General features: G+C 36.5%; 2 protein-coding genes and 1 pseudogene across 3 annotated transcripts; all 3 read left to right on the forward strand.

Annotated features, from left to right (window-relative positions):
- Positions 1 to 12,110: 12,110 nt before the first annotated feature.
- Positions 12,111 to 13,126, forward strand: LOC101131433 (olfactory receptor 5AC1-like; annotated as a pseudogene).
- A 24,985-nt stretch (positions 13,127 to 38,111) lies between these two features.
- Positions 38,112 to 45,967, forward strand: OR5H1 (olfactory receptor family 5 subfamily H member 1). Its single transcript, XM_055381738.2, has 2 exons — positions 38,112 to 38,241; positions 40,069 to 45,967. The coding sequence occupies exon 2, from the start codon at positions 40,087 to 40,089 to the stop codon at positions 41,026 to 41,028; it is 942 nt and encodes a 313-aa protein (XP_055237713.1). The 5' UTR covers positions 38,112 to 38,241; positions 40,069 to 40,086; the 3' UTR covers positions 41,029 to 45,967.
- An 8,903-nt stretch (positions 45,968 to 54,870) lies between these two features.
- OR5H14 (olfactory receptor family 5 subfamily H member 14) lies at positions 54,871 to 64,008 on the forward strand. 2 transcript variants are annotated; one of them, XM_055381739.2, is made up of 2 exons: positions 54,871 to 54,947; positions 56,772 to 64,008. In XM_055381739.2, the coding sequence occupies exon 2, from the start codon at positions 56,790 to 56,792 to the stop codon at positions 57,720 to 57,722; it is 933 nt and encodes a 310-aa protein (XP_055237714.1). In that variant the 5' UTR covers positions 54,871 to 54,947; positions 56,772 to 56,789; the 3' UTR covers positions 57,723 to 64,008. The 2 variants fall into 2 exon arrangements, with proteins under 2 accessions (XP_055237714.1, XP_063559598.1); XM_063703528.1 differs by lacking the exon at positions 54,871 to 54,947 and adding an exon at positions 56,056 to 56,125 and having other exon boundaries at positions 56,772 to 57,722.
- Positions 64,009 to 72,089: the final 8,081 nt, after the last annotated feature.

The following is a 72,089-nucleotide window of genomic DNA, read 5'->3' on the forward strand; positions in this document are numbered from 1 at the left end:
TTCAACTTCTTCCTGGTTTAGTCTTGGGAGGGTGTATGTGACCAGGAATTTATCTATTTCTTCCAGATTTTCTAGTTTATTTGCATAGTGGTGTTTATAGTATTCTCTGATGGTACTTTGTATTTCTGTGGGATCAGTGGTGATATCCCCTTTATCACTTTTTTATTGTGTCTATTTGATTCTTCTCTCTTTTCTTCTTTATTACTCTGGCTAGTGGTCTATCTATTTTGTGGATAGTTTCAGAAAACCAGCTCCTGGATTCATTGATTTTTTGAAGGGTTTTCTGTGTCTCTATTTCCTTTAGTTCTGCTCTGATTTTAGTTATTTCTTGCCTTCTGCTAGCTTTTGAATTTGTTTGCTCTTGCTTCTCTAGTTCTTTTAGTTGTGATGTTAGGGTGTCGATTTTATTTGTTTTTTTTTTACATATTTATTTTTTTGAGACAGAGTCTTGCTCTGTCACCCAGGCTGGAGCACAGTAGCATGATATTGGTTCACTGCAACCTCTCCCTCCCAGGTTCAAGTGATTCTCCTGCCTCAGACTCCTGAGTAGCTGGGACTACAGGCATGCACCACTATGCCTAGCTAATTTTTGTATTTTTATTAGAGACAGGGTTTCACCATGTTGGTTGGCCAGGATGGTCTTGATCTCTTGAACTTGTGATCCACCCGCCTTGGACTTCCAAAGGGCTGGGATTACAGGTGTGAGCTGCTGCGCCTGGCCTAGGGTGTCAATTTTAGATCTTTCCTGCTTTCTCTTGTGGGCATTTAGTGCTATAAATTTCCCTCTACACACTGCTTTAAATGTGTCCCAGAGATTGTGGTACATTATCTCTTTGTTCTCATTGGTTTCAAAGAATATCTTTATTTCTGCCTTCATTTTGTTATTTACCCAGTAGTCATTCAGGAGCAGGTTGTTCAGTTTTGATGTAGTTATGTGGTTTTGAGGGAGTTTGTTAATCCTGAGTTCTAGTTTGATTGCACTGTGGTCTGAGAGACAGTTTGTTGTGATTTCTGTTCTTTTACATTTTCTGAGGAGTGTTTTACTTCCAATTATGTGGTCAATTTTAGACTAAGTGTAATGTGATGCTGAGAAGAATGTATATTCTGTTGATTTGGGGTGGAGGGTTCTGTAGATGTCTATTAGGTCCACTTGGACCAGAGCTGAGTTCAAGTCCTGGCTATCCTTGTTAACCTTCTATCTCATTGATCTGTCTAATATTGACAGTGGGGTGTTAAACTCTCCTATTATTATTGTGTGGCAGTCTAAGTCTCTTTGTAGGTCTCTAAGGACTTGCTTTATGAATTGAGTGCTCCTGTATTGGACGCATATATATTTAGGATAGTTAGCTTTTCCTGTTGAATTGATCCATTTACCATTATGTGTGGCCTTCTTTGTCTCTTTTGACCTTTGTCAGTTTAAAGTCCGTTTTATCAGAGAGTAAGATTGCAACCCTTGTTTTTTTTTTTTTTTTTTTTTGCTTTCCATGTGCTTGGTAGATCTTCCTCCATCCCTTTATTTTCATCCTATGTGTATCCTTGCACATGAGAGAGGTCTCCTGAATACAGTACACCAATGGGTCTTGACTCTTTTTCTAATCTGCCAGTCTGTGTCTTTTAATTGGAGCATTTAGCCCATTTACATTTAAGGTTAATATTTTTATGTGTGAATTTGATCCTGTCATTAGGATGTTAGCTGGTTATTTTGCCCATTAATTGATCCAGTTTCTTCATAGTGTCAGTGATCTTTACCATTTGGCATGTTTTTGCAGTGGCTGGTACTGGTTGTTCTTTTCCATGTTTAGTGCTTCCTTCAGGAACTCTTGTAAGGCAGGCCTGGTGGTGACAAAATCTCTCAGCATTTGCTCATCTGTAAAGATTTTATTTCTCCTTCACTTATGAAGCTTAGTTTGGCTGGATATGAGATTCTGGGTTGAAAATTCTTTTCTTTAAAAATGTTGAATATTTGGCCCCCACTCTCTTCTGGCTTGTAGAATTTCTGCCGAGAGATCCACTGTTAGTGTAATGGGCTTCCCTTTGTGGGTAACCCGACCTTTCTCTCTGGCTGCCCTTAACATTTTTTCCTTCATTTCAGCCTTGGTGAATCTGACAATTATATGTCTTGGGGTTGCTCTTCTCAAGGAGTACCCTTGTGGTGTTCTCTGTATTTCCTGAATTTGAATGTTGGCCTGCCTTGCTATGTTAGGGAAGTTCTGGATAATATCCTGAAGAGTGTTTTCTAACTTGGTTCTATTCTCCCTGTCACTTTCTGGTACACCAATCAAATGTATATTTGGTCTTTTCACATAGTCCATATTTCTTGGAGGCTTTGCTCATTTCTTTTCACTCTTTTTTCTCTTATATTGTCTTCTCACTTTACTTCATTAATTTGATCTTCTATCACTGATATCCTTTCTTTCACTTGATCGAATCGGCTATTGAAGCTTGTGCATGCGTCACGAAGTTCTTGTGCTGTGGTTTTCAGCTCTATCAGGTCATTTCAGGTCTTCTCTACACTGTTTATTCTAGTTAGCCATTCGTCTAACCTTTTTTCAAGGATTTTAGCTTCCTTGCGATGGGTTAGAACATGCTTCTTTAGCTCAGAGAAGTTTGTTATTAGCAACCTTCTGTAGCCTACTTCTGTCAACTTGTCAAACATGCTCTCCATCCAGTTTTGTTCCCTTACTGGTGAGGAGCTGCGATCCTTTGGAGGAGAAGCAGCACTCTGGTTTTTGGAATTTTCAGCTTTTCTTGTCTGATTTCTCCCCATCTTTGTGGTTTTATCTACCTTTGGTCCTGATGGTGACATACAGGTGGGGTTTTGGTGTGGATGCCCTTTTTGTTGATGTTGATGCTATTCCTTTCTGTTTGTTAGTTTTCCTCCTAACAGTCAGGCCCCTCAGCTGCAGGTCTGTTGGAGTTTCCTGGAGGTCCACTCCAGACTCTATTTGCCTGGCTATCACCAGCGGAGGCTGAAGAATAGCGAATATTGCTGCCTGATCCTTCCTCTGGAAGCTTTGTCCCAGAGGGGCACCCGCCTGTTTGAGGTGTCTGTAGGCCCCTCCTGGGAGGTGTCTCCCAGTCAGGCTACACAGGGGGTCAGGCTCAAGACATACTTGAGGAGGCAGTAGTCCGTCTGTTCTCGGAGCTCAAACGCCGTGTTGAGAGAACCACTATTCTCTTCAGAGCTGTCAGACAGGGTTGTGTTTGTCAGCAGAAGCTGTCTTCTGCCTTTGGTCTATGCCCTGCCCCCAGAGGTGGAATCTAGAGAGGCAGTAATCCTTGCTGAGCTGTGGCGGGCTCCACCCAGTTAAAGCTTCCCGGCCACTGTGTTTACATTGTGAGCTACTCAAGCCTCAGCAATAGCAGGCTCTCCTCCCCCCATCAAGCTGCAGTGTCACAGGTTGATCTCAGACGGCTGTGCTAGTAGTGAGCAAGGCTCTGTGGGCAGGGGACCCACCAAGCCAGGCATGGGAGGGTATGTCCTGGTCTGCCGGTTGTTAAAACCATGGGAAAAGCACAGTATTTGGTCAAGAGTGTACCATCTCTCCAGGTACAGTCTGTCACGGCTTCCCTTGGCTAGGAGAGGGAAATCCCCTGACCCCTTGCACTTCCTGGATGAGGTGATGCCCCACCCTGATTTGGCTCACCCTCCATGGGCTGCACCCACTGTCCAACCAGTCCCAATGAGATGAACCAGGTAGCTCAGTTGGAAATGCAGAAATCACCCATCTTCTGTGTCCATCTCACTGGGAGCTGCAGACTGGAGCTCTTCCTATTCGGCCATCTTGGAAGCAACTTGAATGTATTTTCTTTAGGAATGTTATTGGCATCATGGAGATTCTGATTAAATTTCCCATCTTGGTGGTTAACTTAACAATGACTATATAAGTTATAATTAATTTGCTATTACATTTTTAAAAAATTTTGAATTAGGGCCCTATTCCTATAATTTGCTGTTGATGGTCTGTTATAATCTCTTAAGTTCTTGTTATCATTTGACAAGAGATAAATTTATTTCCACTTGTACATGTCTCAACCTTAAATTTTTTTTTAGTTTGAGTGGCATTACATGTTTCTAACTTCTGCAGTGATACTTTATGACTGAATTGTTAAAACTACAACTGATTACTACATTCTTATTAATCTTCTAGTGGATGTAATGTTAGCAAATACTTTGTTTTAAACTAACCATAGTATTGTTATTTAATGCAGCAAAATTAATAACAGTTGTTTGATATTATTTAATGTCAGTGTGTGTTCAATATTCCCAATTTGCCTGAAAAATTTTGTTCTTTGGTTGAACCAGGATTTAAACAAGACGTGCACATTGTATTTGTATTATGGTTTTTAACAGTTCCAATTTTAGTGATATTCACTGCTGGCAGTTCAGATGTTGTCATTGCAAGCCTCCCCTTATTGAGTTCTCTATGAACCCAAAACAAAATGATTTTAATGATTATTGGTTAGATCTTTTATTTCATCAGAGGTTGCAAAATGGAAATTCCCCAAGTCTATTCTTCTTCTGCATTTGTTAGCTATAATTCTTCTACAAAGAAGAACTTTCTCTCATGAATTTGGATTTCTGAAATATGGTTCATGAAAGAGAGGCAGAATAAATTCCTGATTCTTTCCCTTCCCTTATCTGTTTTCAAAACATTTAGCTAGAGCTGTAGCAACTTCCCAAGGTGACCAATGAGGTTTATTTGTTTTATTTTTTTCATTTGTTTGGAGGGGGTGTTACTATAAACTCAAAAATTTTAATATATTTGATGTGATTAATCAATTGCAATAATTATACTTTTAAAGCTTAAATTATTACATATTTAATGAAAGGAATTGCTTTAATTTAGTTCCTGTGTCTTCTTTGGCCTTTTATACCATAGGTTGGTTTTGCATGTTCTTGAACTTAGTATTATGGGAATCATGTGGTATGAAATACTTTAGATTGTGTCTAATATTTGGCTATTTCATTTAATGCTGTTGTGTAAATTCTGGTCAATGTCTTCTGGTACACAGGTATACACATTTTTGTTGGTCATATATGTAGGAATAAAACTTAAATATCATAAAGTGTGCCTACTTTCAATATTTGGAGATATTACATTATCTATAAAAATCTGTACTCATCATCTTAGTTTATTAGCTGTTGCTTTGAATATCAATGACTCTTTGAGGGGAAAAACAGGTTAACTACTTTAGTCTCCCTTCTCTTCTGGATCTTGGCTCCATAATTGCCTTGCTGATCACTGATCCCTATAGACCAATTATTTCTTAATTTTTTGTCCAGCTTTTCTGTTTTTTACAGGAGGAAAAACAACCTACTGTTGTAGGTTGACCTGAAACAACCTACTCTGCCATTACTATAGGCAGATATTATAATTTTTAAAGATAATTTTTTTGTTTCTGTTCCCTAATACTTTAAGATTTCTCCTATAATTTTTGTTTTGTTTTGTTTTTGTTTTTGTTTTTTGTGAGACAGGGTCTCACTCTGTTGCTCAGGCTGGAGTGCAGTAGTATAATCTCGACTCACTGCAACCTCTGCTTCCAAGTTCAAGTGATTATCCTGCCTCAGCCTCCCGAGTAGCTGGAACTACAGGCACGCACCACCATGCCTATCTAATTTTTGTATTTTTAGTAGAGACTGGGTTTTGCCATGTTGGCCAGGCTGGTCTCAAACTCCTGACCTCAAGTGACCCACTAGCCCCAGCCTCCCAAAGTGCTGGGATTACAGGCATGAGCCACCACATCCAGCCTTTCCTATAATATTTTAAAAACATGATTAGCTAGTAAATTTTTAATTTGTGCAAACTTTGTCAGAGTTGGTATTATTTTCTTTTTCTTTTAACTTCTTTTATTTCTATTTTTTAATTTTAGATTCAGGGGTACAGGTGCAGATTTGCTACATGGCTATACTGTGTGATGCTGACGTTTGAGTTTCTAATGATCCCCATCCATCACCTAAGTAGTGAACATAGTACCCAATAGGTAATTTTTCAATCCTTGCCTCCTTCTCTCCCTCTCTCCTTTTGGAATCCCCAGTGTTTATTTTCACCATGTTTGTGTCTGTGTGTACCCGATGTTTAGCTCCCTCTTATAAGTGAGAACATGTGGTATTTTGTTTTCTGTCTCTACGTTAGTTTGTTGAGGATAATGACCTCTAGCTCCACCCATGTTGCTACAAAGGACATGATTTCATTTCTTTTTATGGCTGTATAGTATTCCGTGGTGTACATATACCACATTTTCTTTATCCAATTCAGATTTGGTATCATTTTCTTAAAATTATTTGAAAAATTTAATCCTTTCTCTATGTTATGGAATAATGGCATTGAAACGGTCTTATCCTTAAAATTTTGGTAACATTTTCCTGTAAAACCGTCTATTCTTGGAGATTTATTTTTACAAGGACTTGAGAGATTTCTCTAATTTTCCTGTCAAAATAGGCATTTTGATTTTTGTCTCTAATAGGGTCAAGTTTGGTGAGTTATATTGTTTTATTAAATTGTCAATTTTTTTCTAGGTTTACAAATTTATCTGCCTAGAGTTGGACAAAGGCTTTTGTGTATGAAATTTGCACAAAACAGAGCTACCCACAGACAGTACATTTTCCCTCCTCAGTAAGTGAGTCTTAATCACTATGCTCTAAGTATTTCTCAGAGGAAAGCTTTGCAGCTCAAGAGAGCTGTAATAAATTCCGATATTTGTCGGACATTTGGGGTTTTAGTATCTTGTAACTGATCATAGTTTGTTGTATATTCTACTATGACTAAGGCAGTGAAAGGGAAAATTTTGTAACCCTTACTGGTAATAATCAGACTTGGTAACTCTCACGGCCTGCTTTCAGAAGACATACTGTCAATTAGTTGGAGATTTCAGGGCTTCCACTTGGGTTCATGAACTCTGTTAGCTTCACTCACTGAGTATGTGTCCCTTCTCTCACTAGGCTGGCATGCCACACAGAAATGCAATGGGTCTGGAGAGAAACTGGATGCTTGGACACTTTTAAAAGAGAACTCTTAATTTTTATAGTAAGATTTTTTAAAAAGCAATAAACTCATTTTTTTTCTCAGCAACATTGCATATGTGAGTCACAAATGAAATTCTGATTTTTAACTTCAACTCCTAGATTTATCTTATTGTCAAAAAATATCAGAATCATTCATCTGAAAAACCTGTTAATTACACTAGGCAAAAACTTTGTGTAGAATATTATTGAATATGAGGGAGGGGACATGTGGGCCTAAGGCTTTTGATTTTCCTTATAAGAGTCTTTCGAAGCTGTTTGAGAGTTTAAGTGGAGATGCTGTGATGGGTCTGAGCACTAGTGACATCAGCAATCTGGCATTTTGCCAAGAAGACATTGGCTCAAATGTAGAGATTAGCAGGAGGACATGTTAGAAAAACACATTTGGATTATTAAAAGGTCATTTAAGTATTCCAGACAGGTGATGGTTTTCTTGAATTTGGAGAGAAGTTGATGGTTTCATGAGACATTAAAGAGGTAAAACAATGCGCTTGACAATGGTTTGGTATCAGTTTAAGGGAGAGTTTTTTCTTTAAGGTTGGTTTCCTCACAGTGAAACCTGAAAACACAAAGTGCGTGGTTTTAGTTGTTATACCTGCCTTTACCTGGGGTGATTCGTTGATTAGCTCATAATGCCCAGTAGAAAAACTTTGCCTTTATCCTACAGGGAATCTATTGGTAGCTTTCACTGAGGGAATTCCCCACTTCTTCTTCTTTTTTTCCCCCATAAATAGATTTTACAAAGAGTACAAAATTTATCTTTTTGCTGTGGATATTTCCAAGGAAAATCTTTGCACAGTAACAACCACTTCAGTCTGCACCTTCCACTTTTCTTTATTTTAAGGATTTTAGGTGGAGTTGCAGTAGTAGATGTGAAAGCAGTGGTGAATTAATCAGTTGGCAATTTATAAAGATGACTCTGGCCCTAATCTATGGTATAGGAAATATACATATTTTTCTATTTTTTTTTCCTCCAGGAAACCACCAACTTTCCTTCAGGAAAACTAACACTTTCTCAATCTTCAAAAGACTTACAAAAACTGAGTGGACACCTGAATCTGTCTAATTTTCACTATTTGCAGTCTGTCAATTTGCCTGTTTAGAAATAAAATATCCAGGTAAGAAATGAAAATCCTGGTAACCATGTGAAATTTTCTGTTTTCCTTCATGATAGACAGTTTTTGATGCCTACCATAAATACTAGGTTTTACTGCTGAAACATACACATTAAGATTTATTTTTAATAGTAAACTTGGAATAATACAAGAAAGAGACAAATGAAAAATATAATAATGACTGAAAAGTTTCAGAGGTAATTTCATACTGTAGAAACTTCCCTTTGTCAATATATGAACAATTAAGTTATGCTGTTCAAGCTTCCTTGTTTTTTCATAGAATAATGAGAAGATGAGACAAAGTCATCAATGATAAATTTCTTAGGCTCCTTAATTCCAAACTAATGGGGAGATACATATGGAGATTTCATCTATCTATCTATCTATCTATCTATCTATCTATCTATCTATCTATCTATCTATCTATCATCTATCTATATCTATCTATCTATCTATCTATCTATCTATCTATCTATCTATCTATCTATCTATCTATCATGTAGTTTATCTAATCTACCATATCTATATCTATCATCCATCTATCTCTATCTATCCATCTATCTATCATCTATCTATCTATCTATCTATCATCTATCATCTATCTAATTATCCATCTACTTTATCTAATCTATTATCCATGTATCTATCTATCTATCTTAAGGGAAAAGATTCAAAATGCTTGATAGCTCTTGACCTAATTATCCAAATTGGAAATATCAGTTATGGGCTGGGATTGAAAAGAAAGCTATTCAGGCTCATTCAGAACAAAACCTCCACTTTGGAAACTAAATGATGGGTCCATAGACCAAATTTTAGTTGAGACATGTCAATCAGTCTTCTTGCTGCTTGTGTTGTGTTTCCAGGGCTCCTTGGGAATATATACTTTCAAAGGTAGATTTTTAAAACAAATATTCTCTCAGTCTTTTCTTAGTGAAGATGGGAAATAACAACTCATCCTCCTTCTTAATGTGGACCTATTAAGAAAAAATTGCCTTTGGATATATTTTAAAGTTAAACAAATCCAATTTTAATCAACAGGTAAATTTCAAAAATATATGTTAATCAACAAGAATTATGTCTGTGCAGTTGTGTTATTCATTTTATTTTGAGAAACAACTAAATGTAAACACCAAATTATAGGTGCATTTTCTCCTTCTAGGTAATCTAAGAAGCTCTCAATTCACCTCCAAATATCTTCAGATTTTTTCATTTAGATTTTCTTTAAGACAAAGTTTATAGTCACAGAACAAAATCAAACAAATTTCTTAAAAAATAACAGCAAATATTCCATACATAATATCGACAAAAATTATACAATATTTAGCAATGTATCCAAAAAAGTACTTGGATATGAAGAAAACTATTAAAATTTATACTTGATCACTTATTTATTTACCAACATTTTGACTACTCCCCCACAAAAAATCACTCTTAATGGTTGGAGTCGGATACCACTGAGAATATTTAAAAGAATTCTCTACAAAATCAAAAAAAATTGTGTAAGATACAGTTTTACAAAAAAAATATTAATTTCTATTTTTTATTAAAATTTATATTGCTACCCACTAAGTACAGTAATAGTATTGTTATTCTTGTTTTGCTCCATTTCTCTTTCTTACCATTAACAAGCTTATGCATATTCTTTAATGTAAAGCTTTGTACATATAAAGAGATATATAATTGCATAAATGGGGTGATAACATATATTTTGTTTTTATTACACCCTTTTTTGGGGGGGACTGCTTATCTCTCTTATCTCCCTTATTCTCTCCTCTTCCTATACTCAGACAAGAAACATTAACAATATAATTTCATTCTATCTTTATGTTCACATGGTTATATGCAAATATGTGTGTATGTTCACAGATATACATAGAATAAAAATTTTTAACAATTTATTACCTGTTAATGTGGACAAAACATATCCATTTCTCTACATCAGGCTTTTCTCACTTTACTAACAATTTTGGAAATTTCTGAGTCAACTGGTAGAGCTGTAACTCATTTTTAAATGGCTGACACAATTTTGATTAGGATGACTACATCAGGATATGTTCAACCTTTGCTTCATCCTGATTGGTTTTTATATTATTGCTAGTCTTTTGCCATCATGAATAATGCTTTGGTAGATCTCTCTTCCTATGAAGTGATGTTATTGCTCTAGAATAGATTACAGGCATGGATTGCTGAGTTGAAAGGTATGTGTATGTTTACTTAAAAACAAGTCAAATTTTATTTAAAAGACTTAGTAATTCATTTTCACCATTAAGTGTGAGAGCAACCTTTTCCAAATTCGTGCAAGCAGCAAATGTTGCTAACCTGAGGAGTAAAAAGTTATATTTTATTGTTACTTTGTTAGTACATCATATATGCTGGAAAAGTTGAGCATTATTTTCCTAACTTTATTAGATATTTTAAAATATTTTCAGTGACTTGCCTTTTAATTCCTTTTTAATTTTTCTATGAATTATTTAACTTTTCTAATCAATTAGTAAGATTTCTTTGCATGTGACTAGGTACTAATATTTTATCTACCATATTTACTGTAAATATTTTTTCCAAACTTGTATTCGTCTTTCACTTAGTAAGAGATTTGTCACATACTACATATTCATGAAATTAAAAATTAGATTAAATATGCCTGTATCTTTCTTATAATTTATGGGATTCCTATCTTGGTTAGGTAATTAAATTATATTTATTTCATTAATTTTCTTAGAATGTTTAAATTGCTCTATTTATTTATTTATTTATTTATTTATTTTTTGTTTTTTGAGATGGAGTCTTGCTCTGTCACCCAGGTTGGAGTGTAGTGGCACAATCTCGGCTCACTGCAACATTCACCTCCTGGGTTCAAGCAATTCTGTCTCAGCCTCCCGAGTAGCTGGGATTACAGGTGTGCACCACCACGCATGGCTAATTTTTTTTTTTTTTTTTTTTTTTTTTTAGTGGAGACGGGGTTTCACCATGTTGGCCAGGCTGGTTTTGAATTCCTGATCTCAAGTGATCCTCCCACCTTGGCCTCCCAAAGAGCTGGGATTACAGGCATGAGCCACTGTGCCCAACCTAAATTGCTCTTTTAATTTTTACTTTCAAGTTCTTGATCTATTACAATTTTAAAATCAGGTATGAGAGAGAGAACTATTCTTACTTTATTTCCAGATAGACACTTATTTACACTTGTACTATATATTCAATAAATCATTTTTTCTCAATGATTCATCACCCATGCAATACACTAAATTTATATATATACTTGAAACTATCTCCCAGAGTCCTTATTTTGTTTTATTATTATATTTTTCTATTTCTAATCATGTCTTATTCTATGAAATGTCTTTGTGTTTTAACACTACTGCACACTGTACTATTCATATTGTTCATATTGTTGTTTCTACTATTGTTATTTATTTAATTATAACAATACAATATCAGCAAAAATATGAATTTATCTTTTATAATTTTAATGACATTTTATTATATCTCTACTATATTATTTCATTTAATTTTAACATCTTATGTGTGTTAGAATTTCCAAGATAATATTCCATAATAATGGTCATAGTGAGCATTTCAACCAGTTTTTAATGTGAAAGGAGGTGCTTTATTACTTAGAACATGTGTGCTCATTTAACAACATTTAGCATATTAAAATAGCTTATTCCATTTCTATTTAAAGTTTTTAAATTAGAAGACGATCATCAAATTGCAATAAAATTGTTCAAATTAAACAGTAAACCCACTTCTTTTATACAGGCAATGAAATTCTTACTATACACATGTTTTTAATTTTTAGAATCACTTTTCCAAACACTTACCATTTGGAAAGAATACTTACTGAAGGGTAAAGGGATACATAAACAAGGAAGATACATTTCTTTTTTCAAATAAAATGTGACTACTTTCATCGTCTTTTATGACTGTGTTCTTCACTTACTTTTTCATTGCAGTGATCAGCATGAGTGGGTATAATGGAAACAAATAAGACACAGATTATGAACTCCGTCCTCCAAGGACTTACAGATCGTCTAGAGCTGCAGGCGCCCTTGTTCCTGGTGTTCCTGGTGATCTACCTTATCACCATGGTGGGCAACCGTGGCCTGATGGCTCTCATCTGGAAGGATCCCCACCTTCACACCCCCATGTGCTTATCCCTCCGCAGTTTAGCCTTTGCAGATGCATGCACTTCATCTTCTGTGACTCCCAAGATGCTCGCACATTTTCTATCTAAGAATCATATGATATCCCTGGTTGGGTGCATGATCCAGTTTTATATTTTTGCTTCCGGTGCAAACACAGAATGTTTACTCCTGGTAGTGATGGCCTATGACTGTTATATGGCCGTATGTAACACTTTGCTTTATCCTCTAGTGATGTCCAATACCTTCTGCATTCAATTATTAGGTGTTTCATTTATTATTGGTTTTTTTCATCCTATAATGCATGTGGGTTTGTTATTTCCATTAACTTTCTGCAAGTCCAATGTAATACATTATTTCTACTGTGATATTTTACAACTGTTTAAAATTTCCTGTACTGACCGTGGAGTAATATGCTCCTGGTTTTTGTATTTTCAGTCTTTATACAATCTTTCACTTTTATGACTACCATCGTCTCTTACTCCTATGTCCTCTTGGTCATCCTGAAAAAGAAGTCTGAGAAGGGTAGAAGGAAAGCTTTCTCCACTTGCAGTGCCCATCTGCTTTCTGTCTCTTTGTTCTACGGCACTCTCTTCTTCATGTATGTGTGTCCTGGGTCTGGATCAGCTGCAGATCAGGACAAAATGTATTCTTTATTTTACATGATAATAATTCCTCTGGTAAATCCTTTTATTTACAGTCTGAGGAATAAAGAGGTCATAGGTGCATTGAAGAGAATAATAATAAATAAACAGTTTTTAAGGCAAACTTCTAACTTCTTCTTTTTAAACTTTGCAAAAATAGGGGGCCTCGAGTTATACAAATTAGCCTTGGCTTTACAATTTTAACAGAAGGTTGGTGTCCATGAGAGTTTCTGAGTGCTGTGTGATGACAGTCTGCTCCAATAGAGATTTGCTTCAATGGAAAGGGGTCTTCATATCACACAAAACTGAATTCTTTGTAAAATTCTTTCTTGAAAAATAGAAAATTCTTTTTTTAATTGAGCATTTAGAATTTAAAAGTGTTTACTCTGTAAATTCCTACTAGATTAGATATAGTAGTTTATAATTTTTCTGTGGCAGAAAGTCGAGTGTTTCTTTTTTGGGTTTGTTATGACTGATCCCAGACAACTGTCCAGAGCCTGTGTTTTGAAAGTCTTGCTGCTTTTCAACTATTCAGTGACTCAGGTAAAGTGACTTCTTTGAGGAAACTCTCTTTGAAGAGAAAACTTTCTTTGTAGTGAAGAAAAGTGTAGACTCTAGAATGTTGGTAGAATTTAGGACTAATGGAAGATGAGATAAAATAAAAAGTGAACTGTTGAATAAAAGTATGGCTTAAATTTGTGAGAACACATAGTACACCTTACCAGGGAAATTATAGGCAATAGTGGTATTCAAGAGTTTGTGGATTTTGGAAGATTTCAGGCTATGTGACCTCAAGAATTAATGGTCTGCTCTACTATATTTATGTACACTTACTGTAGCAAAAACTCAGAAATTGCATAGTGACTATTCTTATAATTTCTTAAATTTTTATTATTCAAGTAAAATTATTTACTACTGCATTTACACAATGTAACATGTCTAAATTTGAGTAAGTGCCACTATGGAATGGTTCTGAAATGCTTTTTAAAGGCCTTCAATATAATCTTTATTTTTCTGTCATTGACAATTCTGTAAGGAATGTATAGTGACTTTGTTGACAGAAGCAAAGACTATGGACATAGGAACAGATAGTTTGTTGTTAGTGTATAGAAAAGCAACTGATTTCTGTATGTTCATTGCAACATCACTGAATTTGTATCAGTTTCAGTAGTTTTTGGTGAAGTCATTAGAATTTTTCCTGCAAGATATCATGTAATCTGCAAAGAGAAACAATTGTCTTTCTCTCCTTCCAACTCAAATGCCTTTTATTTATTATTTTTCTTGCCAAATTGCTCAGGTTTGAACTTCCAGTACTATGGTGAACAGAAATAGTGACAGTGGGCAACCTTGTTTTGCTGCTGATTTTAGAGGAAAATCTTTCAGCTTTTTTTACTGAGTATGATAGCTGTGAGCTTATCATATGGGTTTTATTATGCAGAAGTACATTTCTTGTATGCCTAATTTGTTGAAAGTTTTTTTTATCATGAAAGGATAGTGAGTTTTGTCAAATGCTTTTTTTCACGTCTATTGAGATAGTCATATGGTGTGTTGTCCTTCATTCTGTTAGTGTGGCATTTCACATTCATTGATTTGCACACTTTGAAACATTCTTGCATCTGAAGAATCAATCACACTTGATCATGATGTATGATGTTCCTTTTGTTGTATTCTTAAATTTGGTTTGCCAATATTTTATTGAGAAATTTGCAGCTATGTTTATCAGAGATATCGGCCTGTAATTTTCTTTTCTTGTCCAGCTTCAGAATCGTAGTTCAGAATGATTTTGGCCTTGTGAACAAGTTTGGAAGTATTCTTTCCTCTTTAATTTTCAGAAGAGTTTGAGAAGGATTGATATTAATTATTCTTTAATTGTTTTGTAGAATTCACCAATGACACCATCTCATCCTGGGCTTTTTTTGTTAGGGGGTTTTTGATTACCGATTCTACCTTCTTACTCATTTTTGGTATGTTCAGGTTTTCTATTCATGATTCTCTTTTGGCTAGTTGTATGTGTCTAGGAATTTACCCATTTCTTCTAGGTTATTCAATTTTTTGGCAAATAAGTGCTCATAATAATCTCTTATGATCCTTTGTCTTTCTTTAAAATTAATTGTAATGTCTCCTCTTTCATTTCTTTATTTTATTTGTGTCTTTTTTTCTTTGTTAGTCTAGCTAAAGGTTTGTCAAGTTTTAAAATCTTTTTAAAAAACCAATCTTAGTTTGGTTGGCCATTTCTATGTTTTTTTCTTGACTCCATTTCACTTATTTCTGCTCTTATCTTTACTATTGCTGTTGTCTTCCTTCTGCTAACTTTTGTTTGTCCTTCTTTTCCTACTTCCTTTTGGTGTAAATTAGATTATTTGAGATCTTTCCTTTTTCTCAATGGAGGCACCTACTGCAATAAACTTCTTCCTTAGAACTACTTTTGCTGCCTCGAGAGGTTTTGGGATGTTGTATTGCCATTGTCATTTTATCTCAAGATATTTTTAAATTTACCTTTTGGTTTTTCCCTTAATGCATTGGTTTTTCAGGAATGTGTTATTTAATTTCTATGTACTAATGACTTTTTCAATTTTCCTCCCTGTTTTGATTTCTAGTTTCATATCATTGTGACCAGAAAGAAAACACAATATAATTTCAATCTTCTTAATTTTGTTAAGACTTGTTTTGTGGCCTAAAATATGATCTATCCTGAAGAATGTTCTGTGTGTACTTGAGAAGAATGTATATCTTGCTACTTTGTATGGAATGTTCTATATATGTCTGTTAGGTCCACCTAGTCTAAAGTGTAGTTTAGGTTCAAAGTTTCTTTATTGATTTTCTGTCCCAATGCCCTATCCATTGTTGGAAGTTGGATACTAAATTCCTTACTATCATTGTATTGCTGTATATTTCTCCCTTTACTTCTGTTAACTGTATTTTTAGGTGTGCCAATGTTGGGTGCATGTATAATTGTTATGTCTTCATGATGGATTGACCCCTTTATCACTATATAGTACCCTTCTTTATCTCTTGCTATGATTTTGACTCAAAGTATATTTGGTCTCATATATGTATAGCAATCTGTTTTCTTTTGGTTTCCTTTTTCATTAAATATCTGTTTCCATTCCTTCACTTTCAGCTGTAACTGTCCTTAAAGCTAAAGTGAATCTTCAGAGGGCTCAGTGGTTCATGTCTGTAATCCAAGGACTTTGGGAGACTTGGGCAGAAGGATTGCTTGAGGGCAGGAATTTGAGACCACCATGGGCAACATAGCAAGATCCTGTCTCCACAAAAAATTAAAATATTAGCCAGATGTGGTGGCATGCACCTGTAGTCCCAGCTACTTGTAGGCTGAGGTAAGAGGAGTGCTTGAGCCCAGAAGTTCAAGGCTGCATTGAGTTATGATTGTGCCACTGAGCTCCAGTTTGGGTGATGCAGTGAGACCCTGTCTCTAAACAAACAAGTAAATAAAGTAAGTCTCTTGTAGGTAGCATATAGTAGGGTCATATCTTTTATCCATTCAGCCACTCTATGTCTTTTGATGGGAAAACTTAAACTATTTCCATTTAAAGTAACTATTGGTAGGTAATAGTTATTGATGACATTTTATTAATTTTTTTGTGTGTTGGTTTTCAGGTCCCTTGTTTCTTCTTCCTCTTTCAGTGTCTTGCCTTGTGCTTTGTTGTTGTGTGTAGTGATATACTTTGATTCTATTCTTTTGGTGTGTCTGCAATATGTTTTAGTTTTGTGGTTACCAGAAGACTTACATAAAATATTTTCTACTTACAATAGTGAGACAGCCAAGTATAAAGAGGTCCTCAGAGAACCTCTGAGCAGTCTGTGCATTGGGAGGAATGTGCACTGGGGTGGAGCCTCAGGAAGTTTGTGTCTGTTTGCAGAAGGGAGGAGCCTGGCCCCTCCTCTTCCTGGGTGCAAACTGAGATTTAATCTGTGGGGAGGGAAGCCAATGTTAGCAGAACTCTCACTCTGCTGAGAGTCCCTGTTTCTCCCTTTTTTCCTTTTCACTCAATAAATTCCATTTTTCTCACCCTTCAAAGTGAGAGTTTGCAAGCCAAATATTTCATGGCTATGTGACAAGGACCTGGCTCTTAGCTGAACTAAAGAGAAAGTCCTACAACAGCTTTGGCACCCACAACGTGGGGTTTGAGAAGGGGTGAGTGAAATGGAGACTCAAAACTTCTCACTGTTGCTTCTGAGCCTTTTGGTCCTATGGCATTCCTCTTCTTTTTTTCACGACAGTAGCAGCACCTGTTTTTTCTTTTATAATACCTGAGCTCCCCAAAGGAGACAGGTGTGCATGCAGGCCAGTTGGACAGGGCAGCTCTCTGCTCCCCTTTCCCTACCAGCCAGGGTGCATGGCCATGTCTGCCGCATGTGTGCATGGTGTCCAACTTTCACACAGGGCGTGAATGAGCCACAGCGGCTGCCAGGGCCCCAAGGCACCCTGTGTGACTGTCTAGCATTCCCTGCTATGCGCCCATGGAGTCTTCTCCTCCTCTGGCCAGGGAGGTCAGCTCCCATCCCACAGCAGTTAAGCTTTTTTCCCTGGTGGAGGAACCAGTTGCCTAAGAATAAGAAGTTCTTCCTCACACATGTTTAAATTGTTTTTTTTTCTTCCCTTTTTCCACCCTGTCAGCAGCTAACTTTTAAACAAGGTTTTCTTTTTAGAAGATGTTTTACTAGGCTAGGAATGATAAGGATCACTGTTTATATTCTCTATAAAGTTTTAATTGTGAAAAAGTATTTGTGAGGCTGGTCTTAAGGTGTAGCCAATCTAGTATGCTTTGCATGTCTCTGAGCTGCAGGCTTTCATCTTATTTTACATCCTGGGGGTGTGGCTTGTAACCCTAGAGCAACACTTTGCTTAGCAATCTTCCCTTAGGGAATGAGTCCTTTCTGGTTTGTGTTTTCCTAGCCCTGTCTCTTAAAGGACTCATGGGTTTTCTTCTGCCTGTCTGTGTAGCTGTATGTGTGCTGTGTGTGTTTTCTATAAAAAGAGCTGTAATTAATTGGCCTAAAGGAAGAGAGGTGCTTGGGTCAAATTTTTTTAAAAGGGAATATAAAATCTCTGGTATCTTTCAATTCATATTACTTTAATCTTTGAGAAATAAAAACAACAGCCTTAAAGATTATTGGTAAAATGCAGATGTCATCAAAATGTAAATAGATGGACTAAATTATGCAGGCCAGATGCAAGGTTTGCTAAGTGTTTTAAGGTTATAACTGCTTTTTAGGTTTTGAGAACTATCTGACTTGCCTTCCTAACAACTGGTAAGGCCTGGGGACATACAGAACTAACCACTGTCTTAATTAGGCTGCAAGGAGTCAAACCTTGGCTGTACCTAGCACAGAATTAAAACAACTTACCAGGTTTTACATTAAAGTTGAAATTGCTAGTAGTTACCATTATAACATGTAATTGAAACTACTGGAAATAGATTTACATGTGAGGTGTGCAAGAATGGTAAAATGTGCTTTTAATAAGATTATAAGAAGACACGAAAATGTAAATTCTTAAAGGATTGTTTTAAATTGCATAAGATAAAGCTAAAAGTTCAAGCAATTTGGTGGAAGGATTGTAAAATTAATCTTGCAAAAAAAATTTCATGTGTGAACATATTGGCTAAATTCAAAAAAGTTATATGGCTTTTCGGTAAATTAAGCATTGAAATAAAAGCACCACAAGGTTTTCTTAAGGCACTAATCTGCTGTTTAGCAAAATTTTTACAGGGTTATAAAAGGTTTTTGCTTCGTTCTTTTTTTTTTTTTTTTTTTTTTTTGAGGTGGAGTTTCCCTCTGTTGCACAGGCTGGAGTGCGGTGGCAAGATCTTGGCTCACTGCAAACTCTGCCTCCCGGTAGAAGCAATTCTCCTACCTCAGCCTCCTGAGTAGCTGGGATTACAGGCACCTGCCCCCATGCCTAGCTAATTTTTTGTACTTTTGGTAGAGATGGGTTTTCATCATGTTGGCCAGGCTTGTCTCAAACTCCTGACCTTAAGTGATCCACCCACCTCAGTCTCCCAAAGTGCTGGGATTGCAGGCATGAGCCACCATGCCCACTCTAAAGGTTTTTGCTTCTTTAAAATCTGAGTCATCATTCTGGCAAAATAAATCATTTTTGGTAATCTGGAATTCTATTTCATAACATCGAGTGTTTTAACCCTCTAACATATTTAATAGGCTTCCTAAAATCAAACTTAAATTTCAAAATTGTCTTTCCTGATACCTTTTCAGAGACTCCAGAAGGGTCCTTGCAGTGTCCAGAAAAGAGATGTAAACAGAATTATTTGACATGTTTAGGTTCACAGGATTACCAAAATGGTGTTCAATCCTCTTTAGGTTATATTTTGGTAAATAATAATAATATATGTTTCAAAATTGCATGGGATTTCTAAAATTCTGATGTCCAAGTATATGCTATCAATCATAATTAAGATTATTAAGTTATTGTAAGCCATGGAGATAACCAAATTTCTTTGTCAATTGTGTTTCTAACTATAACTGCCCTGGACATTTTGTTATTCACAGACAATTGTTGTCTTGTTCTAATTCATTTCAAAAGATGGTTTATAATGAGCTACAGAACTTTGACAGGTGCTCTCAATACAGGTTTCTGATACCTTTGGAGACTGTGACATTGGAATAAAGAAAAATTTACAGGAGTCATGAAGAGCTGAAATGTTCACAAATATCTAGTGAATCAAGAACTACATGGACTGAACTGAGAAAGCTGAAGCAATCTTTTTGGCTTTTGCTTGGAAAATTGTTGATCCTTATTTTGTTTTTCAGAGTCAAGGAAACTTATTTTGAACTATTTACAGCCTTTAATAATTGAGTAGGTATACTCCCATGAACCAACTTTGGAGCATATTTGTCTTTTTCTCTGCCTGGTTCCTCTAGAATCTGGAAACTATCTGTGAGTATTCTTAACTTACAGCAATATATATTTGCGGTTTAATAAGAATCCGTTTTTCTTTTGCAACAGGATGCAATTGGAGAAACTGGTTATTTTTACAAAAGCTTTGACTGGAAGGGTGTTGTTCCTTTTAAGGAGTCAATCTCAACTTGCAGAGCTGATAAACCCCCCCTGGGGATGGGGGTTGGAAACTGGCCTCATACCCTTGCCTACACAGTCCCTGTACTGGGTTCCTGACCTGTGGTCAGTAAAGAATGTCACTTTCCAGTAGGCCTAGGAGCTCCAAGTTTATCTTGGGACCTTAAGAAGAGAGGATCACTCAATTCACAGGTATTTGAGGATACAAACCCATGGCTGGGCTTGGCTTTAATAGGTCTTATCTGAGACTCCTTGTGGAATGGAGTTACATCAAAGCCAGTCTAAAAGGCCTATGTAGAAATGACTATTCTTGTTGCACTTTATGCAAATGATCAGGCCAAGTGTAAGACTAAAGTCTATTTTGCAAATCACTCAGTCCTATGATGACTTAGTTTTTTCTTAACAAAAATGAGAACTGGAGAGACTTATCATATATTTGTCATTAAATTCTAAACTCATTAGTTGTTACTAAGTTTTTGCCTACATTTTAGACTAATGCTGCTTGTTCCTGTGAACCAACCAGCAATCTCTGGCTGCAGCTCAGAAAGAGCAAGAGGGATGGGTAATGTAAAAATCTGCATCAATATTCTAGTTCTGAGCAATTATCCTGCAAATCCTGTCAGGTGATGGGAATAAACAGCATGTCCATCAGCTGGAGGTTTCCTTTTTAAGAAAGTGAGACCAAGAGAGCTAACCAAAACCAAGTAAAATACACCCAAATCCTAGCAAGCATAACTATAGCCACCAGTTATCTGGGTGTGTCACAAGACATCCTTTTCTTTCTTTTTTTGGAGGAGGACACAGTTCCACAGTTTCATCTCAGCATTCAGCTTTTGATAAGGAATTCATACAACCTCCCCCCTCCACCCGCCCGAGACACATTTTTGTCCCAAACTCAATTCCAAGCTTCGGGTAAAAACCCAAGGAAGGAAAACTGGATCTAAGGGATCCAGAGGCAGACAACAACAGTGGTTAAAAGGAACAGTGCAAGTGAGAATGGCTAATTCCTGCTGATTAATCCAAACCTCCCATTTCATGGATAAAGGTCTTGCTAATATCCATGGAATAAATGAGGTCTAGGGAAATCCAAGGCTACTGACAGTAGGTGGGATAGAGACATAGGAGAGAGTGGGTAATTCTTATTCTCTAGGTCCTCCCTGCTTCATGAGTGCAAGCCGGTTTGGCATCCATGGTGGCACCTGCCAAGGTTGCCAGGACTTGGGGATGCCAGGACAGAAGAGGGGAAGAGGATGCTCTTCCTTCTCTCCTGCATGTACCTCAGGTCTCTGCTAGGGAGTGATGGGAACCAGGGATGCCTGCTCCCCTCTTTCTAGATGGGTAGCAATTTATCTTCAGTCTGTACCCCTTTTGAATGCACCCTGAACCCCTGGAACTCCTTTGAAAAGCACCTTATTTTATTCTTTCTCCTCCTCTGCCCTCTCTTCACTGATAGACAATTGTGTCTCCATGCTATGAGACACTCCCCTCAGATGCATCCTCCAGACTGGAAAGAGTTAATTTCCCAAACCTTAAACTGGTTTGCTTAGGTTTGGGCTCAGAGGAAGGGAACATGCCAGCAAAAGGGTAAATTTTTTTTTTCCATTTGGGCTTTTGGCCTCCCTCTCCCTGTGTAAACTGGCAAAAGGCCTTGGGATTTTTAAGCTGTTCTTACCCCTTTCCTTGTTTCATTTCAATAAATGTTTTCTCATAACTTGGTTTGTCTCTTCTTGCCTTCAGGCCATCAAACTCCAAATGGTCATGCAACCAGAGCCTCGGTTGATGGCTTAGTCTGCTGGGAACCCTTAGATAGGCCTGTGAGGGAGATCTGACTGATGTTTCCTCAAAACAGCACCCCCTGTCAGCAGGAAGCAGTTAAGATGGGTCTTTGTCCTTATCCTTACCCTGATTCTAATGGTAGTTAGATGTACTTCTTTAGAGGGGGGAATGAGACAGCCATGTATAAAGGGGTCCCCAGGAACCTCTGACTAGCCTAAGCACTGGGAATAATGTGCACCAGGGCGGGGCCTCGAGAAGTTTGCACCTGTTTAGGATCCGGAGGAGCCTGGCCCTTCCTTTTCCTGGGTGGAACCTGAGATTCAATCTGTGAGGCCGGAAGCCTATACTAGCAGGATTTTTGCTTGGCTGAGACTCCAGAGCAAGAGTTCCTCTTTTCCCTTTTTTTCCCTTTTACCCAATAAATTCCATTTTTCTCATCCTTCAAAGTGTCTGTGAGCCTAACATTTCATGGCTGTATGACAAGGACCTGGCTCTTAGCTGAACTAAGGAGAAAAGACCTACAGCAATAGTTTATTTTAAGCTGATAATAGCTCAACCCCAATTACACAGGAAAGTTCTACAAGTTTTTCTGTCTCTTCTCCACATTTTATGTTGTTTATATAGTGAGTTACATCTTTTTATATTGCGTGTCCATTGACAAAATATTTAGCTCTAGATATTTTTAATACTTTTTTCTTTTGACTTCTATATTGAATTAAAAATTGCTCTTTATTTGCCCTTTAAGTACTACATACCTCCATTTTTGAGTATTCTGTATGTGATTATTTTTACTGTTACATTTTAAAATTTCATATGCTTTAATGTTAATAATTAGCATTCTTTTGTTTCAGCTTAAGAACTCCCTTTACCATTTTTGAAAGACAGGGCTAGTGGTGATGAATTTCCTCAGCTTTTGGTTATCTGAGAAAGTCTTTAACGGTCCTTCATTTATTAGAGATAACTTTACTAGATACAGTAAAATTTATGTAGCTAGTAAATACAGAAATTGCATTTACTAGTTTCTATTTACTGTAAATACAGAAATGGTATTTACTGTATTTACTATGAAACTAGATACAGTATTCATAGTTGACAATTTTTATTTCACCACTTTAAATATACCATCCTATTCTCCTTTGGCCCACAAGGTTTCTGCTGGTAAATTCACTGATATCCTCATGAATTTTCCGTGGTATGTGACAAGTTGCTTTTCTCTTGCTGCTTTCAAAATTCTCTCTTAGTCTTTGACTTTTGATTATTTGATTATAATGTGTTTCAGTGAAGACCTCTTTTGATTTGATCTGTTTGGGGACTTTTGAGGTAAAATAATATGGATATTCATATCTTTCTCCAAACTTGGGAAGTTTTCGGCTATTATTTATTCAAATAAAAGTTCTGTCCCTTTCTCCTTTTTTTCTTCTTGACTCCCATAATGCTGATACTGGTTCACTTGATGGTGTTCAATAAGTTCTGTAGGCTTTTTTTACTCTTTCATCCTGATTTTTTTGGGAGCAGAGAACAGGTGCACTTGTGGAGTGGGTAACAGGTGCACTTGTTGCAGCAGTGGTGCCAGTGACTGATTTGTGGATTTGTACACATCATTTACAGAATCAAGTTGTGGGTCTCTGGGGCATGCTGCAATGACTTAGCCCTAGGGGGATGGGATGCAACACTGGCATGAATCCAATGATGCCAGGACACAATGGAGGCATGAGCCCTGTGGATGGAGTGCAATAGCATTGCAGCCCCAGGGATAGCAGGTCATAACTGGAAGTCAGGCACCTGAGGGTGGGCACACAACAGTTGTAGTGCAATGGGGTCTAAAGCAATGGAAGCGTGGTACCCATAAGGGTGAATCAAAGCCCTGAGTCAATACTGGAGCATTCATCTTTAAGGGTTTTTTAGAGAACTCACAACTATTGGCATTCTCTAGTGAGTTTATACCCTCTAAACTGGTGACTCTAAAATTGTCAAATTAGGTCCCTCGGTCTAAAATTCATCAAGCCTTTACCTAGAAGCAAGGGAAATCTTGAATTCCTAATATAAGTAACATGCAAGGGATAGCCCTTATAGTATACCAACCAAAGTATAATATACTCCTGGCAAAGAGTCCCAGATTCCAGGAATAAGGAGAGTATCTATAAACTTCCAGACAGAGAGACCGGTTACTAACAGAGAAAGGTAAATACAGTAATATCTGACTTTCTATATGTTGCACTGAAAGTACAGAAAATGGGGCCAGATTTATAAACTATTGAGGGAAAAATAAGGGCTTCCATGAATAATACTGAGACAAGTGTTTGCAGAGGGATTGTGAATGGCTGTTCAGGCTGTGTGTGCTGTTCAATTCAAAAGCACTATTCGCAGACACAATATTGTGTTTCTGGCTGCCCTGTGTATAAGATACCATAAGTAATGAACCAATGGATGATGATAATGTGACTAGGAATTGCTTTATAAGTGTTAGTTAGAGATGAAGACTATAACAAAAATTAGATAACATTCCATTACCATTTTAAAGGTATTTGGCAAAAATCAGAGAAGATTCTCTTTCAATTAAGAGGGCATGTGTAAGTAGGTGTATGTATAAACTGTATACTACGACTCACTTTGAAACACCGTTTTTCAATTTCTTAAGCCTGTAAAAGCCAGTTTTATCATTTCTTTGAGGAATTATGGAAAAATCAGAACTTCAGTTTTCTTGAGGATTGCTATAATATCACTAGTGTTGAAGAGTTCATGAAATATGAGTCACAGATCACATTGCCCATTGATTCATATTGATTTCCTATCATAGATACTGTTGGTGTCCACCAATGTTTTCTCTAATACTACATCTGAAGCTGAGGGCATGCTCTGGTGGCTGAAGTCATTCTACCCTCACTTAAGACAGATTATAAGAGCTAGAAAATGAATGCTCCTCATAGAATCTCTCCTAGACTGCCTATAAAAAAGTAACTAACAGGAATTAGTTCATAAATGCTACCAATTTTTTGCCCTTTGGTTGAGATAAATTTAAATTTCATGCACTACACTGGCTCCTTTTTTTTTAGTTAAGCTGTTTGCCTACAATTGCAGCTTGGCTGATAAATTACCATTTAGTGGGTGCATTCCATTTCCTGTCTTACTTCACTTTTTCACTTATCAACTTTTCAAAAATAAATCACTTGTACTCAAATAATGTCTCAGGATTTTCTTCTGGTAGAACACAAACTAATATACCTCTATTACCCTAAGATAGAACTGAAAGTTTTATAGAGGAACCAAGTACACCTATGTGTCCTATTTTAATGGCATAATGATTACTTCCACAGAAATATTATTGGTTGAGTGGTGACTCACTATTTTGGAAAGGTCTTGTCTATCCAGATGTTATTTAGATCTAAGAAGAATCTTAAAGTAGTTCATTCTTCTACCTCATACGTTTAAGTGCCTGCCCCATCACTATCAAAGTTGAAAGTGAATGTCCATTTTAACTTCATATCTCAAATATATACTTCAGCTATTAAAAAAGAATTTTAGATTTTCATAATTCAGGATATACTATTTGTTTTTTAAAGTGTTATTTATATTAATTTTTACTGTCCTATACACAATGACCAGATTTCAATTTAAAACAGTAAAATAAACAACAAAAGAGCAAGAAAGAACCCAAAGTAAAAAGAAAAAGCAGTCAAAAGAACCAGTCTCAGATATAACTCAGAAACTGGAACTATCAGTCATGGAATTTAAAATGATTGTTATTGATATGTTAAAGTTCTCACGTATGAACTGATAAAGAATTTCAGAGAGAGATGGAAAGTATTTTTGGAAAGTCAAGCGAAAATGCTAGAATTAATATATTTTTTAATAAAACAGGAGGACAGATGAAAAGAATGACTTTGGTGAAATCATCAGTAAATTATACACAGAAGAGAAAAGAACAGTGAATCTGAATATAGATCAACAGATATTATCAAAATTAAACAAAAAGACAAAAAGTAAAACCAAAATGTAACCTTCAGGTATCATGAAATAATATCAAGTCATCTAAAGTATGTGTTATTAAAATCTTAAAGGAGAAGGGAGAGAGGCAGAAGAAATATTTGAAGATGTGATTGCCGTGAATTTTTCAAAAATAATGAAAGGAATCAAACTAAAGATCTGAAAAGCACATACAACCTCAAGCGTGATAAATACCAAAACAAACATATACCAGGAACAAATACAAATCCTGGATACATTTTGTTGAATTGTCTAAGAAGCAAAGACAGAAAGAAAAGTTTGAGGGGCCAGAGAAAAAAAAGTACACAAGCCAGATGGATTGAATAACATTTCAAACTGGGTGGGGGAAAAACATGCCAACAGAGAATTCTATACTCAGCAAAAGATGCCTTCCAGTTTCTCCATGGTGAGACATGTGGCTTTGAATTTTGCCTTATCAGCCCCACCAGATGATGGAGGCTATGGATCAGGAAGGTGGAAGCTGGGCTTACTTGATTTCTGACCTGGCTGGGCTTCCAATAGCGTGTCTCCCTACCTCTTGTCCCTTCATCTCAAAGCACCAGAAAGTGGGCAGGGTTTGGGTGGACACTGAGGTATGAGGGATTCCCAGTGTTCTATACTCTGTGAGTTCTGCACAGTAATGGCATATTGTGCACCTCAGATTGGAATAGGGCTGGTAACCCATAGTGGCTAGAGACCTCTAAGCCCAAGGGCTAGGCCAGGGCCAGGGTTGACAGCAGCCCTGATTGGGCATCCCTTACACTTCAGCTCTGTTCCCCTGGTGTTGTGAACAAGGAAAAGCTGAAGGAAAAGCCCAGACATTCCAAGACATGAAAACTCTGCAGAAAGATCTGAAGCATTTGCCAAACTGCTGAAGCAGAAGGGTATCGCCTGCAGGAAGTTGTTCAGCTAAATGAACATCTGCTGTATTGAAGCTCTGCAGCTTAGTTTTAAAAACATGTGTAAGCTCTGGCTCCTGCTGAAGAAGTTGATGGAGAGACAATGAAAAACATTAGAGGATATGCAAAACAAAACCATCCTAAATCAGGCTCTGGAGAGAAAGCAGGTGAGCACCAAGATTCAAGCGATCAGGATTGAGAAGCACATGGTCTGAGTGTGGCTCTGTAATTGGTGCCAGAAAGGCACCAAGAAATAACTATTCTCAATGAGAAGACTTTGAGGCCACTGAGTATCTTTTCACAAGACCAGTGTGCTTTCCTCTGATACCTGAGCCTCATTTTGGTACTTCAAACTATGGGGACCATCACATCAATACTCTGTACTTCTCAGTTCTTTTCACTCTTAAATGTAAAGCATTCCCCTCTGTCTTACACACCACTCTGAGCTCTCTCATGCATTCAGACTCCTCAGTAAGAGAGGGTGTGGAACAGGAGAAAGGGGAGAAGCTGAGGAAACAAGACCTTGGGATTTGCCACAGAAATTTTGGGATTAAGCTATTGATTCACTAAAGATGAATTTGGGAACACAAAAAGTGGGTGTAGGGAGTTTTAGGGAAACTGGTTGGAAAGAAGGTAAAGGCCAATGTTGTTCTTGATTTTAATCCCAACATTAGTTATCACTTTTTTCTTAAATAATGAAGCCTGGGAAAACAAGAAAAAATAAATGAAACAAAGACATTTAAGACAAAGCTGAAAAAATGTATTAGCATTAGACACTTAGGGTAAAAGAAAACCATGAAAGGAAGTTTTTCAGGCAGAAAGAATGTGAAACCAAAGAGAAACTTTGTGCTACACAAAGAAATAAAGATATCTGAAAATCATTAAAATTAAAGTTCATATAGAAAATATTCTTATTATAAATTAATTTAAAAGATAATTAATGTCCAAAAGAGTAGTAATGTATTGTGTCTTTATAGTACAGGAGAAAGTAAAATATATAACAACATGGCATGAAAGGTTGGGGGGAAGAATAGTGAGTATACTGCTTTTAGATTATTATACTACTTATGTGGGTGGTATAATATTATTTGAAGGTAGATTTTGATTAATTAAAGTGATGTATCACATACACATAGAACACCACCAAAAAATAAACAATGTATAAATAATAAACCACATATGAAGATAAAATGAAAAAAATTTATATTAATCCAAAGTCAGGCAGGAAAACAGGAAAAAGTGAACAAAAGACAGATGGAATAGATAGAAAAAAAGCACCCAGCAAGATGATAGCTTTTAACCTTGAGTATCAATATATTTATTAGAGATAAATGATATAAACACACCAAATGAAAGACAGATTGTCAGGTTGAATGCAAAAGCAAAATCTAACTATAAATTTTTGAGAATACTTTCAATATAAAGACATAGATTAATTAGAATTAAAAGAATGAAGAAAGATATATGATGCAAAGACTAATAAAAAAAGCTGAGGTGGTTATCAAAATAGACTTCAGAACAAGGAATATTACCAGAGATAAAGAGAGACATTGCAAATTAATAAAGATCACTACAGACCAAATGAACTTAATAAAGGTATACAGGACTTTTCATTTAACAGCTAAAAATACACAGTTTTTACAAGTGCAAAAGAACATACTTTAGGATAGCTCCCGTATTAGGTCAAAAAACAAGCCTTAACAAATTTAAGAAGATTAAATCATATCAAGTGTCTTTTAAAACCACAATGTAATGAAACAAGTAATTAATAAAAAGAAAATTCAAAACTTCACAAATATGTGGAAACAAGAACCACCACTGAACCAAAAAGGATATCAAGAGAGAATTTTAAAAAAATATTTTAAAAACAAACTAGCCCAAAGTCAACAGAATGAAGGAAATAATAAAGATCAAGGACAAACTAATAAAATAGAGACTAGAAAAACAATATAAAATATCAGCAAAAGAGTTTATTTTCTGAAAAGATAAATGAAATCAACATAACTTTAGCTAATCTAAGACACAAAAAGAGAAGACTCAAATTTAAAAAAATGAGAAATGAAAGAAGAGACATTTCAACTGATACCGCAGAAAAAAGGATCACAACAGACTATGACCAATTATTTGTTAACACATTGGATAATTGAAAATAAATGGATAAATTTCTAAAAAATGTACAACTTGCCAAGACTAAATCATGAATAAATTAAAGCAATAATGAATTAAAGATTAAATCGGTAAAACAATCCCATAAAAGAAAAACACAGGGCCTGATGATTTCACTGCTGAATTGTGCCAAAAATTTAAATAAGAATGAATACCAATTTTTCTCAACTCTTTCAAACAATTGAAGAGAAAGGACCAACACTTCAAAATACATTATACAAGTTCTGTCTCACTCTGATTCTGAAGCCAGACAAGCACACTGCAGGAAAAAGAAAATACAGGCCAATATCCTTTATGAAATTGCAAAATAGATGCAAAAATCCTCAACAAAATGCAAGCAAACAAAATTCAGCAGCACAATATAAAGATCATTCACCATGACCAAGTGGGATTTAGCCATATGATGCAAGGATGCTTCAAAATATGTAAATCAAATAATATGATATACCATATTAACTGAATAAAAGGAAAAATCATATAATCATCTCAGTAGATGCAAAACAAGTATTTGACAAAATTTAACATTCTTTCATGAAATTCCTCTCAAAAAACTGGAGGTAGAAGGAATGCACCACAACACAATAAAATCCATATATAAAAAGCACACAGATAACATCACACAAACTGAAAGTTTTTAACCTAAAATGAGGAACAAGACAAGAATGCCTATTCTCACCAATTCCACTCAATATATTACTGGAAGTCCTAGCCAGAACAATTAGACAAGAAAATAAAATAAAAGGCATCCACATTAGGAAGAAAGAAGTTAAATGGTTTCTCTCTGCAGATGACATAATCTTATATATACAAAAACCCCAAAATTTTTACCCCAAAACTGCTAGAAATTATTTTAAAATTCAGTAAAATTGCAGGATACAAAATCAGCATACAAAAGGCAATTTAATTTCTTTATATGAACAATAATCTATAAGAAAAAGAAATCAAGAAAACAATTGTTTTATGACAGCATCAAAAAAGAATAAAATACTTAGAAATAAATTGATTAAATAAATTAAATTTTGATAGCAACAAAAAAATAAAATACTTAGAAATAAATTTAATAAGAGGAAAAAATTTGTACAATGAAAACTGTAAATATTGCTGAAATAAATTGAAAACAGAAATAAATGGAAAGACAACTCATTTTCATGTATTGAAAGAACAATTATTGTTAAAATGCCTATACTATACAAAGTGATCTACAGATTTCATGCAATTCTTGTCATAATTTCAATGATATTCATAGAGAAAAAGAAAAAAAATCCTAAAATTTGATTTGAACCCAAAATGACCACAAATAGCCAAAGCAATCTTGAGCAAAAACAGAGTCATAGGCATCACACTACCTGATTTCAAAATCTACTACGAGGCTAAAATAAAATGGCATTTATCTGTGGTACTGTCATAAAAACAGGCACATAGGCCAGAACTGAGAAGTTAGAAATAAATTTGCAAATTTTTGACAAAGGGCAAAGCACACACATACACACACACACAATGGAAAAACAATAGTCTCTTCAATCAATGTTGTTTGGAAAGCTGTATATCCACAGGCAGAAAAATACAATTAGACCCTCATCTCACACCACATACAAAAATCTACTCAAAGGGGATTAAAAATTTAAATATGAGACCTGGGATTAAAGATTTAAATGTAAGACCTGAAGTGGTAAAACTACTGGAAGAAAACATAGGGGGAAAGGTCATGACATTGGTCTGGGCAGTGATTTTTTTGGATATGACTCCCAAATCATAGCCAACAAAAGTGAAAACAGACAAATGGGATTACATCAAACTAAAAAGCTCTTGCGCAGCACAGGAAATAATCAAGAGTGAAGAGACAACCTAAAATGGGAGAAAATATTTGCAGAGCATTCATCTGATAAGGGGTAATATCCAAAATATATAAGAAAGTCAAACAATTCAATAACAAGAAAACACATAACCTGATTTTTAAAATGGGCAAAGGGTTTGAACAGACATTTCTCAAAAGACATACAAATGGCCAACAACTACGTAAAAACAATGCTCAACATTACTAATCATTAGAGAAATGCAAGTTAAACCAGAAGGAGATATCGTCTCATGCCTGTTAGAATGGCTATTATCAAAAAGATGAAAGATAACAAACAATGGTAAAAATGTGAGAAAAGGAAAGCTTTGTATACTGTTGCTGGGAATGTAAATTAGTAAAGCTATCATGGAAAACCATATGCATACACCTAAAAAAACTACAAACAGAACTACCATGTGACCCAGTAATCTCACTACTGGGTATACATTCAAAGGATATAGAATCATATGTTAAAGAGACATTAGCATTTCTATGTTAATTGCAGCATTACTCACAACTGCCAAGATATGCAATCAACTTAAGCACTCATCAACAGATAAATAGAGAAACTGTGGCATATATACACAGTGGAATATTATTCTGTCTCATAAAAGGAAATCCTGTAATTTTGGCAACATGGGTAAACCTGTAGGGGATTATACTAAGTGAAATAAGCCAGAGACAGAACAACAAATATCACATGTTCTCACTTACATGTGGAATCTGAAAACGTTGAATTAAAAAATGCAGAGAGTAAAATAGTGGTTACTAGAGGCTGGAGATAAGGAGATTGGAGAGATACTGGTTAAAGAATACCAAATTTCAGTTGGACAGGAGGAATAAATTCAAGAGATCAATTATACTTTGCAATGATTATAGTTAGTAACAATATATTATATACTTGAAAATTCCTCAGAAAGTAGATTTTAAGTGTTCTCATTACAAAAAAAAAAAATGCTATGTGGGGTAATGAATATGTTAATTAGATTAATTTAGCCATTTTACGATGTATACATATATCAAAACATCACGTGAAAGCAAAAGGTTGGGAGCCACAGAGCTGATGGTATAGACCTCAATCCTAGTCTGAAGGCCTGAGAATGAGGCGCATAAAGGGCAGTGGAAGAACAATATCTCTGCTCAGTCAATCAGGAAGAAAGCAAATTCAAATTCAATCTTCCTCTGCCTTTTAGTTCCATTTGAACCCAAAACAGATTGGATAATTCCCACCCTCAGTGGGGAGTGCCATCTGCTTTATTCAGACCACTAATTCAAATGTTAATATCTATTGGAAACACCCTCAAGACACCCAGAGATAATGTTTAACCAGATATCTGGGAATCCCTTGGCCAAGTCAAGGTGACACAGAGAGATCCATTACTTGTCTCCGTATTGTCAACTTGGCATCCACGTGCATCTTCTTAAACCACAGTAAATGACTGAATAAATACAAAAATGTCATAATTCTGACTAGCATAATGAAACTATCCTGCATAAAACTCACTGAACGCCTCCAGAAGAGGACATTTAGTCTTTAGGTATTATTTGCTCTCCTTGAACTCTGGAAAGTGAAATTGCCAGATATAAAATTAGCAGTACTTAAAAACCATGATATAAAAATATATTTTATGTTACATGATAAAGGACTATGAGGGGAAAGAAAACAAAGATAATTTCTATGTATGTAGAAGTGTATACAAACATATATTAATAACAAAAAAAGGAGGAAATGCTCCTGACAATTATGGTCTTCATTTATTATTATTCTTGACAAAACTGGGTCAGTATTAGCCTTACCTGGATTAGGTTGTTGAAGTTTCTTAATGACCTTAATCACAAGAACTGATAATACTGAGAGATCCCTTAAGGGAGCTTCTGTATTATAGGCATACTCTTCTTTACCTCTGCTGTGGAGTAGTAGCCCAATTTCTCCTTGGTTGTCAGTATCAATCACTCCAATCAGCATAGTCATTTGTTTATTTGCCTGTTGATTCAGAGGAATAAAGAGACCAAAGTGGCCTGGTGGCAGTCTTAACTTCCAGCTCAATGGAATCACCATTGTATCTCGTAGTATAAATATTCTCTTTTTTGGAGCTAAGATTTTTAGGAGAGAAGAGGATAAGAGTGCAGTAACAAGAAGCAAAATTTTCTAGTGGGTCACTAGAGGTGGTGAATGGTCTCACTCCCATTTCCACCATTTCCATTTCTGGACCCGTGAATCCAGCTCACAAGAGAAGTAGCAACATATATTGAATGTGAATCCAGATAATATATGGCATTCTGCAGAACCTTGCTCAGCCCTGCAAATTTTTACCACTTAATTGGTGCTGTAAATGAGTCCTCAAAAAGTCATTTCACTATTCTATTCTACTGGCTGTTTCAGGATGGTGGGGAACATAGTAACATCGTAAGACCAGTGAATTCCATGAACTTGGTCCCATTGCTCCAATTCATTTGCTGTGAAGTGAGTTCCTTAATCATGAGGTATGTTGTGTGGAGTACCATGACAGTCAAGAAGAAATTCGGTAGGTCCATGGATGGTAGCTTCAACAGAAGCATTGTGCATAGAGAAGACATTTCTGTATCCAGATTGAGTATCTATTCTATTTAGGAACAAAACACTGCTTCTTTCATGATAGAAACAGTCCAATGTAATCAACTTAACATCTAGTTTAATGATTACGGATTGAGGACTCAGTGTTGGCTTCTTTTTCTGGTTGATTGAGCACCTCACAGTGGCCCTAGACAGGTTGGCTTTGGTAATTGGAAATCCATGTAGCTAAGCCCAGACAAACCTCCATCCCTATCACTATAGCCACTTGAGGCTAACTGGTATCATAGAATGGGTCATTCTATCCTCTTGATTATTAAAATTCTCCTAAGGATTTTAATAATCAAGAGGATACACTGGTGAACATCCACATGAGCTACAAACACTGTCTTTAGTCCATTTGTGCTGCTATAGCAGAATACCACAAAGACAGTAATTTACAGGAAACAAAAATGTACTTTTTCAGAGTTCTGGAGGGTAGGAGGTCAAAGACCAAGATGTCAAGATGTCATCACACTGGATTTTCTGGTGAGGTCTGCGATCTGCTTCCAAAATAGATCCTTCTTGCTGCATCCTCTGGAGGTGGAAAAACACTGCATCCTTACGTGGTCGAAGGTGGAAGGGCGAGCAAACTGAAGACTCTTTTATAAGGTCCTTAATACCATTGAAAATGGAAGGATCCCTGATGACCTAATTGCCTCTTAAATTTACAACATTTAGGAGGTAATTTAAAAGGTACCATCACATCGGTTGTTAAGTTTCAATACCTTAATTTTGGAGGTAAAACAAACAATAGCATACTGCTCACGGCCTCCCAAAATTCATGTCCTTTTCATATGCAGAATACATTAAATTCTATCTCAATAGCCCAAAAAGTTTTAGCTCATTTTAGCATTAACTCAAAAGTCTAAAGTCTCATCAAGATATCAACTAAATCAGGTATGAGTAAGAACTAAAGGTATGTTTCATTCTGAGGTAAATTACTTTCTAGCTATAAACTTGTGAAATCAAACAAGTTACATGCTTTCAAAATACATGATGGGCCAAGCACAGAACAAATATTTAAATTCCAAAAGAGAGAAAAGAAGGAATAACAGGTCTCAAGTAAGTCTAAAATCCAACAGTGCAAACAACATTAAATCTTAAGGCTTCAGTATACCCTTGATGTCATGTCCCACTTTCCAAATACATCATGTTAGGGGTTGCATCAGTAAGGCTCCTGGTTCCTTGCTTCTCTGTCTTTGTTGAGTACATCCTACACCGCAGCTCCTATGGAGTCCAGTGCCTGTAGTTCTCCCAGGATGCCACTGTAGCTAGTAGCTATACAGGTCTGAGGTCTTCTGGCAACTCTGTTTCCACAGATCTACTGAAAATTGCCCCACTTGGGGGTCTCTGTGGTGGCTCTGACCCTGTGACAGGTCTCTGCTTGGGTGTTGAGATTATCTGAGGCATCCTCGAAAACCTAGGTGGAGAAATCCATGTGTCCATTCTGCAGGCTTGTGAATTAGCATCACATGGATGTCACCAAGGCTTACCAATTCTGCACTCTGGGGCAGTAGCTTGAGCTGCAGATGGGCCCAACCTGAGACACAACTCAGCTGGCAAAGGAGTTCTGTGTCATAATGCAGAGAGCACAGACTTGAGGTGGCCCTGGGCAGTGAGTCCCAAGTTCCCCTCAAGGTCCTGGCACTCTGGGACTGTAATACACATGGCAGGCTTGAAGATCTCTGAAATACCTTTGGAGTCATTTTCTCATTGTCTTGATGAATAGCACTTGGTTTTCTTCTTTTTATATTAATATCGTGATCAAATGGTTACTTAGCCACACCATTGACTTTCTTTTTGAAACGTACTTTATTATTCTTTACATGGCCAGGCTGAAAATTTTCCAAATCTTTACATTCTCCTTCATTTTTGATTACAAACCTCATCTTTCAATAGCTCCTCTCTCCTTACATTTTACTATAAGCCATTAAGAGAAGCCATGCAGCAACCCTCAACATTTTGCTGCTTATATTTTTATAAGCAAATATTTTTATAATATTTTTCTGCCAAATATTATAATTCATTGCACTTAAGATTTGCCTTCCACAAAGTCCTAAGACACAGACACAATTCAGCCAAGTACTTTACCACTTTATATCAAAGAGAGTGTTTCCTCTAATTTCCAATAACATAGTCCTCATTTCCTTCTAAGACATCATCAGAATATTTTTTATCATCTGTATTTCTACCTACATTCTGTTCATGACCACTCTAGTAATCTCTAAGAAGAACGAGGCTTTCCCTAACGCTCTTCTCTTCTGAATCCTAACCAGACTTGTCCTTAATGCTTCATTCCTGAAAAATACAGGCTTCAAAACTGCTATAGCCTCCACTCATTACCTCTTTCCAAGACACTTCCACACTTTAGGTATTTGTTATAGGGACACTCCACTTCTTGGTACCTATTTCTGTCTTGACCTATTTGTGCTGCTATAACAGAATGCCAGAGACTAAATATTTATAAATGATGAAAATTTATTTTATTATAGCTCTAGGAGCTGATATTTTCAAGATCCAGATGCTGACAGGTTTGGATGCCTCGTAGGGGTCCCGTCCCTGCTTCTAAGATGGTGCCTTGATGTCTCGTAGGGGTCCCGTCCCTACTTCTAAGATGGTGCCTTGAAAGCTCTTCTGGAGGAGAGGAACACTGGGTTCTCATGTGGTGAAAGACAGAAGAGCAAGGAAACTGAAGGTTGTGTGAAACCTTTTTTATAAGGGCTTTAATTAAGTCCATCAACAAGGAAAGAAGCCCTTATGACCTAAGCACCTACTAAAAGCCCCACCTCTTAATACTGTCACATGGGCCATTGTTTCAACACCTGAATTTTGGAGGGGAAACATTCAAACCATAGCAGATATCTACATAATTTATACCCAGTTAGAGACATCTCTCCAAGCACCTTCTCTCAAATATCCTTTTCACCAGTATTCTAATTATGCTGCTTCCAAGTCCCTGATCATCCAGCCTAACCATTAGTCATAGCCTATAAATTGATACATAATCACACATTTATTTATTTCTCCTTTTAAGCAAATTGGACAACCAAGTACATCAGTTAGAATTTTTCTAACTGGGAGGATTTCCCTTCACCACAGTCCTTCCAAAATGTCCCAGAAAGGAGCAGTAGTGCTGCAGCCACCTGCCTGTATATGGTGCACAACCATTTGTATCCAGGTCTGAGTCTTCTCTTCCACTGTCAATCGATTATAAGAAACTCCCTATGAAGCTATTGCTGAAGGCTTGCAGAGATAAGGCAGTGTAGCAGAAGTAGGGACCATGAGCATTTGGGCCACTTCTTCATATAATTTACCTTTGCGTTAGTCTGTTAGTCTGTTCTTGCATTACTATAAAGAAATATCAGAGACTGGGTAATTTATAATGAAAAGAGGTTTAATGGACTCACAGTTTCACAGTCTGTACAGGAAGCATGGTTGAGGGGGCCTCAGGAAACTTACAATCATGGGGGAAGCTGAAGGGGAAGCATGTATGTTGTACATGTCCAGAGAAGGAGGAAGAGAGAGAAGGGAGGAGGTGTTACACACTTTTAAACAACCAGATCTTGTGAGAACTCACTATCATGAGAACCGAAAGGGGGAAGTCCACCCCTATGATCTAATCACCACTCACCTGGACCCTCTCCAACATTGGGGATTGGAATTCAACGTGAAATTTGGGTAGAGCAGCAAATCCAAACCATATCACCATCGTAATCCAAGTGCAGGCAATTTTATTTCTTTAATAAATACTTTTGCTGTCAAGAAAGGTACATGTCACTATTTAAATATGAAATATAAATATTACAAGTAGGTAAATTAGGTTTTGTTTTTTGAATGGATGCTCCTTAACATGTTATTCTGTTAATGCTGTAAAGAAAATTCTGAACATGCTATCACCATTTTCAAAATCGTTCAATAATAGTTCATTGGTTTTCCTGTAAGTTGGGGTAAAGAACATATCTTTGAACTACCCGACAAGGTCCCACCCATGCTGGCCTCCCTGAACACACTTGGTCCTTCCTGATTCTCTCTTTGCATACCAGCCACATTTATTATTTGTTGTTTCTTCAATGATCAAGGCTTTCTGATAATCTAGGTCTTCCCACCATGAAGACCTGTTGGATGGCAAATGTCCACAGGCATTGCTTTGTTAAAAATAAAGGCTCTTGAGAGACCCACCCCAGAACTACTGAAACAGAATCTGCGTTTTGACAACATCACTAGAAAAATCATAGGCATTATAGTTTGAGAAGCACAGACCTAGGACACCTCCCACTGCAAGCCACTCCCTGGCTTTGTTTTACATTTGATCTTTGTCTTCTTCCTAGTAAAATTTCCCATTGGATTTTAGCTTATAATGGGAGATCTACATATATGTCTAAAATTTGCATGTCTGAAATTTGCATAGGAAGGACAATTGTATCTGAGGTTGCTCCCAAAGAGGATCTAGAACTTTGGCTTTATTAAAATTATGTTTTGGTTACTTCAAATAAGACTATACTAATTAAAGCACTAACAGTAAATTTTACATATAAACTAAAGCTTGAACAAATATGCCAGAAGTGTCATCCATGGTGGTAAATAGTAACATAAAGTGTTATTTCAATTGTTAAAACTAGAAGTGTCTACCATGAAATGATGTTTGTGATTCCAGAAGTCTGTAATGCCCTTGGGGACAACCTGAACTTACACTTGTGCAAATGCACAATGCCCATTAGAACAGCTTCAATTTGTCCTACAGGGAGTCCTCCGACACTGTTATGAGAATTTCAGTTTTTCATTCCTTCCTCTTCTGGCAAAAGACCCTAGTGGCACAACTGGGTCATTTATGTGCTCAAAGCGTATTTAATAAACAACATTTTTCTATGCTTGGAAAAAGAAACCTTCAAAAAGAATGAATATGCAATGAATGGCTACCTGTGTTATTGACATTGCTGTGCTACTATATGTATTTTTGTTTAGAAAGCACAACACGTTTAAAGGATATCCACAATTTCCTTCAATATATGGGTAAGGAAGAAATAACTTCTCTAATTTTTATTATAATTTATAGAAATGTTGATAATGCCATTTAATTCATTAAAATTTTAGATTGGGTAACAAATTGTCATAATAGAAAGTCAGAAACTGGATGACTCTGACTGGACTATTTTTATATTTTAGTTTTATGACTCTAATATGGATAAAGAGTTATAAGACTGAATTGTTCCTTTAATATTTTGCTATTTTGTTAATCTTATTATGATGAGTTTATATAAATTAGGGCATTAAACAACTAAAACTTGGTTTAAAGATTCAGATAATAATGATTCTTAGAATTATTTCTTGGAATTATTCTGATATAAATACCCATTCCTTTGAATCAACCACATTCTCCAATTAAAACTTTTAAGGTGAGTCACTTACATATTAACTCCTGTATCCCTACACTCATGTTTGACAATAATTTGAGAGCTCACACTGTAAATTTTGTTGATGTGAATAAAGGTTGCATTAAGTTGAGTCTTGGTATTTTGGCTTTGGCTGCCTTGAAACCAATATCTTTTGTCCCTCTCTCCATATTCCAAATGTAGGATCAGTGTATTTAATTGGCCATCCTAGATCATGTCCTTTCACTTTAGATGTAAGAAAAATGGGAAAATGAGTTTCTAGTTCTTTTGGCAGTATGTTACCTCTGAAAGCCACTATGACTTCGATGGCAAAAAAGGAGATCACACCTTGGTCATTTACAGGACATATGTCCACCTTGTTACCTCCTTAATATAACTTGCTCAAGTTTATTTTCTTGCCATTCTTTTTGGTTCTGTTTTACACTCCAAGGATGCATCATCTTTAACTATGCCTTTGACTGCCTTTGACTACCACAATGAATCCAAGTAATCATTTCTATTGAGCTCTAATAGGCTTATATTACTGATTGGAACACATCTAGTTGTCCAGATGATGCTCACTCCAAAAACTTGTCAGCACACTGAGTTGTCAATGTTTAACATCCATCTTCCCAGTCACCAAGGGACTCCTCTCTCCTTCACTGACCACTTACTTCCTACAAAATATGTCACAGAATACTAGAGACTCTACATTCTGAATTCTTTAGAATCTATTTCTTTGTCTTACTGTCTCTTTCAATGTCATATCACACCAAGACCATACATTTAACATGCATTTGAATCCCCCAGAGGGTATTTTCAAAATGCAGATCCCCAGACCTAATTCCTTAAATAACTTCTACATTAAAACCTCATAACATATTTTTCATAAAAACTCACTCAGATAATTTTTATGTGTAATGTGATTTGGGATTGCCTGGGCCTTACTAACAAGTTTCTAATTAATATCCCTGAGTGCAGTTTCTTCTCCTTGCAGCATATTTTCTACACTATCAAAAACTAAATTAAAAAAATATTAGGATGTAATTTCCCATCTTAAAATTTTTGGCACATGCTTATTGTATGAAGAATAAAGTTTAAGATTCTTCACATGGCATTTATTTTATTTATTTTTAATTCAGATCCTCCAAAAATCTTTCCTGTTGACATTGTATCATATGCCAGTCAAACAATTTTTCTACTGCACTCAATAGTGTCCATAATTGTTGTGCATACAGAGAATGCCTCTTGTTTTACCTAAATCTGCTAATTACTGCACAGTTTCAAACCAAAATGTATCATTTTTTCATGTCTTTATTGCAACAAATAGAGATTCATCAGCTATAGGACTGATCAAAAAATTGAGAGGGTTCTGATCATTTTAGGTTTTCCTTCAGCACCTCTTCCCCAATTTCAACTCATAATGCCATTGCAAATGTTCCCTTTCATTTGTTGCATTTTATTTTAGAGGGCATGCTGTGAGGACATGAAAGAGGAAAATGCAACATTGCTGACAGAGTTTGTTCTCACAGGATTTTTATATCAACCACAGTGGAAAATACCCCTGTTCGTAGCATTCTTGGTAATATATCTCATCACCATCATGGGGAATCTTGGTCTGATTGCTGTCATCTGGAAAGACCCTCACCTTCATATCCCAATGTACCTACTCCTCGGGAATTTAGCTTTTGTGGATGCTTGGATATCATCCACAGTGACCCCAAAGATGCTGAATAACTTCTTAGTTAAGAGTAAGATGATATCTCTCTCTGAATGCAAGATACAGTTTTTTTCGTTTGCAATCGGTGTAACCACAGAATGTTTTCTCTTGGCAACAATGGCATATGATCGCTATGTAGCCATATGCAAACCTTTACTTTATCCAGTCATTATGACCAATGGACTGTGTATCCGGCTATTAATTTTGTCATATGTAGGTGGTCTTCTTCATGCTTTAATCCATGAAGGATTTTTATTCAGACTAACCTTCTGTAACTCCAACATAGTACATCACATTTACTGTGACATTATCCCATTGTCTAAGATTTCTTGTACTGATTCTTCTATTAATTTTCTAATGGTTTTTATTTTCTCAGGTTCAATTCAGGTATTCAGCATTGTGACTATTCTTGTATCTTATACATTTGTTCTCTTCACAATCTTAAAAAAGAAATCTGATAAAGGTGTAAGGAAAGCCTTTTCCACCTGTGGAGGCCATCTCTTCTCTGTCTCTTTATACTATGGACCCCTTCTCTTCATTTATGTGGGCCCTGCATCTCCGCAAGCAGATGATCAAGATATGGTGGAGCCTCTATTCTACACTGTCATCATTCCTTTGTTAAATCCTATCATCTACAGTCTGAGAAATAAGCAAGTCACAGTTTCATTCACAAAAATGTTAAAAAAACATGTTAAGTTTTCATACTAATATCCTTTCTCTAATTACAAAAATAGTCACAAAATTATGCAAGTTAGAGGTACCTATGTTGTTTCCAGTGTTCAAACATTTTTGCAAGTATAACTGTTCTAGCACTTTAGTGAGCTAATGTTTTAGTACCTAATAAACTAATTGCAATATGTCTATATGTTATTCAAAAGCATTCAAGAAATTTTCATACTGTTCATAATAGAATAATGACTGTAGAAATCAAATAAAAATATTTAACAGTTGTATATGTTATTCAATGTGCATTTATAAATGCATTAATTGCTAAAATAGCCTAGTTTATCATATAAGGACTTGAGTATGATGGTTTTGATACTAATACTACTGAATTACCTGCGATGTCCATCATATTTAACCCATAACCGAGGCAGATTTGTTTTTGACTGAACAGAGGTAAGTCCCAATGATTCTGCTAACCATCAAGGTCTTCCACTTCATTATATTAGGAAAGGGTGAGTTCTATTTCTTGAAGGAAGTCAACTCGCAGGTCAAACAGGAATGGAAATGCAATGAGAAAAATAAAAATAGAAGGAATGAACAGTGAAGGCACTGCCATAGTGTAAGAGCATGCTCTTAACTCTATGTGCTCATATGAGTAAGAAGAGGTAAGCTGCCTCTAACTTTCTAGGATGGCTTCTAAGGCCCTTCCCAGCTATGATTATATGATTTTAGACAACCTGGAAGCCTTCCCTAATTCAGGAAATTAAAAGATTAAATAGAATAACTGCATTTGGAGTAGACATAGAGAAGAAATAAGTATCATAAAAGAAAGAAAGTGGTCTTAATGTTTTTATGATGAAGCTACCAAGATTTGTAAAAATCAATAATATTGCAAGGTTGTTGGATTGTGTTGTTATCAACAAGAAGTTTTAAATGCCTGTCATGGAAGTTCAAATAATGTTAACATGATACGACATCATGGTGCCCAGCAAGAGGAAGCAAAAACAAAAAAATGAGGTAAGATTTTGGAGATTTTCTGCCTCGGAAAGTCATTGATTGTTAACCTTCTTAACACTTCTCGTACTTCAAGTATGTTAATCATCTTTCTACCAGTCCACCCTCTCCTTCATTTTTCAGTACTGAAATTCCTTTCACATTCTCACTGATACTATTGAGGTCCCTAGCATAAAAACTACTCACATGTAGTTTTGCAAACCTCTAGTTACTTATTTCCTCCATCCTTCTAACAGTCACTCACTTCCCCAAAATGGCTGTCAGATTGTTTTTTGAAATGGAACTCTAACTAATTATATCCCTCTTCAATTCCTTTAGTTAGATTGTCATTGCTACCAGATTATATGCATGTATGTTTTAGGTATCTTATATCTATATGTATACATATGCATATGTTTAGTTTTTCATATGTATGCATAGTGATACAAGATATATACTGGTACTTATATAGTTGAAATACAAATGTAGCAGCATTAGAATTTAGAGTTTATCTGAGGAGACTTGATTTATTTTGCAACACCAGATCGCATGTGGTATGGGGATTTCCTGAAGGTGCAAGAGAGGAGATAAAGGTTTTTACAGGGCAAATGTGAAAGTATGGCAAAAGTAAAGATTGTATTGGTTAAAGTGGAGCAGTAGTGTTATTTTGATCATTCCAGTGGAAAATTCCTAGTTAGAAATTAGCTGGGGTTTTTGGTTGGTTAAAGTTAACTTTTGTTTTACCATTTACAATGAGTTGGATTCCTGTTTGCTTTAGGTACAAACCCACGTTGCTGGACCCACGTCAGCCTGATATACTTTTATTTAATTATTTTAACTCATTATGGTCAGCCTCTCATTATGGGATATTGACTAAAACTCAGACATACTTGCACTCTCTGTGACCAGCACAGCTGGTTTGTCTTTGTCTCAGCATGGAACTCATAAGTTACAATGTCTGGTCTCTTACAGAAGTGTTTCTTTTATGGACACTTTGTTTTTGTTATTCTAATCATAGTGAGAAAATCTGGCACAGTGTAGTGGCTACAAACGTGTATTTAAAACTCTTGAGAGAATACAACACACCAAGAAGATGACAATGACTATCACAAACATAGTACTAAGGGACTGGGGTATGCTCCATAGCCAAAGTATGCATGAACAAAACCAACTGAAATAAACCAAATGAAAATAATAAAAGGTTAATGGTTAAAACTACCTATAAGCTTAGCATGTGAGCCAGAGGGCAGTTAGTTGAGATGACTTTTAGATTTAAGCTCAAAGCATCTTTAGATGATGAAATAAAATGGCAGTTGCAGTCTGATAATTTTTCTGTTTTTTAGTCTGAATGTCTCTTGTCATGTCATTGAATGTTTGGTGAACTTCCTGAGTGGGACACTAAGCATCATGCATGAAGAGTATCCTCTGACATTTATATCAAGTTGTCCAGCCCTAGCTTGTAGCGCTTCAGGAATAGGACAGTTTCTAAGTAGGTAACAAAACATAAAAGACAATGGACAGAACTGGAATTTAATTATCGGTGCGCTATATTTTTCTACTGAAACATGATTTTTCCCTCCATAATCAGGCCCATTTCTTTCAAATGTAATTATAGTAAGACTAATTTATTTACCAAATAGATCTACCCTCATTAAGCTTCAACTGAGTATTTACATAAGTGCAAGTTGGAATAGGAATTGATCATCTCTTTTTAAGAAGGCCTCATTATGACCTTTACTAAATAATCTCAGATTAGACTTTAAAGGTTCTTCAAGCTATAAAGTCATACCAACAACATACCATTAGTTTCACCTGCAACACTGATACATTTAGGTAAACTCCCCTGTACTCAAAAAGGTCCTAAAAGTATATTTCAGTTCCTGGGCCTTCCAGAGAGTAAGGTCTTTCTTCCTCTTTACCAATATGGCTAGAAAGCTTGTGAGCAGCTATCAGGCCAGATTTTCTAAAGGAACTGGCTGTAGTTATTTTTTTGATAAACACCTGCAAATCTCGTATTAAAATTTGATTCCAAATTCTGGAGGTGTCGAAGATGGGAGGTGTTTGGGTCATGGGGGTCGATCTCTCATGAATGCCTTGGTGCCATCATCATAGTAATAAGCATGTTCTTACTGTCTTAGTTCCCATGAGGGCTGGTTGATAAAAGAGCCCAGCACTCCACTCTCTCTCTTTCCTTTCCTCTCTCACCACGTGATCACCACACATGCCAGCTCCACTTCACCTGCTGTCATGAGTGAAGTAGGCTGAAGCTGTCATCAGAAGTGGACATTTAAGCCTTAGTTTCTGTATAGCCTGCAGAATTGTTCTCCAAACAAACACATTTTACTTATAAATTACCCAGCCTCAAGAATTTCTTCATTGCAACACTAAATGGAATGAGGCAGGGCTTAATTGGATGCATAAAGTCAATTCTTAGTTTCTTAAAATTCTCCAGTCATATCTAATTTTATGCACATTCTCCAATGTGACATTCCAGTCACAGTAGTGGTAATATAACCATAATTATGTTATATTGTAATAACAGATTCTGATTAAAATTTTGCAAATACCTATATTGCAATCAAAATAAAAATGCTCAGTGATGATTTCTGAATTCTGGAGAGGTCAGCTAAGGAGAAGAAGGTAAACGTATTAATTCTGTTTACAAAAGGTATACTTGACCAGATTGTTTGCAAAGTTTCTTTAATTCTGGTCTCGTGTTGTGTTTCTAACGTTATCAGAAATCTTTACTTGTCAGAGCCTTTCCCGTAAATCTGTTGAGATTAGACAGATACTTTGCATACAGGGATGTTTCCTTTATGTTATTTAGTAGTATTAATTACCACACATTAACTAGAATTCTAAACTCTTAGTAACTTTCTTTTCTGGGATAGAAGCGATTGACAAATATGCATCACACCGGCATTTTACAGATTGGCAAATCTACGAATATACAATTTCATAATTCCTAGAAGCATGTGCTTTCCCATTATATAATTTTTCAATGTGCCACAGGACATGTTGAACACAAATATGAACACAAAAGTGAACCCAAATATCTTTATTTCTTCTGTAATAAGAAGTCCAAAATAGAGAAGCATATGTTCAGCAATTAGTCTTTAAAAAAAATGTTGTTTGGAAATAATCCAGATATTCAATGACTATTGATAATTTAATCAACTGTGTGAAACTCTAAGGGTTTAATTTACCACAGAGAAGTGGGAAGGTATTTTTAAGTAGACTTCTTATTAAACATAATTATGGTTTAAAAGTTCATTTATAAACGTATATTGTACTTACATCTGTTTAATTCACTTATTCTGAATTGTTTGGTTTACTCATGAAAATTTCATAAGAAGTTAGACACAGCCAGTCATCGTTTCAAATTACTTTCTTGTTAGCTACATTTACAGCACGTTTATGTCAGTGTAGCAGGACGAGCCGCGGACAAAACCCCTCAGACACCGAGAAAGTGAAGGGAGTGGCTTTAATCAGATGGGAGCGTCGATAGGCTAGCGTCTTAAAATCCGAGCTCGTCAGGTGCTCAACTTCTGTCCCTTTTAAGGGCTCACAACTCTAAGTGGGTCCGCGTGAGAGGGTCGTGATCGATTGAGCAAGCCAGGGGGTACGTGACAGGGGCTGCGAGCACCGGTGGTCAGAGTGAAACAGAATAGAACGGGAGGTTTCACAGTGTCCTGCCATACGATGTCTGGAATCTATAGATAACAACAGTTGCTAGGTGAGGGGTCGAATTTTAACAACCAGGCTTAGGTCAGGCAGGCCCAGGCCTGGTTTCGGGTCTGGTTCCTTGGTTTCGAGTCTGGTTCCTAGACGCCGGGCTACCTGCCTTTAGTTTCACTTCTTTCCTTTTCTGAGTATAAAACAATATAAAACAATTTGAGAGGGTCTCTCTCTTCCCTCATCAGTCAGTCGATCATAAAAGCAAAAATCTAAAAGTCAAATATGTGTTTTTTTTGTTTTATTGCCGTGCCTTGATATATATGAAGTAAATGCCATTATATTTTCACATAGGTGTTTAAGTTGAATTGTTAGTTTTCTGACTTTAAACATCAGGCAGAGATAATATAAACTTACTTGACTTGTAAACTCAGATAATATAAAAGTTGTGTGTTTGTATTATATTTAATTCTGAAAACTCTAAAGAGATGTCTATTTTAATTAAACCAACAAACTTGAAATAGCTTTGACTTAACAGAGAATATCATAGATAATGTGAATCTGAAAAATATATTGGTGAATTTCTATCTTTCTGAGTTTAAGGAATCCTTAATTTATATGAGCACATATTCTTCAATAAGCCAAATAAATAGAGCTCTATTAAAATTAGTTTTGCAATACCATCCAAAGGTAGCAAAATGTCACACATACAAACATATATAGACATACATAAACATACAGAAAGAAGCAAATATTATAGTGTTCATTCTAAAATTGTAGCCATATGTCAGGTACAATAAGAACAAACTCAAGGCTGGGCACGGTGGCTCTTGCCTGTAATCCCAGAACTTTGGGAGGCCGAGGTGGGTGGATCATCTGAGGTTGGGAGTTTGAGACCAGCCTGGCCAACATGGTGAAACTCTGTCTCTACTAAAAATAGAAAAATTAGACAGGCGTGGTGGTGTACCCGTGTAGTCCCAGCTGCTTGGGAAACTGAGGCAGGAGAATCGCTTGAACACAGTAGGTGGAGGTTGCAGTGAGCTGAGATCACTCCACTGCACTCCAGCCTGGCTGACAGAAGGAAACTCCATTTAAAAAAAAAAAAACCAGAAATAAAAAAAACAAACTCAGTAATTTATAAGACTATCTAGACATGAACTGTGTTTCTCCTAGTTGGAACAAGTTAAGATGTCCTGTCCAGATGGTCAAAGCGTTTTATTAATATTTTTGGAAAGTGTTTTTACTATTTTTCTTTTGCTCCATTTACAAATGCCTCTTTTTTGTTCAGAAGTGATGTGTCCTTGCAATTTGCTTGTAAAAGATAAAGCTCTCATGCCTTACAGTAAACATGTAAGAATATTTACATGTTAAGTCACAGTGCTTAGATTTCAGACTTAAATACCATCATTTTCCAAAACAAATAAACAAAAAAAGAGTGTTGATAGAGACCCAATTAAGACAAGACAGCCAAGACAACCACCATAAACAAAGGTAAGGTTTGTGATGTAGATTAACTTAATGCCTTCACCTTCTCCATTATTTAGAGGTTTAGTCCTACTACTCTTCTTGGACCAGATATGTAGAACTCTTACAAATGGAGATTCCTTTAAATTTCTCTTCTAAAGAGAATCTCAAAAATAACCAAGCCAAAATAGTCTTTATGCCAATAGGTAAAATATTTTGGTAATTATTTGGCCCCGTCATTCACATATCATTCCAGTTTTTGTTTTGTAACTACATTAAAGATTTCAGGGTGGATCTTATCAATGAATAGGACAAGGATTTTCTATGCCTGAACTCAACATAGATTGACCACAATGTTTTACAAATAGTACCTCTAATCTTGCCTTATATTCAGAGACTGGTTTATCCTTTTTTCTTTGTTTGCGTGATAGACAAGTGAGTTTTTGAAGAAATACTTTGGGGATGGATTCTAAGAGATTATTTCTTATTTCCTCAGCACTTTTGGTCTTTCCCTGGAAGACTGAGGGATTGGATCTTTGCTGTCTATCTTAGGTATGCAACATTTAGCTTCAGCTACAGGCTTCACTAGGTCCCAGGATCATGTGAATAAACTGGTACAGGGAGTCCTAAATCATATGATCCAAGAAGAATTAGAAATTCCACAGAAAATGTCTGGGGCATATGTTTGGGCTGGATATTTTTCGCTATTGCTCTGAGCTCAGATTTTGATCAAGGTATAAAAGTGGTTAAAGAAGGCAGGCCTTGTTCATCTGATGAACTGACTTTATAAGAAAACTGACCAGTTTTCTTTTACTCTTTCAGGTGAAAACATAATTGAGCAGAAGACTTAGTAGACTCAGAGTTATGAGGTAGAGGATAATATAGAGAACATTATGAAATAAAAATGAGAAAACATTTCATAACATTATGAAAATGAGAAAAATCTCACATAGGAATATTTTGTCACTGAATCTGAAATAGGGAAATTAGACAGTACTTCTAAACTCCAAGCAGACTTTCCTCATTCCTGGGTGTAGGCCAAACTGCATGTGGGAAAAATTTACTTTATAGTGTTTGACTTTGAAACAAAGATGGTAAGAGCCCCTCGTCAAGGCAAACCTCCTCCTTTCTTGGGGTCCAGACCACAAGATTAAATATTATGGCTCCAGAGTCATGCAGCCAGAGGCCATAAGATTCCTAACCAACCTAATTACTTCTGTAGATAACATTATTATTGTAAAACCAAAGATTTTTAGACCCTGTATTCTGATGAAACACCTGGCACCATCCAGACTGTAATCTTGCTTCTCTGGTCTTATAGCTCTTTTCCAGAAACTGGTTTACTACAAGAGGACAGCTTCAACTTCATATGCATTTATCCCCAAACCAACAAATCAGCATTCCCCATTTCGTAGCCTCCTGCCTAAAAAACTATCTTTAAAAACCCTTAGACTCTGTCTGGGCACAGTGGCTCGTGCCTTTAATCCCAGAAAATTGGGAGGCTGAGGTGGACAGATCAATTGAAGCCAGGAGTTCGAGACCAGCCTGTCCAACATGCTAAAACCCTGTTTCTTCTAAAAAAAATACAAAAATTAGCCAGGCATGATAATGCATGCCTGTAATCCTAGCTATTTGGGGGGTTGAGCCATGAGAATCACTTGAACCCAGGAGGGAGAGGTTGCAGTGAGCAGATATCTGGTCAGTGCACTCCAACCTGGGTGACAGAGTGTGACTCTATCTCAAAAAAAAAAAAAAGAAAAACAAAAGAAAAAAAAGAAAGAAAGAAGAAAAAAGAAAGAAAGGAAGGATGGAAAGAAGGAAGGAAGGAAGAGAGAGAGAAAGAAAGGAAGAAAGAAAGAAAAAATCAAAAAAACCCAACACTCTAGCCTCTGAATATTTGGAGAGTTTGACTTGAGTTATAATTAATCTGTATTTTGCCATTTAGCCAGCTTTGTGTGTATTAAACTTTTTCTCTATTGCAATTCCCCTGTCTTGATAATTGGCTCTATCTGAGTAGCAGGCAAGAAGAACTACTTGGTGGTAACATAGAGAGAAGGAACAGTTGGAGTTAAGTTAGTCAATGACTTACACCTAGACTGTATGGGAAAAATACACACACACACACACGCACACACACACACACATATTCTAATTGGATATAAAGATAGAATGACATTTTGAAGGTATAGTCAGAGAACCACCTATGAAGGAATACCTTGCAAGACTGTTTTTGTTTTTTCTCCTCTTTTCCCCTGACCATTGCCTAATAAAATTTCTTCACAAATTTCAGCTCCCTGAAAGTTAGGTAAATATCTGGAGTTTGAGCTGCAGTTTGCATGAGGGGGACAATTTTACTTGTGATTGGCTTGTGAAGGAATCTAGATCATTGGCCTTACTAAAATCATGACTAGCTCAGATGAGACTATACTAATCAAAACATTAAGACCATCCAATTTTTAAAAATCAACTTTATTTTCAGTTCTAGGGTGCATGTACAAGATGTGCAGATTTGTTACAAAGGTAAACATGTGCCATGGTGGTTTGCTACACAGATGAACCCATCACCTAGGTATTAAGCCCAGCATCCATTAGCTATTCTTCCTGATGAAGAATGTCTAATTTTATAAAAACTTCAGTTTGTATAAAATGTCACTAGTGTCGCATGTTGTGGAAAATTGTGGCATAAAGTGTAATTTCAATTGTGAAAACTAGAACTAACTTCCAGTGATTTAATGTGTATGATTCTGAAGTCCGTATTACACTGTAGAATAATCTGTATTTCTCATACATATCTAAATCCACAATGCCCAGCTGAACATTTTCACTTCATCCAAGTGGAATTATTGTCACTTGTTCTTTATATTGTCTGCCTCAGGATTTATTCTTTTGCTTACTTGATTCTGCTAAAAATCAAACAATCAAACAAAAAACTGGTGGAAAATAAAGTGCTCTCAAAACCAGAAGCGAGATTTTTGGAAAAATTTAATCACTGCAACTAAAAGGGTAGAGTAACAGTTAAATATGGAATAAACTTTCAGACAGTGCCAATACATTCATGAACAGTATAAAATTTATAGGTAAAATTTCAAGTTAAAGTCTCTTTATCAAACATTAATTCCATAGAAAAATAAACTTGAATTTTTTAAAAAAAAGAAAATGAAAAGACTCTCAAAGCTCTCTCTAGCAGCAATGAACACCAGAGTTGATGCAGGCATTTAACCCAAACTTCGGAGCCTTTCCCTTTATTTTGGCTTAATGCATTTCTGATACTTTCTGTCTCCCTCTTTACTGACGTGTCTTTCTTGCATTTACCATCTATGACATGATTACTCTGTGCCTATTTTTCTTTCTCCTTGTTTTATTTCACCCACACAAATTTCCATTTCCACCTTTCCTATCCCTTTCTTCTCTTGACAACTTCCTCTCGCTTATCTATCTTTACCTATGAGAACTTTTCTTAAATACTCTAATGAAGTAAAACATTAGTTTATGAGCAGCAGACAAATGTGAATTTTTCTCCATGTGTGGCAGAACACTCTACCTCATCCCCCCATTGCTGTGCTGCTTCTTTCCGCTTCACTTCTTATTTGCTGACTTTTAATCTATTACTTGAGAATGCTCTCACTAAAGCCACTAAAAATGGCTTCCTTTCTACACACAGTGATTTCCCTGGACTCCTTGTCCTGTAGAGCATTTATTTCATCATTTTTCCCTGCGCTTTACTTGGTCACACTTGTCTTTCCTCTCTTTATGTCCACAAAACCCAGCTTTCTAGTTCCCTCTTGCTTCTTCCCTTGATCACTCTGTTCACTGCCTTTTTCTGTTATCTCCCTTGTCTCTCTTTTGAACATCCAGGGCTTTGGGTTGCAATGGAAAAATTTTATTGAATGGATATTGACTCCAATATAGAAATGGTAGAGAAGGTGGAGGAATCAACTGGAAAATAATGGCAGAAACAGAAGGAAGTAAAGCAGCTAGTCAGCAGCCAAAGTCCCCTCCCAACAGTAAATTCACGAGTGTGGCTGTTTCTGTGGCTAAAACACAGCTCATATTTTCAGTAGCATTGGTGTAGACATAGGATGCACATGCTGGAATCTTAATGTTTTTGCCTCAATTGACTTCGCACTAATTTTTTTTTGTCTATGTACATTTGTCTCCAACTCTCTATATCCAACTCTATTTTGGGTGGGTTTGATTGGGCAAATCTAGGTGAAATTCTTTGTTTGCCACCAAGACCCATGTGGTAGAAAGGGGTTCCAGGTGTTGGCCATATAAGGAATGACTTGCATTGCCTTCATAACCTTTTAGTATGTTTCTCAAAATGTTTTGTATTTCAACTTTTATTTTAGATATAAAGAGTACATGGGCAGCTTTGTTACTTTGTTACATGAGTGTATTGAATGCATGTAGTGAGCATAGTACCTAACAGGTAGTTTTATGACTGATTCCTTCTTTTCTCCCTCCTCAATCTATTAGTCCACAGAGTCTATTATACTCATGTTTATGTCCTGTGTTCTCAATGTTTAGCTTCCACTCATAAGTGAGAACATGTGGTATTTGGTTTTCTGTTCCTTCATTAGTTCATTTAAGATTATGGCCTCCAACTACACCTATGCTGCTGCAAAAGACATGATTTTTCTCCTTTTAAGGATGCATAGTATTCCGTGATCTATAGGTACCACGTTTTGTTTATCCAGTCAACCACTGATGATGACTTAGGTTCATTCCACGTCTTTGCTATTGTGAATAGCACAGCAATGAACATATGAGTACATGTGTCTTTATAAACAAAATAGCATAGTTCTGGTACAAAAACAGACACATAGAACAATGGAACAGAGTAGAACACTCAGAAATCTAGCCACAAACTTACAATCATCTGACCTTCAACAAATCTGACAAAAAGTGCAATGGGGCAAGAACTGTCTACTCAATAAATGGTGCTGGGATAACTGACTAGCCACATGAAGAAGAATGAAACTGGCTAGCCATATATAGAAGAATGAATGCCCCCCACAACCTGTATCAAGGGGAAACTGGATGGGGGCTATCCCTTGTGGGGCAGCTCCTCAGTTCTGTGCACCACCAAACTTAGCACAGTCAGGTGACTGAATCCAAATTCATTCAGAATGTCGTTGAGATGAGGCGCTGTGTGGTGGAAGGAGAATGGCATTTGGAGCCAGATGAGCTAGGTTTGAGTCTTATCTCTTGTCCCATACCTTTCAACATATAGAAAAATTAACCCAAGCTGGATTAAATATTTAATGTAAGAACTTATTCTGTAAATATCCTAGGAGAAACCCTAGGGATACCTTTCTCAACATCAGCATTGGAATAGAATTTTGGTTATGTCCTCAAAAGCAATTGCAACAAAAACAGAAATTGACAAGTGGTCCTTAATTAAACAAAGGAGCTTCTGCACAGCAAAATAAACTATTGTTAGAGTGTATAAGCAATCTACAGAATGGGAGAAAATATTTGAATACTATGCGTTCGATAAAGGTCTACTATCCAGAATATATAAGGGATCTAACAAATCAACAAACAAAAAACAAATAACCCGTTCACCAAAGAGCAAAGTGCATGAACAGACGCTTCTAAAAAGACCATACAAGTGATCATGAGACGTGAAAAAATGCTCATCATCACTAGTCATCAGGGAAAGGCAAATCTAAATTAAAATGAGATGTTATCTCACACCAGTCAGAATGACTATTATTAAAAAGTCAAAAAAACAACCGATGCTGGAGAGGCTACCGAGAAAAGGGAACACTTATACACTATTGGTGGTAATATAAATTACTTCAGCCACTGTGGAAAGTAGTCTGCAGATTTCTCAAAGAACCTGAAACAGAGCTCCAATTTGACCCAGCAATCCCATCAATGGATATATACCCAAAGGAAATTAGGTCATTATACCATCAATTTTTTTTCTTGCTATACTTCTCTTTTTTTTTTAGTGTACTCTCCAATAGATATGATATTCATAACTATATCCTCAGCTACTTAAATGACTTCCAAAATATTATTTCTATTACTCTTGTAGAATTATATTACTAAATCTAAACAGCTCACCTGGATGTTCAAAGCGTGCTCACACTACAAGCTCATCAATGCATCTGAGTTCTCAGTCTCTGTTTTGGATGACTATCTGCCTACTCACAGAGTGACCCTTTTTCCTTCAGTGACCACTACATTCTCATCAAATATGGGACTAAGTCCAAGTGACACTACATTCTGAATACCTTAGAATCTATCTCTTCATCCTTTTCATTGTTACCAACATTATATTACACAGGGATGAGGCCATTTAATTTTGTGTCATGTCAGTATTTATGTCGGCATATTATACTGCTTACATTTCTCTTCTGAAGAGTTTTCAGTGACTCCTGTGTATTCTATGTGGTATTTTCCTTACCTCTTTGTTTTTTTCTACAAACATTCTATGAAAAAAGGATAAGTGATTAAGGAATCTACCAAAAAATATGGCTTTAACTTTCCAACTGACTTACCATCCATGATTCAAGTGCAGGTTACTTTATTTCTTTAATGAACACTTTTACTGTCAAGAAAGTTACATGTCACTATTTAAATACGAAATATAAATATTACAAATCAAGTCTATCAGATTTTGTTTTCTGAAAGAATGCTCACTAATGTGTTCCCAAGTTAATGTTCTAAAGAAAATACTGGACATGTTGCCATCATTTTCAAAATCCCTCAATAATGCTTCAATAATTTTTCTGTAAATTGCAGTAAAGAACAAACCACTGACTACCCTCCGAGTTCCCTTGGGAGCCTCCCCATGCTGGCTCCCTGAACAAAACTGGCCCTTCCTTGCTTCTCTCTTTTCATACCTGCCACATTTACCATTATTGTTTCTCCAGTGATCAAGGGTCTTTGATAATCTATGTCCTCCCATGAGGAAGGCCTGTTGGATGGCAAATGTTCACAGGCATCACTTTGTTAGAAAAAAAGGCTCCTGAGAGACCCACACAAGAACTACTGAGAGATGATCTGCATTTTGACAGGATCTCTAGGAAAGTCATAAGCATTATCATTTGAGAAGCACAGAATTAGGACACCTCCCACTGCAGTCCCTGGCTTTGTTTTATATTGGCTCCTCCCTTGTCCTCTTCCTAGTAAAATTTCCCATCAGATTTTAGCTTAAAATGGAGGAACTTGGTATATGTCTAAAATTTAAGCTGAAATTTGAATGGGGAAGACAGCTATATTTGGTTTTGGCTCCTGAATTGCATCTAAAATTTTGGTCTTATTAAAATTATGCTTTGATTACATCAGACAAGGCTATACTAATCAAAGCCCTAAGAGTAAATTTCACATATATACTAAAGTTTGAAAAAATATGCCAGAAGTGTCACTTGTGGTGGTAAATAGTGGCATAAAGTGTTATTTCAAGTGTTCAAACTAGAAGTGTCTACAATGAAATGATGTTTATGATTCCAGAAGTCTGTAATGACCTTTGGGACAACCTGGATTCTCATATGTGTCTGAATTCACAATGCCCACTTGAATGGCTTCAATTTGTTCTACAGGGAGTCTGCTGGCAATCTCATGAGAACTTCAGTTTTTAGTGCTTCATCTTCTGGCAAAGGTACCCAGTTGCACAACTGGATCACTTATGTGCTCAAGCCAAATTTTTATAACCAATGGTTTTCTAAGATTCAGAAATGAAGCATCCAAAAAGAAAGAACATGCAGTGAATTGATACAAGTGCTATTAACATCACGGTGTTACTGTGTTTTTTTTTCTGTCTTAGAAAGTGTAACACATTTAAAGGATATCCACAATTTCTTTCAAAAATATGGGTAAGGAAGAAATAATTTTTGTAATTTTCATTACGCTTTATAGAAATGTTGAAATGCTATTTAATTGATTGAAATTTTAGATCAGGTATACAAGCTGTCAAAATAGCCAGAAGAAAGTTGGATAACTATTACTGTACTGTCTTTAGATTTCAGTTTTATGACTATACTATGGATAGGGTAAATAGTTATAAGACTGAATTGTTCCTTTAATGATATTGTATTATCTTGTTAATCTTGTTATAATAACTTCATATGATCTAGATCATTAAACAATTAAAACTTGGTTTAAAGGTTCAGATCATAATGATTCTTAGAATTTCTTGGAATTATTCTGATATAAGTACCCATTCCTTTTAATTAACTACATTCTCTGATTAAAACTTTTAAGATGAGTCACCTACAGATAAACTCCTGTATCCTTACACCCACATTTGACAATAATTTGACAGCTCACACTGTAAATGTTATTGATGTAAATAAAGGTTCCATTAAGTAGAGTCCTGGTAATTCTGCCTTGGCTACCTTTGGAACCAAAACCTTTCTGTGTCTCCATATTCCAAATGTAGGATCAGTGTGTTTCATTTGCCATCCTAGATCATGTCCCTTCACTCTACAAGTAAGAAGAATGGGAAAATGAGTTTCTAGTTCTTTTGGCTTCTAAAGCAGTAGATAACCTCCGACAGCTGCCAAGTCTTGGATGGCAAAAAGGATCACATCTTGGCTGTTTACCAGACATATGTCCACTTTGTTACTTCTTCAATATAACTTGCTCCAGTTGACTTTCTTGTCACTCTTTTTGTTTCTTTGTTACTCTCCAATGGATACATCATTTTTAACTGTGCCTTTGACTATCACAATAATTCCAAGTAATTATTTCTATTAAGCTCTAACAGGCTCATATTGCTGATTGGATCTCACCTAGTTGACCACATGATGCTCACTCCAAGAACTTGCCAGCACATCTGAGTTCCCATCTTCAATAGTTAATGACCAATTACCCAGTCACCAAGTGACTCTTATCTCCTTTATTACCACTTCTTCCCCACCAAATATGTCACAGAATACTAGAGAATCTACATTCTGGATTCTTTGGAATCTATTTCTTTGTCTTACCATCTCTTTCAATGTAATATCACACATGGACTAGACATCTAGCATTCATTTGAATCACCTTGAGGGTATTTTTAAATACAGATTTCTAGAACTCATTTCTGAAATAATCAATTTCTACATTAAAATCTCACAATCTATATTTTTCATAAAACACCCTCCCAGATCATTTTTATGTGTGATCTGATTTGGGATTGCTGGAACCTTAGTAACAAGTTTCTAATTAATACTCCTTAGTCCGATTTCCCCATCCCGCAGCATATTTTCTACAGTATCAAAAATTTTAAAAAATATGTTATGATGGCGTTTCCCATCTGAAAGTATGTGGTGCATTCTTGTATTATGAAATATAAAGTTTAAGATTCTTCACATGGCATTTATTTCATCTGGATATTCATTTATCCAGACATTTCAAAAACCTATTCCCCAGGACCTGCATTCATGTACCAGACACAGGATTGTTCTACCACATTCAAGACTGTGCCCATAAATTTAGTAAATCCAGAGTATGCATATTACTACCAAATTTTCAAACTAAAATATGACATTTTTTTCACTTATTTAACCCCTTAAATATAGGATTTCTTATTTATAATAATGATCAAAAAATTGAGGTCTCTGATAATTGCACACTTTATATCAACACCTCTTCCCCAATTTCAACTCATAATGTCATTGCAGATGTTCCCTTTCATTTGTTGCATTTTATTTTAGAGGACATGCAGTGAGGACATGGAAGAGGAAAATGCAACATTGCTGACAGAGTTTGTTCTCACAGGATTTTTACATCAAACACAGTGGAAAATACCCCTGTTCCTGGCATTCTTGGTAATATATCTCATCACCATCATGGGGAATCTTGGTCTGATTGCTGTCATCTGGAAAGACCCTCACCTTCATATCCCAATGTACTTACTCCTTGGGAATTTAGCTTTTGTGGATGCTTTGTTGTCATCCACAGTGACTCCGAAGATGCTGATCAACTTCTTAGCTAAGAGTAAGATGATATCTCTCTCTCAATGCAAGATACAATTTTTTTCCTTTGCAATTGGTGTAACCACAGAATGTTTTCTCTTGGCAACAATGGCATATGATCGCTATGTAGCCATATGCAAACCTTTACTTTATCCAGTCATTATGACCAACGGACTATGCATCTGGCTATTAGTCTTGTCATTTCTAGGTGGCCTTCTTCATGCTTTAATTCATGAAGGTTTTTTATACAGATTAACCTTCTGTAGTTCCAACATAATACAACACTTTTACTGTGACATTATCCCATTGTTAAAGATTTCTTGTACTGATTCCTCTATTAACTTTCTAATGGTTTTTATTTTTGCAGGTTCAATTCAAGTTTTCACCATTGGGACTGTTCTTATATCTTACATATTTGTCCTCTATACAATCTTGAAAAAGAAGTCTGTCAAAGGTATAAGAAAAGCCTTCTCCACCTGTGGAGCTCATCTCTTATCTGTATCTTTATACTATGGGCCCCTCGCCTTCATGTATGTGGGCCCTGCATCCCCACAGGCTGATGACCAAGATATGATGGAGTCTCTATTTTACACTGTCATAGTTCCTTTATTAAATCCCATGATCTACAGCCTGAGAAACAAACAAGTAATAGCTTCATTCACAAAAATGTTCAAAAGAAATAATATTTAGATCTCTTACTCATCTATCTTTTCTATTTACTAAAATAATCACAAAATTGTGCAAATTAGAGGTACCTATGTTTTTGCCAGCATTAAAAGATTTTGCAATTATAACTGTTCTAGCGTTTTAATGACCTATGATATGAGCACCTATTTAACTAATTAAAATATTCCTATGTTATTCAAAAGCATTTGAGAAATTTTAATCGTCTTCGTAATAGAATAATGATAGCAGAAGCAAATAAAAATATTGTAGAGTATGGTATGTTAATCACTGTGTCTTATAAATGCATTAAATGCAAAATAGTCTAGTTTATCTGATAAGCACTTAAGTATAATATTTTTGATACTAACACAACTGTATGACCCGAGACGTCTATCACATTTATCTTCATAGTGAAGGTTGATTTGTGTTTAGAGGAAGACAGGTAGATCCCAAGAATTTTGCTAGCTTTCAAGAGGTCTTTCATTCCACTTAATTGCAAAAGAGTGAATTTCACTTCTTGTAGGAAGTCAACTCATACATCAAATAAAGAAGCAGAAATGGAAATGCAATGAGGACAAAATGAGAAGTGTTTAACAGTGAAGGCACTGCCAATGTGCAAGAGGGCAAGAGGATGCTGTTAACTCTCTGCGCTTGTATGAGCAAGAACCACGCAGCCTCTAACTTCCTAAGATGGCTTCTAAGGCACTTTCCAGCTGTGACTGTGTTTTCAGAGAATCTGAAAAGCTTCCCTAAATCAGAAAATTAAATGAATAAATAGAACTTAGTTTAAAGTGGGGATAGAAAAGATAAATGGCATAGTAGGAAGAAAATGGTCTTAATCTTCCCAGAAAAAAAGATGAAACTACTAAGATTTTAAAAACCAGTAATGTTACAAGGTTATTGGAATGCGTTATTGACAATCAGGGGCTTTAAATGCATATCATCGAAGTTCAAATTATCTTAAGATGATATGACATCATAGTGCCCAGTGATTGGAGAGAAAAACATGAAAATGAGGAAGAGTTTGGTTATTTTCTACTTCAAAAAGTCCTTGTTAGTCTTCTTCTCACTTCATATTCTTGAAGTATGTGAGTCATCCATCTGCCATTCCACTCTGCCCTTCATCTTTCGACACTGAAATTCCTTTCACTTTGTCACTGATACCGAGACCCTTATCCTAAGCATTACTCACATATCGTTTTGCAAACCTCTAGTTATTTCCTCCACCCTTCTAGCACTCATTCATTCCCCCATTTTGATGTCAGATTGTTTTTTCAACTCTTTCAATTTTCTTTTGTTGGATCATCATTGCTACCTGATTATATGTACATGTGTTTTAGGTGTCAATATCTATGTATACATACACTTATGTATACATGAGAGGAGAGAAAGGCTTTTGTTGATTTAATGTGGAAGTACATAAAAAAGAAATTTTTTTGGCTAAAGTGGAGCAGTAGCATTATTTGGATTATTCCTGTAGAAAGTTCCTACTTAGAGGTGAGTTGATGGTTTCTGATTGGTTAAAGTAAACTTTTGTTAAGAACCTATCATCAGAGTGAACAGGCAACCTACAGAATGGGAGAAAATTTTTGCAATCTGTCCATCTGACAAAGGGCTAATATCCAGAATCTACAAGGAGCTTAAACAAATTTACAAGAGAAAAACAAACAACCCTATCAAAATGTGGGTGAAGAATATAAACAGACAGTTCTCAAAAGAAGACATTTATGCAACCAGCAAGCATATGAAAAACCTCGTCATCACTGGTCATTAGAGAAATGCAAATCAAAACCACAGTGAGATACCATCTCACGCCAGTTAGAATGGCAATCATTAGAAAGTCAGGAAACATTAGATGCTGGAGAAATAGGAATGCATTTACCCTGTTGGTGGGAGTGTAATTAGTTCAACCATTGTGGAAGACAGTGCGGTGATTCTTTATGAATCTGGAGCCAGAAATACTATTTGACTCAGCAATCCCATTACTGAGTATATACCCAAAGCCTTATAAATCCTTCTAATATAAGGACACATGCACATGTATGTTTACTGGAGCACTATTCACAATAGCAAACACTTGGAACCAACCCAAAGGCCCATCAATGATAGACTGGATAAAGAAAATGTGGCAAATATACACCATGGAATACTATGCAGCCATAAAAAGGAATGAGTTCATGTCCTTTGCAGGGACGTGGATGAAGCTGGAAACCATTATTCTCAGCAAACTAACACAGGAACAGAAAACCAAACACCGCAAGTTCTCACTCATAAGTGTGGGTTGAACAACGGGAACACATGGACACAGGGAGGGGAACATCACACACCGGAGCCTGTCAGGGGGTGGAGGGGAAAGGTAGGGAGAGCATTAGGACAAATACCTAATGCATGTGGGACTTGAAACCTAGGTGACGGGTTGATGGGTGTAGCAAAACACCATGGCACATGTGTACCTATGTAACAACCTGCACATGTATCCCAGAACTTAAAGTATAAACAAGAAAAAAGTTAACATTTTCTTTACCATTTACTATGAGTTGGGGTTTCTGTGTGCTTAGGTAGAAACCCATTTTGCTGGAGCCACCTCAGCCCAATGTACTTCAGTTTAATTATTTTAACTATTTTCTCCCTTTTGTTTCACTTCTCAGTTATGGGCTATTGACCAACACTCAGGCACATGGAGCACTTTCTCACCACCAGAGCTTGTCTTTGTCTCAGCATGGAACTCATAAGTTACAATTTCTACTCTCTTAAAGCAGTGTTTCTTTTTTATTGGACGCTTTGTTTTTGCCATGTGAATCATATAGAGAAAATCTGGCAACCGTGATGGCTATGAACTTGCATTTCAGACTCTTGAGAAAATACAGCATACCAGCAAGATTACAATGATGACCCCCATGAGGAAAATACCAAGGGACTGGGGACTACTCCATAGTCAAAGCACCCATGAACAAAATCAACAGAAATAAAACAAATAAAAGTTAATGGTTGTAGGCCAGACACGGTGGCTCACGCCTCTAATCCCAGCACTTTGGGAGGCCGAGGATGGTGGATCGCTGGAGGTCAGGAGTTCCACACAAGCCTAGCCAACATGGTGAAACCCCATCTTTATGAAAAATACAAAAAATTAGCTGGGCGTGGTGGCAGGTGCCTGTGATCCCAGCTACTTATGAGGCTGCGGCAGAAGAATCACTTAAACCCGGGAGTGGGAGGTTGCAGTGAGCCGAGAAGGCACCACTGTATACCAGCCTAGGGAACAGAGTGAGACACTGTCTCAGAAAAAGAAAAGAAAGTTAGTGGTTATAGCAATCTATAAACTTAGTATCTAAGCCCAGAGGGCAGTTAGTTGAGAAGATTTTTAGATTTTAAGCTCAAAGCATCTTCTGATGATGGGACAAAATGGCAGTTGCAATCTGTTGATTTTTCTGTTTTGCAGTCTGAATGTCTCTGATTATGTTATTGGATGTTTTGATGAACTTTTTAGCAGCCAGCTCAGTTGCATGTATGAAGATTGTCCTCTGAAGTTTATATCAAGTTGTCCAGACCTAGCTTGCAGGGCCTCAGGAAAAGGGCAATGTATAGGTAGATAAGAAAACTCAAAGATAACAGACAGAACTTGAATTTAGTAATAAATGCACTATAATTTTCTACTGAAATATATTTTCGAATATTTGAAAATATTTGGCAGATCATCAGCTTCCCAGTGTAGCTTTTGTTTTGTAACTAGGTTAATGAGTTGAAGGTGGATCCCACTGATGAATAGGACAAGTATTTTCTATGCCTGAACTCAACATGAATTGACCAGAATGTTTTACAAATCATACTTTTAATTTTGCCTTATAGTCAGAGATTAATTCCTCCTGTTTTGTTTATAAGATTACATGTCAGACCAGTGGATTTTTGAGGAAATACTTTGTGAATGGATTCTAGAGGATTATTTGTTATTTTCCCAACCCTTTTTATTCCTTTTCTGGAAGATCGAGGGGTTGGATCTTTCCTATCTACCTTAGGTACCTCACATTTGGCTTCAGCTATAGGATTAACCAGGTTAAAGTATCATGTTACTAAATTGATAAAGATCAGGGAGTCCTGGATTATATTATCCTGGAAGAATTCTAAATTCCACAGAAAATGTCTGGCACTTTTGTTTGGGACAAGGATATTTTTCCCTATTGCTCTGAGCCCAGATTTTGACCAAGGTGTAAAGGTGGTTAAAGAAGGCAGGCCTGGTTCATCTGAGGAAGTGACTTTATTAGGCATTTATCTAGTTTCCTTTATTTTAATGCGTGAAAATGTAACTGAGCAAAAGGCTTAGTAGATGCAGAGTGACAAGATAGAGTATGATAGAATGAAATATAGTTGAAACCACCTTTGCAAAAATGATGACAGAAAAATCTCACATAGGAATATTATGACAGTGAATTTGAAATAAGAAAATCAGGCAGTGCTTCTAATCTCCAAGCTGCCCTTCTTCATTCCTGAGTGTAGGTCCAACTACCTCTGGGAGGAATTTATAGTTTGATTTTGAAACAAAGATGGTAACAGTCTCTCCTCAAAGCAAACTTCCTCTTAGCTTGGGGATCTGACCACCTTTGTAAAACTCACAGATTATCACAAGATTAGAAATTATGGCTCCTGATCATGCAACCGGAGGCCATGGAATTCTAACCTTCCTAATTGCTCCTGAAGATAATATTCCTATTGTGAAATCTAAGACTGGTGTTCAAGGTATTTTGTAGATCCTGAATTCTGATAAATCAGCTGGCACCATTCAGAATGGTAAAAGGACTCCTCTAGTTTTGTGACCACCCCCCTGCTGCAGGATCCACAAGAAGACAGTTTTAACCCCTATGATTTTATCCCCAACCCAACCAATCAGCTTTCCTCATTCCTTAGACCGCTGCCCAACAAACCGTGTTTAAAAAACCCTACCCTCTGAATTTTTGGAAAGGGTGATCTGAGTAATAATAAAACTTGAATCTCCCATTTAGCCAGTTCTATATGCATTAAACTCTCTATTGTAATTCCTCTGTCTTGGTAATGAGCTCTATCTAGGTGTCAGGCAAAAAGATCTCATTAGGTGGTTCCATAGAGAGAGGGAGCAGTTGGAGTTAAGTCAGTCAATGATCCACACCTAGACTTTCTGGTAATTATATATAAACTAATCCGATAGAATGATAGAATGCCATTATGAAGTTATAGTGACAGCACCAACTAGGTGGCAATGCATTGCAAGATTGTCTTTGCTTTTATTTTTTCCTCCCCCTGATGTTTGCCTATTAACATTTTTCATCAGATTTCAGTTCACCTGGAAGTTAGACATATGTCTGGAGTTTGAGCTGCAGTTTGAAGGAGGAGGACAATTTTACAAGTTTACTTGGGGTTAGCTTCTGAAGGGAATCTAGATCTTTGGCCTTATTAAAATCATGTTTTGACCAGCTCTGATGAGACCATATTAATCACAGCATTCAAAGCATCCTATTTTATGTAGAAACTGAAGTGTGCGTAAAATCTCAGAAGTGTTATGTGTTGTGGATAATAGTGGCATAAAGTGTAATTTCAATTGTTAAAACCCAAACTGGGTACAGTGACTTAATATCTATGTTTCTAAACTCTGCAATACCCTGCAGGATAATCTGTATTTCTCATACACATCTAAATCCACAATGCCCAGTTGAAGATCTTCACTTTGTCCTACAGGAAATCCTAAGATGCTCTCAGGGGAATTTCAGTTCTCTAACTTTTTCTCTCCTGGTGAAAACGGAGATATACAATTGGTCAGCACTTTTGTTGAAAGCAAATTTTTACAAATATTTTTCTAAGACTGGAAATGAAGCCTCCAAAATGCATCAGTGCACAAAGAATTGCTGCCTGTGTTATTATCAGATATGTTCTATTATGTATTTTTCTCTGCTTTAGAAAGCCTAATACTTTTAAAGGATCTCCATAATTTCTTATGATATTAGTAAGAGAGAAATTATTTTATCATATCCATTATTATTTTTAAAGAAATTTTAAAATGCTATTTAATATATAATAAGTTCGTATTTGGATCACAGCATGCTAAGATTGCTGGGAACAAATGGAACCAAGAAGAGTGAAGAATCTTTGTATCTCATTATTATGGTTAAAATCTTGACAAGCAAAATACCTATAAAATAAGTTTTTAATGATAATTCATTATCTTGTTAACCTGACTATAATGATGTTATAAGTTCTGGCTGATTAGAAGCTTGAATGTTTTAAAGCTGGGTTTAAATCTTCAATTCATTGTGATTGTTATATAGGATACTTTTCTGATGGTTATGATGTAGTTTCATTCTCTGTAATCACACTCTCCAATGAAAACTTTTAGGATCTGTCTAGTAAATATTTTCTCCTCTATACCTTCACCACTTCTTTCAATAATTTCATTACTTCTTATATGTGGTGCATAAGTATATAAAGAATTAAATACGTAGAAATATACATTTTTCATATTGAACATTTTAGATCTACATGGTAATACTAGTTATAGTGTATGTATATCTATGCGTATACCTCAGAAAATATGCAGAAAATGTACTATCCTAACCTTGTTAGCATTTATGATTTTAAAAGTACCCCCAAAACAAATTGAATTTTACAATTTGTCATTATTTTGTAATATGGGATTGCATGAAAGGAAACCAATGCCTTATAAAAATTTACAAGTGGAATTACTGTCATTTGTTTATTACAATGTTTGTATTAGGATCCAGTCTTTGTCTTACTTGATTCTGCTAAATCAAAGAAAAAAAACTGACAGAGAAGAAAGTGCTCCAAAATCAGCAACATTTCTTGAGAAATTTAGTTTTAATCACTGCAACAGTAAAGATAAAGCAACATTTAAATATGGAGTAAACTTTCAGACAATGCCGATATATTCATGAACAGTGGAAAATTGATGGGAAAAAATTATAGTCAAAGTTGTTTTATAATACACAAATTGCATAGGAAAATAAACTTTGATTTTTTTAAAAAAAGGAAAATGAAAAGACCCCCGGGGCTCTCTGTAGTCTTCACGAACAGCAGAGTTAATGCACAGATTCAACCCAAGCTCCTGAGCCCTTCCCTCTATTTTGCCTTAGTATATCTCTGACACTTCCTCTCTCTCTTTTTGTGGCTTGTCTTTTTTACACTTACCCACCTATGACTTCATTATTCTTTGTCTATTTTTCTTCCTCATTCTTGTACTTCACCAACCCACACAAATTTCCCTTATTCCTTTTCTCCGCTCGACGTCATCTTCTCCTCTTCTCTCAATTGTCTATCTTTACTTTTGAGAACTGTACTTAAATATTCCACAGAAGGAAAAATATTAAATTATTCTATGAGCAGTAGACAAATGCCAACTGTTCTCCACATGTCTTAGAGTACTCTAACTCATCTCTTCACCGTTGCGCTGCTTGTCTCCCATTCACTTATTTGCAGACCATTATTCTATTACGTATGGGAAATGGTTCTCACTAACACCACTAAAAATCACTTAATTTATTTCCTTTTTTCTTTCTTTTTTTTTTTTTGAGATGAAGTCTTGCTCTGTCTCCCAGGCTGGAGTGCAGTGGCACAATCTCAACTCACCACAATCTCTGTCTTCCGGGTTCAAGAGATTCTCCTGCCCCAGCCTCATGAGTAGCTGGGATCACAGGCACCCTCCACCATGCCTGGCTAACTTTTATTTTTTTTATATTTTTAGTAGAGATTGGGTTTAACCATGTTGGTCAGGCTGGTCTTGAACTCCTGATCTCAGGTGATCTGCCCACCTTGGCCTCCCAGAGTGCTGGGATTACAGGTGTGAGCCATTGCGCCAGGCAAAAAACAAACAAACAAGCAAAAATCCTTAATTTCTATACACAGTGATTTCCCTTCACTCCTTGCCCTACTAGAGCATTTATTTTGTCATTTTCCCCTATATGTCACTTCGTCACACTTCATGTTTTCCCTCTCTCTTTATGTCCACAACACTCAGCTTTTTAGTTCCCTCTGACTTCTTCCCTTCAACACTCTGCTCAGTATCCTTTTCTGTTATCTCCGTGGTCTGTCTTTTGAAAATCCCAGGTCTTTGGGTTGCAACAGGAAGTAAGTTATTGAATTGACATTTACTCTACCATAGAAATCACAGTGAAGTTGGAGAAGTCAGCTGGACAATATGGCAGGAACAGGAGGAAGCAAAGCAGCCAGTCAGCATCCAAAATCTTATTCCAATAGCAGCTTCATGAGGGTGGTTGTTTCTGCTTCTGTGCTTCCAATGACACAGCTTACATTTTCAAAGGCGTTGTTCCAGATGCAGGATGCATGTGATGGGATCTTGATATTTTTGCCTCAACTGCCTTTGCACTAAGTTTTTTGTTTGTTTGTTTTTGTTTTTTGTTTTTTTTTTAATATTCCTTTGCATTTGTCTCCATCTATCTCCAGATCTAGAATGGGTTTGGTAGGAAAATCTAGGTGAAATTCTTTGTCTGCCACAAAGAGTCATGTAGTAGAAAAGTGTTTCAGGTTTTAGCCATCTCATGGATGACATGCATCCCTTTCATAACCTTTTAACATAAATTTCTCAAGTGTTTTGTTTCGTTTTTTAGGAAAAAAATTATCTTTTTTTCAGTTATGAAAGTTACATATGCAGGTTTGTTACATGCGTATATTGCATGCAGGTTGTGACCATAGTACCCATTACTCCCTATGCTCTCACCACTCCAGTAGTCCGCAGTGTCTATTTTTCCCATGTTCATTTCCATTTGTGTTCAATGTTTATCTCTGGCTTATAAGTGAGAACAAATGGCATTTGGTTTTCTGTTCCTGCATTAGTTCGCTTAGGATTATGGGCTCCAGCTGCATCCATACTGCTGCAAAGGACATGATTTTATTTTCATGTCCTTTGAAAGTTTTAGTATTTTATGCTGTGTATGTACCACTTTTTTTAATCCTATCAACCACTGATGAACTGCTGATGAACAGCAAGATTCATTTCCATGTCTTGCTATTTTGAATAGCATGGCAATGAACATACGAGTGCATGTGTCTTTATAAACAAAAAAACCATGGTACTGGTATGAAAACAGGGACATAGGCCAACGGAAAAGAGCAGAAAACTCAGAAATTAATCCATACACTTAAAACCATCTGATCTTCAACAAGGATGACAAAAACAAGCAGTAGAGAATGGATCCCATATTCAATAAATGGTCCTGGGACAACTGTCTAGCCATATGTCAAAGTAAAAAAGTGGACCCTTATCTTTCACCATCTAAAAAAGTTAGTTTGAGATAAATTGGTGTTTAAATACAAGACCTCAAATTATAAAAATTCTACAAGATAACCTAGGAAATGCCCTTCTTGACATTGGCCTTTGTAAAGAATTTTTGGCTATGTCCCAAAAGTAACTGCAATGAAAACAAAAACTGACAAATGGGTCCCAATTAAATGAAAGAGCTTCTACCCAATGAAAGGAACTATCAATAGAGTATACAACCAACCAACAGAATGGGAGAAATTATTCACAAACTATGCATCTAACAATGTGCTAATATTCATAATCTATCTATAAGGAACTTAAATCAGCAAGAAAAAAACAGATAAACCCATTATTAATGGGGCAAGAGACATGAACAGACATTTCTTAAATGGAGACTTACAAGTGGTCAGCAAACAATGAAAAAATGCTCATCATCACAAGTCATCAGAGAAATGCAAATCAAAACCAAAATGAGATACCATCTCACACTAGTCAGAATGACTTTTTTAAAAGTAAAAAACCAACAGATGCCAGAGAGGCTGCGGAGAAAAAGGAGTGTTTTTACATTGTTGGTGGGAATGTGTATTAATTAGTTAAGCCACTGTGATTAGCAGTCTGCAGATTTCTCAAAGAAAGTAAAAAAGAGCTACCATTTGACCCAGCAATCCAATTACTGCATGTATACCAAAAGATAATTACATCATTATACCATAAAGTGTTTTTTCTCTTTGCTATGTTTCTGTTTCTTTGTGTACTCTGCAATAGATAAAACATCCATAACTATAGCCTCCACTATTCCAATGACCCACAAATTATTTTTTCTCTTACTCTAGTAGAATTATATTACTAATACTAAACAGCTCACCTACATGTTCAAGGCATGTTCACACCACATGCTTGTCAATGCATCTGAGTCCTCAGTCTCTATTTGGAATGACTATCTATTCAGAAAGTGAATCCTTTTTCCTTCACTGAATACTGCTTTCCAAACAAATATATAACTAAGTCCTAGTGATGTTGCATTGTGAATGCTTCAGAATCTATTTCTGAATCCTCCTCATTATTGCCAATATTATATTACACAGGGATGAAGCAATTTGTTTATTTGCCTGTTGATTCAGAGGAATAAAGAGACCAGAGGGACCTGGTGGCAGTCTTAACTTCTAGCTCAATGGAATCACCGTTTTATCTCCTAGTATAAGCGGTCTCTTTTGGAGCTAAGATTTCTAGGCAAGAAGAGTGCAGTAACAAGAAGCAAACTTTTCTAGTGAGTCATTAGAGTTAGTGAGTGGGTCCACTCCTGTTTCCACCATTTTGATTTCTAGGCTCATGAATCCAGCTCACAAGAGAAGTAGCAACATATATTGAATGTGAATCCAGATAATATATGGCATTCTGGAGAACCTTGCTCCAGCCCTGCAAATTATTACCACCTAATTGGTGCTGTAAATGAGTTCTCAAAAAGTCATTTCACAATTCTATTATACTGGCTGTCTCAGGATGGTGGGAAACACAGAAACATAGTAAGACCAATGAATTCCGTGAACTTGGTCCCATTGCTCCAGTTCATTTGCTGTGAAGTGAGTTCCTTAATCAGGAGGAATGTTGTGTGGAATACCATGACAGTCAAGAAGGAATTCTATAGGTCCATGGATGGTAGCTTCAACCAAAGCATTGTGCAGAGGGAAGACATTTCTGTATCCAGAGTAAGTATCTACTCCACTGAGAACAAAACACTGCTTCTTTCATGATAGAAGCAGTCTAATGTAATCAACCTGACATCTAGTTTAATGATTATGGATTGGGGACTCAATGTTGGGTCTTTTGCTGATTGATTGAGCACCTCGCAGTGGCCCTAGACAGGTTGGCTTTGGTAAGTGGAAATCCATGTAGCTAAGCCTAGGCATAACTTCTATCCCTATCACCACAGCCACCTCAGGCCTTACTCTAGTAGAATTATATTACTAGATGGTAATCCATCCATAGATATCCATAGATGGGTCATTCTATCTGCTTGATTATTAAAATTCTTCTCAGCTGAGGATTTTAATAATCAGGAGGATACATTGGTGAACATCCACATGAGCTACAAGTACTGTCTTAGTCCATTTGTGCTGCTATAGCAGAATACCATAGAGAGAGTAATTTACAAGAAACAAAAATGTACTTTTTCAGAGCTCTGGGGGGGTAGGAAGTCAAAGATCAAGATGCCATCAGACTGGATTTTCTGGTGAGGACTTTTCTCTGCTTCCAAAATGGCTCCTTCTTGCTGCATCCTCTGGAGGGTAGAAACACTGTATCGTTACATGGTTAAAGGTGGAATGGCAAAGCAAACGGAAGCCTCTTTTATAAGGTCCTTAACACCATACAAAATGGAAGAAGCCCTCATGACCTAATTACCTCCTAAATGTACCACCTTTAAGAGGTCATGTAAAGAGTACCATCACACTGGTTAAGTTTTAATAAGTTAATTTCTGAGGGAAAACAAACAATAGCATTCTGCTCATGGCTTCCCAAAATTCATATCCTTGTCATATACAGAATACATTAAATTCTATTCTAACAGCCCCAAACTTTTAACTCATTTCAGCATCAACTTAAAAGTCTAAAGGCTAAAGTCTCACCTAGATACCATCTAAATCAGATATGAGTAACACATAAAGAACGTTTCATTCTGAAGTAAATTACTCTGTAGCTATAAACCTGTGAAATCAAACAAGTTACATGCTTCCAAAATACATGATGGGCCTGGCAGAGAACAAATATTTTGATTCCAAAATGGAGACGTAGAAAAGAAGGAATAACAGGTCTCAATTACGTCCAAAACCTAACAGTGCAAACAACATTAAATCTTACGGCTTCAGGATAGCCTTGATGTTATGTCCCACTTTCCAAATACACCGTGTTAGGGGTTGCATCAGTAAGGCTCCTGGTTCCTTGCCTCTCTGTCTTTGTTGAGTGCATCCTACACCGCAGCTCCTATGGATTGCAGTCCAGTGCCTGTAGTTCTCCCAGGATGCCACTGTAGCTAGTGGCTGTACAGGCCTGGCTTCTGGAAGCTCTGTTTCCAAAAGATCTACTGAAAATTGCCCCACTTGGGAGTCTCTGTGGTGGCTCTGACCCTGTGACAGGTATCTGCTTGGGTGTTGAGATTATCTGAGGCATCTTCAGAAACCTAGGTGGAGAAATCCATGTGTCTGTTCTGCATGCTTGTAAATTAGCATCACATGGATGTCACCAAGGCTTACAAATTATGCAGTCTGGGGCAGTAGCTTGAGCTGCAGGTGGGCCCAACCTGAGACACAACTCAGCTGGCAAAGGAGTTCTGTGTCATAATGCAGAGAGCACAGACTTGAGGTGGCCCTGGGCAGTGAGTCCCAAGTTCCCTTCAAGGTCCTGGCACTCTGGGACTGTAATACACATGACAGGCTTGAAGATCTCTGAAATACTTTTGGAGTCGTTCTCTCATTGTCTTGATGAATAGCAGCTATCTTTCTTCTATTATAAATAGACTAATATCATGATTAAATGGTCACTTGGTCACACCATTGGCTTTCTTTTTGGAACATCCATCATTATTCTTTACATGGCCAGGCTGAAAATTTTCCAAATCTTTATATTCTCCTTCCCTTTTGATGACAAATTCCATCTTTTAATAGCTCCTCTCTCCTTGCATTTTACTATAAGCCATTAAGAGAAGCCATGCAGCACCCTCAACACTTTGCTGCTTATAGATTTTTCCTGCCAATATTATAATTCTTTGCATTTAAGATTTGCCTTCCACAAAGTCCTAAGACACAGACACAACTCAGCCAAGTTCTTTGCCACTTTATATCAAGGAGAGTGTTTCCTCTAATTTCCAATAAGATAGTCCTCATTTCCATCTAAGACATCATCAAAATTTTATATTATCGATATTTCTACCCACATTCTGTTCATGACCACTCTAGTAATCTCTAAGAAGAATGAGGCTTTCCCTACTGCTCTTCTCTTGTGAATTCTAACCAGACTTGTCCTTAATGCTTCATTCCTGAAAAATACAGGCTTTTTCCATCATTCACTTTCAAAACTGCTACAGCCTCTACTCATTACCCTTTTCCAAAGACATTTCCACATTTTAGGTATTTGTTATAGGAACACTCCACTTTTTGATACCTATTTCTGTCTTGGCCTATTTGTGCTGCTATAACAGAATGCCAGAGTCTGAGTAGTTTATAAACAATGAAAATTTTACTACAACTCTAGAAGCTGGTATTTTCAAGATCCAGATGCTGGCAGGTTCGGATGTCTGGTAGGGGTCCCCTCCCTGCTTCTAAGATGATGCCTTGAAAGCTCTTCTGGAGGAGAGGAACACTGTGTTCTCACGTGGTGAAAGGCAGAAGGGCAAGGAAACTGAAGGCTGTGTGAAACCTTTTTTATAAGGGCTTTAAGCCCATCAACAAGGAAAGAAGCCCTTATGACCTAAGCACCTACTAAAGGCCCCACCTTGTAGTACTATCACACTGGCCATTGTTTCAACACCTGAATTTTGGAGGGGAAACATTCAAACTATAGCAGATATCCACATAATTTATACCTGGTTAGAGACATCTCTCCAAGCACCTTTCCTCAAATTTCCTTGTCACCAATTTTCTTTTTTTTTTTTTTTAATTTTTCTGAAATTGTTTTTCCATTCATTAATTTCTTTTTTATTATTATTATACTGTAAGTTTTAGGGTACATATGCACATTGTGCAGGTTAGTTACATGTGTATAGATGTGCCATGCTGGTACGCTGCACCCACTAACTCGTCATCTAGCATTAGGTATATCTCCCAATGCTATCCCTCCCCCCTCCCCCCACCCCACCACAGTCCCCAGAGTGTGATATTCCCCTTCCTGTGTCCATGTGATCTCATTGTTCAATTCCCACCTATGAGTGAGAATATGCGGTGTTTGGTTTTTTGTTCTTGCGATAGTTTACTGAGAATGATGATTTCCAATTTCATCCATGTCCCTACAAAGGACATGAACTCATCATTTTTTATGGCTGCATAGTATTCCATGGTGTATATGTGCCACATTTTCTTAATCCAGTCTATCATTGTTGGACATTTGGGTTGGTTCCAAGTCTTTGCTATTGTGAATAATGCCGCAAT

The sequence above is a fragment of the Gorilla gorilla genome, chromosome 2 (genome assembly GCF_029281585.2).
Source record: "Gorilla gorilla gorilla isolate KB3781 chromosome 2, NHGRI_mGorGor1-v2.1_pri, whole genome shotgun sequence".
Classification (NCBI taxonomy): Eukaryota; Metazoa; Chordata; class Mammalia; order Primates; family Hominidae; genus Gorilla; species Gorilla gorilla.

Coding starts and splice junctions, on each gene's coding strand:
- OR5H14 (XM_055381739.2), top strand. CDS start 56,790: ATGGAAGAGGAAAATGCAACATTGCTGACAGAGTTTGTTCTCACAGGA.
- OR5H1 (XM_055381738.2), top strand. CDS start 40,087: ATGAAAGAGGAAAATGCAACATTGCTGACAGAGTTTGTTCTCACAGGA.